Genomic DNA, 64,760 nt, shown 5'->3' with positions numbered 1-64,760 from the left:
GTTTTGGGTCTGCCAATACTGACATCATTTTTCCAAGCAGGGAGCACCATCTAAGACTTCTCTGCATCACTATCCTTGGGGTGGGCCTGTGTGTGGGCTGATGCAGTGCTCAGCACACCAGATCATTTCACTTTGGCATCCATTCTGTTTCTGCTTCTGCTGTCTCTATCTCCATATTCTATTTTAGGTGCTTATAGAGCACCAATCTCTTTAACTAAAATATAACTGAAACAAGATATTCAGTATCAAATAAGCAAAAAGCCAACGACTCAAAATAGACTATTTTGTTAATATTATTACAGAGTTAAATCACTTAAACATAGATATCTTCCTACTTTTCCTCCCACCCGTTTCTTTAGTTTGTCTCATCTTGTTCTCTTCTCAGGGACATACTGGTGGCCCACAGGCTTCTGCCAAAAAAAAACCAACCCAAAAACCCTCTCTTCTGTGGAAGGTATCAAGTAGTCATCTAGCTTAGTTCTTGCAAAAAATGTTATCTTAGAATTCTGGCTATCCCAGCATCCTTGGATCAATCCCTCAGCCTCCAGTGGAGCGAAGGAGCATCCTTTAGAGAGTGAACCTCTTTAGATACCCTTACTGGGCCCGTGTGCAGGTTGTTCCAGCTGGATGTTTGATAAGGCATCTCTCACCACTGGCCCAGGCCAACTGCAAAGTTACATTGTGAAGACACACGTTGTCGTTACACTTGAACCTGCACTTTGAAGTAAAATGTGTTCGTTACTTTGTCCGTGGGTACACGGAAGGGATGCATTTTTCACCAGGCACTCAAACCAAAGGATCTACAGAACAGTTTTCAATATGCTGCAGACTTCAGTATGCTTCAGGAGATGTAAGCAGTTTGGTAAAACCACCAGGCTTCCCACGTCACCCGCCCCTTGTGAGGGGGCTCGCGTTTCTCCCCGCTGCTGTGCTCGGCAGCCAGCACTGCGGGTGCTGCCGCTCGCCGCTCCGGCAGGCGCTATGGCTGACATTCACAATTAGCTGAAAGCCACTGCAGGGCTCTCGGCTGTCTCTAGCAAATGCCATTTGCCGGCCTGGCACAGACAGCTCTGCAGGTCCTCTGGAGTCACGTTAAAATTTGTCTGAATCGAGGCTTTGGCTCGGCTCGGCTCTCCAGGCTGCCGTTTCTCCAGGCAGTGCTGCTGATGGCGATTAACATCGAAACCGGCAGCCGGGGCCCGGGTGGCACAGCACAAACCGCTCTGCTTTCCCAGAGCCTCCTGTACCCTCCCAAGGGAAACTGCAAGGAGAATGCCCTGGGGTTTTTCTGTTTGATTTGGGGTTCTTTTTTGTTTGGTGTTTTGGTTGGTTGGTTGGTTTTTTGTTTTTTTTTTCCGGGGTGGGAGGGTGGGGGTGCTGTTTGTTGGGTTTTTTTACCTTTTCTCGCAGCAAGCGAGACAGCGGAGAGGGAGAGCTGTGCGCTGGGCTCGGCCAGGGCGGCCGCCGTTAACTGCCCGAGGGGAGGCAGCCGTCCCCTGCACCCTGCCGGGTCCCGCAGGGCAGAGGAAGCGACTGAGACACGGGGAACATCACTGGGGCAGTCGAGCCTGCGCCCCTGGCAGCGGGCACCCACAGACAGCAGCTCCCCCTCGCCTTGGCCGCGGGCAGGACCTATATGCTCTCGCGGAAGGTTACCGCTCTTTGGTACGGCAGCGAGCGACGGAAGCGGTGCCGAGTGTACTGAGGCAGCAGTTTGTCAGGGAGCGCCTGATTGGCTGCAGGGTCTCCGCAATGGTTAGCTGGTCAGAGTCAAGCCCTCTGATTGGCTGCGCTGTACCTGCAATGCGTCAAGGGGAGATGCTGGAGTGCGTGTGCTGGAGCGCGGCTCTTGGGCGGGAATGGCGGCGGCGGCGGCGGCGGCGGCGGCGGCGACCGCCCCCAGCCGGGCCCTGACCGCGCCCGCCGGAGCTCTGAGAGGGCCGGAGCGCTTTTGGTTCTTCCTGGCAGGCTCGGGAGCTCTAGCAGTAGATTTCCCGCCTCTTCATGGTGCAAGCTGCAGCAGTAGCAATTGCTTGGCTCATGAGCCAGAACTGGCAGGAAGAAGCTTTTCCTCGTCAGTTATCGCCTTAGAGCTGGGTTTCGGTACCAAAAAAGCGGCAGAAAGACGCAGCCTCCTTTCTCATTCCTCTCCGTAACATAGGGAGCCAGAGGTACACAATGTGGCAGTACAGGTTTGCTTATGCTGTCCTTCTGCTATTGGTGTGAGAAGCATTTCTTGGACTGCTCTGGAAGTGACAGTTTAGTGGCAGCTGGAGGAGGATCCGTACCATGAAGTGATGAGTGATGGCTTCAGTGTCTTGCTGAAACGCTGCAAAAGCTTTAAACACAATGAGGTGCTTCTGCAAAAGTAGCCCAGAACTGCAAAGCTGCAGAGCCACACGAGGCTGGCCTGCAGCCACTTGGGACTTAGGGACATTGTTGGGTGTCTGGGGCCCCTTGTCCTGGCCAAAGCCCACTGCAGCCCTGTTGCATAAGGAGCTGGGAGCTGCAGCCATGCCATAAGCACTCCTGTGGGGTTTTTGTGTGACTCTGATTGAAACAAGCATAGAGAGACCAGAAGCAAACATGTAACACAACCTGCTCCGGTAAGAGGCTTACAGGACCACTTTAAAAATTATGGGAGTTTCGAAGAAGCAAAAAACTGTCTAGGTTACAGACACTCATAATTTGGCTTAAATTCTTCAATATTTTTGCTATTGGATTGTATTCGTTGCTCTTTTTCAAAATTCCATTCTTGAAGAGTGAGTCAGCAAGAAGTTGGTGAATGTGTCAGGGAGCAGTAATTTAAATAAGGTTTCTCTACTATGCAATTATTAAAGAGCTTTCTTACATATTAAAAAATAGTAAATTTTCATATGAACATAACGGCCTAATTTCTTGGCTCTAGTGGAACTGTTCTTCCTATCTATGGTTTTGAGGATAACATTCCTGATGAGCTATTGGAAGGATTTTCAGTTAAATTCCAGGGTTATTTGTTTCCTTTATTCCATTTGCTCACTAGGAAGTAGAATGCTTTTAAATTTTAAATTATCATTATTTCCTTTTCACAGCCTAAGTACAAACTGCTTTCCTGCTGGCATGACCGCTTACTTTTTTTTTTTCCCCAAGAATTCCTTCAAAATGCTAAATACAATCTAGATACTTTTCCTTGTAATCCCAGCCAACTAGAAGAAATGCAATGAAACCTTTATGGGAAAATTATATGCCTGTGTAATTATAACTTTTATGAGTGAGAACTTGCTACAGTGAAACATAAAAATGAGATTGCAAGCTCATTCTGTTTCTTACTTGATTGTATGAAGTGTAGCTTTTGGAAAAAAATAATGTTTAAAAATCGTAGATCTATGCCAGCTTGTGATCTAACAAATGGAAAGGAAGTGGATATAAAGCACTGGTAAAGGCATCACACAATATTCTCCAGAATAACCTAAGCATGGCATATTAACCATAAAGCCAGTTTCAGAGAAATCACAGAAAGTTAGGGGTTGGAAGGGACCTCAAAAGATCATCTACTCCAACCCTGATTTTTTAATTAATTTACTACAATGACTACAAATAATAGAATTACATTATACAGAGAACCTGGAAAAATCTTTTTTAAGTGGCATCATCGTTCAATGGGAAATAAATGCGCTGATTTCAGGGTTAACAAGTAAATCATTCTTGCCCCAAATAGTTTCCTGTGAAGCAGATTGTTTAAAAGATAAACTCAAGAGCTCTAGTGTGTTCAGGACAGCAATTCCATTCTAAGAATTAGCTTACAGCGAGCATAAGTTGCTAGAAAGAATAAATGGAGATTAATAACTATTGCATGTTTATTAGAAAGAGTTACATTGATCAAGTTCAAGTAACTCTAAATCAATGAACTCAGTGAAAATGCTTCATTTTTTTCTTTTCATGGGTGCTCTATGTCCAAAGCCATCAGTGAGTATGGGAAAGGTGATACAGAGTAGTAACCAGAGTTCGTTATGGTTCTAAATATATCACATTCAAAACATGCTGACTAAAACCATGCACCATCCATTTACAGCAACCATTTTAAAAGCAATGTCTTTTCACCGGTGTCATACTAACATCTGTTAAATATATGCAGGTCTGCCATCTTATGGAGCCTGATGGTACTACCGAACAACACAATATGGATCTACATGTTCTTATTAGGAGAACAGTCTGAATTTTTCCTTTTCAAGTAATACATTCTTTCATCTAAAACTTGCATCATTTTGACTCATTGTTTCTATTTGATGCTTTAATTTACTGCTTTTATGTAGCATGCAAGTGCACACATGTAAACACACAGTTAAATAAAAGCATTACAGCTGCAAGTTCATGCATGGAAAAGCTGCAAAGCATTAAACTCAAAACTGGTTGTTTACATTATATGACAGCCTTGAAGAACATCACCAAGTGCTATTTTTTTTATTCATGACTGCTGTCTGATTCAGAGTTCAGATTAGATGGTGCTATAAAGTGAATAGCTGGTGAGAAATTTGCTTTAGCCTCTTTGTTTAGAGTGAGACTGTTGTATTTGCTGCAAGCTTGTCAAAACCTATTCTAAAGATACAATTCTTAATTTCTATATGGATTTTTCTGTAGCTGTTATTAATAGATTATTATTATGAGCAATTTTGAATGAAATTTGTATAGGCCAAGGCAGACAATCATAACAGAAATTTTCAGCCCAAGTGTTTAAAGTTTGGTAAAACTATTAAAGTTTCTGAAAAGATCCTGGTTTTTTGTTTGTTTATTTTTATTTTCTATTTTTATAAAAGCTGATGTCAGATAAGCCTGGTAAGTGACTTTTGTCAAGCCAAGAACAGATGTACAAGAACACAAGAATGTTATAATTGCACATCAAGTATTATTATACGTTATTTTATCTTAAACTGGTGCAAATTTATGAAAGAGAAATTTGTGAAAGGGAGTCCTCAGGAATACCTTATTACTTGGTTTTTGAAAAGTTTGAAATGAGTTAGGAAAATGGTTGATCTAACTGGTTGTGATACTGGCAGGTATTTTAGTGGAGCAGTTAAGCAAATTGTCCAGCATTCAGTGAGGTTTTCCAGAGTTTTACCAGTTGCTACAAAATCTGCCAGTGCATGGAATGTTAACACTTGGGAGGATATCTGGTTTTACTGAGTTGTACCAGAGCTAGAAAAGACATGATATTTTCTCCATTTGGTGTCATTTGCAAATATCTTCACATCTACTGTGATATTGTTGCTGGGAAAAGACACTGGCTGAGCACAAACTGCCATTTAGATTGCTGTCAACTGAATTAGATAATGTGCCATGCTACTTACTGCCACAGTAAAAGTCTTACCATAATTGATTTTGTGTAAGAACAAATGGAGCCTTCAGCTTTTCAGTTATTTCCCACTTATAAGTAGGGTTTTTTGTCCCCCATCTGATCCTGCTTGATTGTCATATCATATTTTCATATGCGTTAGAGCCCAGCACTCTCTGAACAGGTTCTTTTAGATACACTAAAGGGTCTGAGGGTTTTATGAGGGTTTTATAAGGGTTTTATGTTTAGTATCAAATTTATTTGTTTGGTATTTTTGGTATTACATGGGATTTTGATTTAGAATGTGATACAGCAATGTACGGAAATCACAACACAAAAATAAAATAGCAGTTCTGATACACAGATGAATCCCCACTCTCCAGGAATGAGTATGTAGGTCGAATCCAGCTCAAGCCTATTGCTCCCTCCAAAGTGTCTTTTGGTTGTTGCTCCGTTTCTATGCTCTGCTGAGGCTGATCCACGTACACACTTTCTCCCTCTTCCTTGAGATAATTAGTTTTTTGCTCATCTCCTCTGAGCTTTGATCTATTGTAGAGAGGTGTAGGTTGGTTGCATTCAACCCCTCGGCTCAGCCGAGCATTCAGCAATTACTGATGTTGCACACTGAGTTTAATATGTTTATCATGAATTAGCAGCCCTCTTGCCTGTGGATGCTGAGGGTGAGAGCATATGGGAAAATAATTATTTACAGGTTTAGTGTGTGATTTAACTTTAGGTAATATCATGTACTCTTTAATTTTTCAGGTACTAGGCAAATATCGAGGCTACAACAAATAACAGTACAATGATTATTAACCATAGGAGCATAGGATGTAATGTTTCAGTACATTAGTAGCTTTGTTGACAAATCTTTAAAGATACCATACACATGATGTTTGGTAAGGCTGGTTTCTATTTACACAAATTGAATCAGTTCATTATTATGATACACAATTTTTATTTGTCTTTAATTTAAACGTTTTCCAATTTTCACATCAGACAGATGTGGGTAACCTTGGCATTTTGTTTGAGAAAGTCCATTTGTGAATCAAAGATAAATCCACAGGTACTGATATCTTAAACAGTGTGAAATAAGACATCTTTTGTTCAGTGATCAAGAAGCTAACCTGCAAATCTGATTGATTATTTGGTCCGAAATATGTCACATTACAGCAGCAAATCATGCCAGGGTCAAAATTTACATCATCTTTAAAGCAGATAGTATTGAAGGTGAGTACACACACACACACACACACACATCCTTAACTATTGCCTTAAACTTAAACTTGTATCTCACTACTGCAAATGCACTGCCAGATGCAGGTACTGGAGGAGTGTTTTATACTTCATAATCCTGGAGCTCTAAGCATGCTAGGGCTGATCGGTCCTCAACTTGGTAGCGAGTAGGTGTAGAGTTTACTAATTTCATAAATATAATCTGTATTACAATGCAATCAATCTCCTACTACTACAGGAATCCACATCTTTTTATTAACGGCTTTAGGAATAATAGCAAACTGGCATAAGGGTATGATTTTTGTATGAGCAGCATTCATGTCCCCAGTTCTAGCAACTGGAATATTAACTTCTCTGTAACTGCATTATCAGAAGGGCCCTCAGTTGTTTTAATCCATCCTCCTTTGAATTTGTTGTTCACTAGGCCAGGGAGAATTGGTTCTAAAGTTTGTTTTTTACTAATTTCAGTGGCTACCCAAATCCAATTAACATAGTAGATAGTTGAAATATAATACAAGATAAAGCAGAGCTGGTTTCTTGTGATAAGGTTCTGGGACCACAGTTATCCATTAGTTTATAGCTAAAGGTGCTGAGTGTCTTGCCAGTCTCATGGAAATCTGTAAAGCTGCTGGCAGCCAGCTTGCAGTCATTTGGTTACATCAGCTTTTGTTTCATCCAGTACTGATAATTTATTTGCTAGAGTTTCAGTATTAAATTAATTCAATATTTCTGATCCTGTACCAATTCCACTCAGCAAAATTTGCATGCTATCTCTTCTAGTTCTGTGTCCTGTTGGTATATGATTTTGTATCCACAAATCATAGAGAGGGACACTATATTCAGCACCAGTCTTATTCTGTACACTAGTGCTTATGTTGGTTAAGTTCAAATGTATGTTCATTGTCATTAATTTTGAAGCCATAATCATGGGCTCTCATCCACTGTGCAACTGCATAACACAGAGGAGTACCTTTGTTAAGAGATTGCTTTATAAGATACATACTCAGGAACAAGTGTTTTCTTAATCCATTTACATTTACTTCCTATTTATTCTTAGCTGTGTTTATGGGGAAAAATGCTGTGTTTTATTATATTTTTCTCACTGTTTACTATTACTGTGCAATTCTTAAATGTCTGTAGTACCCGCTTCATTTTATTGTTAAAGTAATTGCAGTTTCCTGTCCAGTATTTTGGGTAGTCAAAGTCAGGTTAATTTTATATCTCAGGAGTACTGTAACAGTAACACTTAGTATCAATTCTTGACCTCATGCTAATGCAGAAAATATTATTCCTGTAACTAGTTTTAAAGCTAGATTGAAACTGATGTTCAACACATGAGCTGTTCCAAGGGCAATATGAAAAGGCAGAATCTGTTAGAAGATGTTCTCAGGCTATGTTCTCATTGTCAGTATTCCCACAGTGATAAGGTAACCCTGTATTTTTCTACAAAACAAAACATCTCAGTTTTGGACATAATCCAAACCCCAGTTATTGTTAACTTTCTACCAGTAGTGTCTACAGAATCCCATACTGCTTTTCATTTGTAAAACTTTATTTTTAAGATGTCATCCATTATTAGATCATATTTCTCTGGGCAAGGGAAAAGTAGCAAACCACAGGTGTAAACAAGCAATGATTGTGGGACCAGTTACACATCCCTTACACCACTTTTTCTACCACTGTGAGGATGTATTTCCAGCCTTCACATGTTCACTTTAAAGCACCAATACCATCTACTTTATGAGTTTTTTTCAGAGTAATTTACCTTCCCTGGGACTGGAAAACTGTTGTCCTTTTGACAGGCACTGTACTATTTTTCAGTAAAAAAAAAATTGGCATGTGTCTACAATATGGATTGCTAGAGCTTTTGTCACAGGCTGTCCTCTTCTTGCTGAAATAAATCATAATTCCAGGTGTGTCCTAGCCATTCCTGTAACCACTTACTGGCTTTTCTGTCTTGAGTTTTGCAATGCATTTATTTTAGCCAAATGATTGGCTGTAGTGAAATGAGGCAACCAGGTGCCACTAATTGCCAGGTAGTGGGCGTGAGCTTGTGTTAAGCCCACCTGTGCCTGATTAGGGCGGGCCCCAACTGCGCATGAGCGGGACCATTGGGCCAATAAAAGGCGCAGTTGGGGCCCGCCCTAATCAGGCACAGGTGGGCTTAACACAAGCTCACGCCCACTACCTGGCAATTAGTGGCACCTGGTTGCCTCATTTCACTACAATTGGCCATCTGATTCTACTTTGCCTCAGCGTTTTTAGGTTTTTGTGGATTTTCTGTATCAGAAATCTTTTTCCAATGTGTTTTTCCCCGTATGTCTCTACAGTTTACATACCAATTGTTTCTCACCCAGTTCTCTAGCCAAACTTAGAGTTGGCTTCCTGGCCTGCAACCTCACATTGCTGGCTCATGTTGGGCTTCTTGTCAACCAACTACCCCAAGTCCTTTAATCAGAGCTGTTCTCAGTCCATTCTCTGCCCAGCCTTTGTTCTTGGCGTTGCCCAAACCCATGTATAGAACCTTGCACGTGGTCTTACTGACCCTTGTGTGGTTGGCATGGGTGTACCTCTCAAGCCTGTCGTGGTCCCTCTGGGTGGCTTTCCTTACCTTCACTGTGTCAACTGCACCACACAGCTTGGTGTCACTGGCAACTTGCTGAGGGTGTACTCGGTCACACTGTCAGTTGCCAACAAAGATGTTAAACAGCAATGATTCCAGTACTGACTTCTGAGGAACACCACTCAGCACTGATGTCCACTTGGACATTGGGCTGTTGACCACAACTCAAGTGCAACCATCCAGCCAATTCCTTATCCACCACGTGGTCTATCCATCAAGTCCACGGCTCTACAATTTAGAGACTGGAATGTCATGCAGGACAGCATTAAATGTAGCCCAACTCCAAGTAGATGACACCAGTTGCTCTTCCCTTATTTACCAACATCTGCTCCATGATCTTGCTGGGCACAAGGGTGGGACTGCCTGGCCTGTAGTTTCCTTGGTCTTCCTCTTTTCCCTTTTTAAAATGGTAAACAAGTAATTGAAACTGGCAGCCTCCCTACTTTGTTCAGCTCCCAAACAGCAGGAATGTCAGAGGAAGCTCAGAGGCTGGTACACAGAAAATACTATTCTGGGTCAGCTTTGAGATTCACTGGGTCCATATCTTCCTGTAGCTATGGCAAGATCAGGTCCTTGAAAGGAGTACTCGCTGCAGGTAACTGGAGACAGTCTGTTCCCATGAAAGATTGCATTATAAACTGTAACAGTAAGGGATTTTCTTTAAATTTGAAGCATGACATGTAATAAGGCTTCCAGAATTATTGTGAACAACTGCAGCTGTGAGTATCTTGTTATTCATGTACATTTTTAGAACTTCCTCAGGTCTTGACCTCAGTGGGTTTCTGTAGCAGTATTATTTCACCATGTAATTGCTCACTGGTTTGGCAAGCAGTAATCAAGTACCTTATTTGCTCTTCAAAAATTATGTAAGGTTTTATGTACCATTACAAAGGAGACAACATTTCAACCCATGTTTTGTCTGAGAAATCAACATAGAATAAACTTCCTTCAGCTGACTGTATCTTTTAGGTTAAGAAATCATACTGAGATGCTGATACTAATTTGCAGCGTCAAATGTCTTAAGTTGGATGCTTAGTGTTTCACTCAAATATAATGTTTTCTGGGTTCCCTAATAATTCAAACCAGCTTTTTCTAGTTATTTTCAGCTATCCTAATTCTGTGTATTTTATTTTTACCTAAATGCATATATAAATGAGGATCATTTGTTTTACTCCTGCTTAAACAATAAAAGCCTGCACAGATGGCTGCAAAACAGAACCTTCAAACACAGCCAGATTTGTACATTTGTGCTGATTTCTTGCTTAAGGGAACTCAGATCAAAAAACTGTACTGCCAAATCCATCCCTGCAGTAATTCTCTTGGCTTCAGTGGATGGCCACATGGGATTGTGTGTGATATCTGGCTAAGCTATGAGATTCTGTGCTACTCCAGAGGGATTTGTTTGACAGTATGAAAAAATTAAGTCTGAAGAACATGCTACTGTGTTGGGCATTGGGTAGTTCAAGCATTTTTTTCAAAGTGGTGGCCATGAGAGCCACTTTCCATTCAGAAACCACAAGAAACAATTAAAATGTTCTTTGATTTAGCTAACGAGCACTGGAAAATGTTGCACTCACTCTGAGTCACATCCAGGTACAGACGAGAGGAGGGTCAAACAATCCAGATGGATTTCTGGAAATTATTTATTTACTTTTAGAAATAATCTCAGAAGTGAGGAAGTGTTCTGGAAACTGCTGTAATTCTGTCTGTGTGGCATCATAAATGTCAAAAGGAAGAATTTTATAATACAGCTGTCTACAGATAGTCTGTGAACTACAGGTAATAAATTGCTCCTACTCATCTGAATTTCTCTGTGCTTCATAAATCAGGATGTTAATTCATTCTTCATAAAGAGGATCATATCAAATTTCATCTGTTATTTTTCCTAATGGAAACAATGTTAAAGATTTGGAAAGCTGGCCAACTCTTTGGGCCCAAAAGAATTGTCATTACTAGAGAATATAATTGCACACAAGATTGAAACATAGGAACAGGCCAACAGCCTATTTAGCTTCCTTGGTATTTCTAATAGAGGGCAGACAACACACAAAAATTAAAGTCCTGAAGCTAACTGTTTTAATGAAATTGTTCACTTTATCTGGATATTTGCAAAGAATTAAAATAATTAATGTTGATTTTTTTAATGATCTCTTAAAGGCAAAGTTACAGCTATTGCATTAGAGTAAAAATACTTGTGTTCACTTGTAGCTGGCTTGCATTTCTATAACAAACTATATTCTTTTTAAAAAATCCATAATGGTAAGCATGTTTATAGTCCAGTACAAATAATGCAGAATAATCAAAGCAAATGCAGAATAATCAAAGCAAAGCTACTGTCTAGCACTAAAATGTACTTCCACAGTGAGAAGTGATTGTTTTATTGTAGTTTGTAGTAAGCTACCATACTTGTAAGCTCTGTGTTAGCACTGTAACAGACAACAAACAGTCCCCTTATAACTTCAGCTGAATCCTCTGTGTCATCCAGCTCAGTTGGGCTGAAGCCAAAGGCAGAATGCTTCTTGACATCCTACCCCTAATTGCAGTGTTTCCTGTTTTCTTTTGCAAGTAATACTTGATACTGTAGATGCCTCACTAGGGGTGTCACCTATGACATTTTGGCCTTTTCATTCTGCTCCCATATGTTTCTCCAGAAACTGGTCAGGCTTCTTACTGCTGATGTTTCAATGCTCCCTCCTTGGTTCCCTGTAGAAGAGTTTGTTGGGTCAGATACCTGAAATGGATGCATGCATGTGTATCGTATCCACCTGACCCTAGGGCCTCCCCAAATCCCTCATGCTGAGGATCATTTCAGCTGTCTCCACATGAAGTCAGCTGCAGTTGACCAGAAGGCCAGCTGGGTTTGAGCTGTTTCTGAGGTATTTCTGAGGTTCTGGGCTGTTTCAGTGAGGTGTGACTGCAACATGCTGTCTGTCATTCCTGGTTCTGGGGACATGGTGAGGAGAAGCCTCAGATGTTTCTTCAGAAGCAACTTTGGTTTGACAATTTCTGATCTCTGGCTCTGCATGAAGGTGCATGGATTGTTTCCAGGCCAGGCACAGTCTTGCAAGTGACATTTGTACAGTGGTGGGTTGCTGGAGATTTATCTTTATCTCTCCCTGCAAATAAAATAATTTACAGATGGCATTAATAAATGGATTATTTTTCATTTTAGTACATGAAAATGTTGTTCTCTTAATTTTAGTACTGAACCACCACTTAGAAAACTGCAGGGTTGCAAAATTACAAACCAGAGGTAGTTCTCTCAGAAAATGTTGCACTCCCCAAGCCCCACACCAGTGTGCAATTCATGTCTTGTTGGAAATGAAAAATGAGAAAGCCTCAGGTGTCCCAGTCATCTCTGTCAGCAATTTCAATGAGGAAAAGGCTGCAAATATAAAGTGGCTGCAGGTGGTTCTCTGCCCCACCAGCACAGTGTCACAGTGTCATAAATTGCAGAGAAATAAATCCCTACTTGTCCTTTCTGCTGCCTCCTCTCACTCCACCCCACTTGTGGGGAAAGACAATGGTAAGGGTTGGGCAGGGACAGATGACCAGCAGGCTTCAGCAGTCACTTCTAGGAGTGGCTTATGACAGGTCTAATAATGGTTTTCCTTGAGAGAGTGAGAATCCTTGTGTGTGGAAAATGTCATTGGAAAGGAAAAGAAATCCAAACAAAGGAAATAAATACAGAGCAGGCACTTTGCCAAGGAGCAAAAAAAATCCTTTGACAAGGGAAGGAACTGATGGCTGTTGAGCTGTTTCCTCAACAGGGAAAAAAGATGTCAGAATCTGCTGCTGGAAAAGTCTTCCACCCAATATGGCTATACCCTGGGGAAAGAGATCCCTGAACAAGACATCACCTCAAAATACTGTATTTCTCCTGGCTTGAGAAGGACAAATTCTATAACCAGGAAATTCTCTTGGTTACAGCTATAAACTCACCCACGACATGCAGCAACTCTCATTTTCTAATTAGCCTTTCTTCTTTCTTCCCTCTTCAGTCTCTTCTTGCACCCCCTCCCTGATTCTCCAGTTTCTTTCTGTTCCTGCAACTCCTTGAACATGTATTGTTCTCATTCTCTGAATGTGCTTATCTCTGGGCTTGTCTGCAACTGCTAGTCCTATTTACCTTTCTCAAATAGTTATTTACTAAATAGCAATAAAAAGTAATTACAACTAGGAACCACACAAAACAGCATTTTAAAATAGCTTTCCTGACTGGGTGTTAAAGTCTTCATGGTTCCTTTATCTGTAGTGGTACTCTAAGACAGGGAGGCCATTAATTATTATGGCTGTTCAAGCTCTTCTGAAATGTCAACATTTGAGGGTTTATTTCTTTTCCAGGGTAAAGTTACTGATTTTTTTTGCTAACAAGTTTGGGATACCACCTCACAAACCCAAGGTACATTGTTCTATAAATGAACGTGGATGAACCTAGCAGAGCCTGTTTTATGTAGGTCTTCCTAAATGAAGGCTGCTTTGACAGTGTTTAGACATTCCACAGTTCATATGAGGCTACTGTATGCTTCTGCCAAAGGCTGTAACACAGTTTGGGGTGTAGTGTAGATTCCCCTTTCAGTGTGTAGGTGCCAGAAGCTTTTTATTGAAGCATATGGTGTGCTTTCTCCATTAAAACAGCAATATGCTTAGCTCAAAATAAGTAATTAATTCTAAAACTCATTGACACCCTTTTGGTACCAAAGGTGACCATTTCAGTTTTCTGTGGATTTTAGGACACTGAACAGTTCTAAATCCTGGAATATACAGCTGCAGTGTTCTAGTACAAGGTTGTCTGCCATGGTTGGCTATACTTTAAAGATCAATGAAGTTGTTCTGTATATATTGGTGAACATTAATAATTTATTAGTCATTAATAAATTGCATAAATATGGTCAGATATGTACTTATGTGTTAGCTGCATTTCTGTTTACTTCCATATGAATTATATGTTTTGGATTTTTTTGTATATATGATTTTTAGTTTGCAATAATGACCTAATATATTTGCGAAGCTAAATTATTCAGGGAAAAGCTTACATTTGATATAGACAATAATGAAAAGAGTAGACTGACATTAATGGACTAAGGCTGTTTATTGAAGTAAAATGAATGGAATAACGAAACATCGCTGAAGCATTTTAGAAGTTTTCCATATTTGAATGTTACTCCTAGTTTCACATAAAATTTTGGAGAAATATTAGTAAATTATACAAATTCAGTAGACTTAATTTTTTCTCTTTTGCCTTTTTCTATGTTGTAGTTATTTTTTACAGGATCTCACATTGCTATGGAGAAAGACTTTCTTCCTGTGTCTACACAAAATTCTTTCTCTGGTGCTTTTGATCAAGAGCATAATGCATTTGGGGTACTGAGATTTTACTGGGTAATTTTCCCAATACTCCCTCAATGAAGCATTTTACTTGTTTGAAGAGGAAAGGAATAAATGGAGCTTTTATTTATTTTTCCCGTCTAGAATTGTAAATCATGAGCAACCTAGGTTCTGTGAAATTCTGAGATCAAGCCTCTAATTTTTCCAGAGATGTTTAGTTTAACCTTTAGTAGGATAAAGATTAATGTTTCCTTCCTTTTGTATTCTAACCTGCCCCCTCACAAGATCTCAAACAGCAAAATGAACTATTTTTCTTCAAATCTCTAGTCAGTAGTAAGATAACCTATGAAAACAACATCCACCATGTGCATGTGAGGAATTCATCAGTGTGAATGGAGGTGCAGAGAGAAATTTGCATTCATTTCAGTGGGAGGGGAACAGTGGCTTCATTTATTAGAAATACAGCCAGAACCTGCACTTCACTAATAGTCTTATCAGCTTATTAGCTGAGCAGATGTTAAGATGTGGTTAGGTGAGTAGTAAATGCCATTGCTGTCTTTTTAGTCTAGTGGAAGGACTCTGTATTCAGGCATTCAGAACTGTAACGTAGGGAGAGGAATCTGCAGTGCTCCTGTACAGATCTGCCTCTGGACTTGTGATGTAGGTCAGATATACCTGATTTTTGCTTTGAGCTACACACATTGGCTTACCTTGCCTGAGAACTCAGAAACTCTCCAGTTTCTGCCTACTTGTCAGTGTGGTTTTGACCAGTAGATAAGCTTATTTTTTTTCCTCTGCAAATTCCTAATTCCTCTAACAATGGACAGTGGAAAAGAATTAAATCCCCAACCTGGCAGTGGTTGGAAGTGGGCTTAGAGGAGGCCTTACACTTCTCTACAACTACTTCAAAGGAGGTTGTAGTGAGGTCAGTGTTGGTCTCTTCTCCTAAGTAACAAGTGACAGAACAAGAAATGGCCTCAAATTCCCATATGGGAGTTTTGAACATTGTAATTCTGGATATTAAGAAACATTCCTTTACTGAAAGTGTTGCCTTAGGCACTAGAACAGGCTGCCCAGCAAAGTGGTTCAGTCACCATCCCTGGAGGTGTTTAAAAGATGTGTAGATGTGGTGGTTAGGGACATGGTTTAGTGGTGGACTTGGCAGTGCTAGATTAATTGTTGGATTCTATGATCTTAAAGGTCTTTTCCAGCCAAAACAATTCCATGAACCTGTGATTCTATGAGCCTAAGAACCCGAAAGAAATTAACGTACATTAAGGGAGTAAAAAGTATTTGGGAGAGATAGTGAGATGAATGATCCTTGTACACTGCTAAATGAGTGGAAAAAGAAAAGGTACAATATGTGACTGGTCATTTGCAAACAGTCATCATCCTGTGTTTGGGTACCAAAAGGAAATATGTATATATGGAAGACAAGTTTAGGCTGCAAGCTATTTGACAAAGGGTTGTTATCATTTGGTTTTGTGCATGTCTGGATGAGGAATAGTGTTTGTGACAGAAGGAATTCTAAAGGGAAGGAGAATTCATGCAGGATCATAGCACCAGTCATCTTATAAGTGCTTTTAAGTCTACCCTCTTGCTTACAAGAGAAGATTGATGCAAACATTTTGATAAGTTGTGCATAATCATGTATGAGGTACATCCTGGGTAACAGATTTTTTACATACTCAATTTTCATGAAAATTTGTAATTTTCAAACTGCTCCACTCCTGTATAATTACATAAAATAAGCTATGAAATATAAATTTGTATAAATGTGTATATGTTTTAACTCATACCATGAAGGTATCTGAACATCCAAATTATTCCAGCTTAGGCTATTTTTTAAGACTATGGATTACTATCATGTTTTCATGCAGGGACAGCTGTTTTTTCCCATCCTTCTGAGCCAAAAAACCCTGCTTTTATGCAATTTTATGGGTGTAGGAAAACACTCAGGGACAGATAAGGTGAAAAAGAAGCTCATGGAAAAAGCACAGTTTTACCTTTGAGGAACAACCATAAAAATAAAATTAATATCCACTCTACATGAAAATTGAATTGTCTAATGCTGTTATGAATCTTATCAAGGGTACCTGTGCAGCCTCCTCTTTTCAAGGTTGTGTGGCATGCTGCTGCTCTTCAGTTCAAAAGCAACAGCACTTCAGCAGAATAACTGCAGTTCATATAAAATGACTTTCATTGCTAATAAAATAGAGGATTTCATTTTAATAAATATGCAGTTGATTAGTACCAGTTAATATATTATTGTGACTTAGTGATGCCATCCATAATTTAGATATGTGAGATTGGTGTTCTTATAGGCATAATAATCCTCAGCGTGCTGCAAGAGTGGTGTCACAGTTCAGGGCTGCAGCACATTATGTTGTAGATTTTTTTTTACTGTGCCTATATCAATTCCTATCATATTGGTTGTCTAGTGGCAGCAATCAGCATTCTGTCAGAGAGCTGACATTGCATGCAGCTCAAGCATTATACAAATTGTCTGGTAATAAAACTTTTCAATAACAGTAATGGATACCTCTGTGATTTTATTTACACATTGAAATTTTCTAGAAAACTGGAGTAAAGTTTGTGATCTTGATGGTAGATGAATTAACGGAATTTTCAGCACAAATGGAGAATGGAGAAAGGAATATCTGCAAGCATCACATGTTGGTGAAACATGGGGATGAAGGAGATTTACAACGAGGTTGAAGAGAATAAAAAATGCAGATAGACAGTGGAAAATATGAGCTACTAATAGCAGTACAGCCCAGATCTTTGTACAAGTGACAATCAAGTTGTTGTATGTTTTTTAGTTTGTTTGGGGTTTTTTTGCTTTTGGGATGGTTTGGCTTTGGTTTTTTGTTTTGGTTTGGTTTTAATGGGTACAAACTAATGCTATTTTAAACTCATTTTAGGTAGGTAGTAATGATGGGGAGAGAGCTGGTTGCATTAAAAGTAAAACCAGAGCAGTACTGTCTCCATCCCCACCTGGATGAAAATTCCAAAATTATATTAAAATCCAAATTAAATGAAAAGGCTAAAGAAAGTTTTTTCAACGATTAGAACTTTGGACAGCTTTTTAAATACTGTAACAATGAATGTTTGTAGATTAGACATATTAATTGACTGAGTAAATTGGAGGCTTAAACATGACAGAGATCTGGAATTCTTTTAACTCAGAGATGCAAAAACTGTTTGGAATTTATATTCCAAGTATGGAAGTGGGATGAGTAACCACCTCAACAGTCAGAATAAAAACAAGGAAAAGGTTTGTATGGAATGGAGAAAGGAAATAACTGAATTTAAAAAACCTATGACTTGGACTCTTGGAGGTGCAGGACTCAAGGAATATTTTCCAAACCTAAGCTAAGTTAGGTCTTGCACAAGAGTAAAACAAAAAGCAAGAGGCTATTTGGTGACACAGGCAGCACATTGCAATGAGCTTAAAAAGAAGGGGGAGTCTCAAAACGCTGAGGTTATACATAATCTACTTACATTCCCCAGCCTATTGAGTAATTTTTGCAGCTTTCAGAACAGAAAAAGATTTGGAAAGGAAAGTCAGAGTTTGCTGTTAGGAGAGAATATATGCAAACTGGAAAGAGCCACAGCATAGAAGCTAAACTAGAATTCAGCTGGTTCAAATGGGGAAGCATTGCTGACTAATGAAAGAACCAGGGCATGAAGTTTCATAGCTTGTAGTGGAGACCTTCATCCATCTGCTGTACTGTGGTGGTGCTTTGTAGTGAAATGAGGCAACCAGGTGCCACTAATTACCAGGTAGTGGGCATGAGCTGTGTTAAGCCCACCTGTGCCTGATTAGGGCAGGCCCCAACTGTGCATGAGCAGGATTAGGGGGCCAATAAAAGGTGAGGCCTGAGGCACAGGCTCAGCTCAGTCCTGAGCAAGCCAGCAGAGAGGTCAGTTGCTCTTGGAGCAACAGCATTGATCTAGGCTAGTTAACCCTGAGGGCTATAGGCTCAGAGCACTATTCGTGAGTCTCTGCTGGAACACCTGATTGGACCTTGAAGTGCCATGCCCTAAAAGAGGTTTGTCTTGCTACAGTGCTTTATAGCAAGCTTGAGATTTCTTTTTATAAATATTTAATATATTTGCAATCATTCTGCTAGCCTACAATAACAAATTTGGTTTGTTTATTTATTTAAATAATGAACACTTTGGATATGAGTGGAAGATGGGATAAAATGCTGTCCAAGTTTACTAAAGGTAGATTGTGAAAGTTCTTTAATTGTAGCAGAAAGTTTATGGAGAGAAACTTCATGGATTTAATTGACTTTTGTCTCAGTAAAGCACTTGAAAATGTAGTACTGGTGAGATTATTAGTTGAAATGGGACAAGAAATATGAGTTAAGAAACATGAGTTAACAAGGAACACTATGAGACCAGAGAGGGATGTCAAATGGGGCTCCTTTTATCAACTTTTGGCACAGTCTTACTTAATAAAGACAATGGCACAGAAATAAGAGCGTGTTAATTAAACTTGCTGAGGGCAAAAACTGAGAGGCCTTGCTCACAACCATATCAAAAATTTAATTCCTAGAAAACAGGTGTCCTGGAGTAGTAGAAGTAAAGTTATATTTAATACAAAATACAAGGCCTTAGGAAGTAAAAACATTTTCTGGTATAATAGGGGGATTCATCCAGGGGCAGCAATAGACTGGAAAAGTCTGAGTGCAGTTATTGATCATGATCACTAGGAGCCATTAGTATGATTCAGCCAACAATCTATAACTTTTAGTTATAGATATATATATATATATATATAGATATATATATAACTTTTAGTTATATATATAACTGTAAACAATGTATGTATGGCTGTAGAAAGGAAAAACCTTTGCAACACTTTTGTGTAATTTTATATCCCTGTTTTATAAATATTTAGGCTACTAAGATTTTTTTCAGGTGTTATTTATTACATTGTAAGAAGAAGAAAGCAGTAGAATAGCGTATTTTCAATTGTAATTCTCACAATCTCTGTATAAAAGGCCTTACAAAGTATACACATACTGTTCTGCAGAATAGGTGCTTTTGAGACTAAAATGTGATACATCAAATTTAATAGCAGTATTATACAGTACCCTCACCTAGAATATTCTCTGTAAATGTAATACAATATATACTCAAAAACTGAAGAGAAAGTTACTGAGATTTGTTGATAAATATGAATCAGTTAATTTCCCTTTAAAAATATCACAGAAGTGCTTTTTGAAAGACATGCAAAATGATTACACCTTTGTATCAAACTATGTTCAGTTTTGATTTGTCAGTTTTGAGGATTAGAAGAAGACTATCTAGACATTTAAGATTTTTTTCTTAGAAGACATCTTCTTGAGCTGCCTCTTTGAAACAGCAGCAAGGCATGAGATGATGGAGAGCTGTACATTGTTTTCTAAGTGAGATGGCCCATCCATGTCATGCCTGATGCTCACTACAGGAGAAATCTGGTTACCTGTGAAAGAAAGGCAAGGAGGAGAGCCAGCAGCATGGCAGTGGTGGCTGCCAGGCCACATCCAGACTTGTGGGAGGGCAGGATACCCAGGGCTACAGCTGCCTCTGCTGCTGGCTGAGGAACTCCTGTCCTGGCCCCTGCAGCTCCTGGCCACCTGGGAGCTGCCAGGCCCCACAGCACCCTGACAGCAGGGTAAAAGGAGGAAATTCAATAGCTACAGAGACCCTATCCAGCATCATTGAAGTCACAAACCTGCGATGGTCCTGGTCGGAGATCATCTTTTCCACATTGTTCTCCTGGGGAGGCTGGCCATGGGACAGGGCTGTAGTTACAGCCTGGCAGCAGCGTGCAGCACCTGGCAGAGCTCAAACTGCGGTGCTCACATTTCTGCCTGCTGAGTCTGTCTCAATAAAAAATTAGCCCATGGTGAAATAGCTGAGTAGCACTGGCATAGACAAAAGGATTTTAGTGAACGAAACCTGAGAAGAGGATGGGAAAATGTAGAGGAAGACTGGAAACTTGGCATGTCATTAGAACAGGAACCTGTGTTATTGGAAACCCTGTTGTGCTCCATAGGTCTTACTGCAAGGAGGTGAAGCTACAGCACCCTCCCTTTGTTTGCCCAATTCCTCACACTGTTGGAACATGCTAAATGCATCATATTAAAGCCATGTATATTCTAAGAGTAGCTGCATAAGTGTTCTTATACAGGTATATCATCCGAGGTTGCTAAAGGCACTCGTTATGTCACCAAGGCTTGAAAAGGCTGGTGGAGCACAGAAATGGAAGCATGCTAAACCATCACATCAGGGTTATTCAGGGTAGCTGAAGAAGGTGCCTGTGAACACATCCAACTGTTCCTCTAGCTCTGTGGTCAGAATTCATTCCGTGTTCTTCATAACGCAACCTCTGCTCTTACAACGTTAGAAAATTTTACAATGTTTTAGGGATGCTTATTTCTTTGAAAGAATGCAATGTAACCCTTACTGAAAACAGCTACCTTTCTTTCTGATGCTTTTATTCAAGGTACCCACTGTGTATACTTTAGATTACATCTTTTATTGTGCTGTACTGTAAGTCATGTTCTGTAAGCTTTTGCTTAAAATAAAGTTGACTGAAACACTCAGCATTGTTTTTTTGATTCCATCACTTTGCATGTGAGAACAAACCTCTTTTGTAAAGATGATGGTCTCTTGATATCTTACAGATGTCTCAGGTAACTTCATTGTAGACATTAAGAGGTGTTTTGGTCATACTCTTCAGTAAATCCTAAGGAAAAGCTTGTGTCATCTGACGAAGCCAACAGTTTATTTATAATAGTACTTTTTGCCCGTAGTCTTCAGAAAGTTCGTATAACGTTAGTAGAATGCATTTTGCAGAATTTTAAGACAAAAGCTGTAGAATAAAACTTGTCCGATGGGGGGCTAAACACATTTCAGAAAACTACATTTCCTCAGAACGCACCTTGCTTGCTAAGTCAGAGAAATCTCAACGTAGATTTTACTACATAGCCAGTTTCTATTGAAGATAAGTAGGAACTCTTTGTACAAATAAATGGAACAATCTAAGAGTATTGTTCACACAAATTTAACTTGTAAACTTGTACCTGTGATAGCAGGAAATATTGCCTGCACTTACATGGTAGTGTTAAACGTGGTGGGTTTTTTTTAATGTCACAGTAATATATGTATAGCAATAATAATTACACCCCTTATTAATTTATCCCTCTCTTTATTCGTAACTCCCACTGAAAACTTTTTAGGTTTCTTTTCTCAAGAAAAAGGCTGAAGAGTACATGTGACAGGATAATTTTTTTGTATGTATCTTCATAATTTGGTCACAAATTGGGAATGTGCTTCTTTTAGATTTTTCCTTCATCTTCTATATCAGTTTCAGGCAGATACACATTTCTATATTATTTCTATATATTACTGACTGCATATTCTAGATTCTACTAGATTCTTCTAGATTCTATTCAGATTCTACTACTAAACATGGTGGGTGACTGGTCAGGAGGCTTATCCAAGGCTGACTGACCACAGGAGGTTACTTCTTCCCTGAGCCATTGCTGCCAGTGTTTAAGAGAGGCCATCTGGCTGGGTGGGCTTCAAATGTACAGTGGATACTAACAAGAAGGAATCATGGTATCTTACAACAATTCTCCTTCACACAGCTGAGCACTCCAGTCTCGAGGGGACAGTGATTGAGTTTTACCTCCCAGTAAACCCCATGGAGAAGACGGAGGCTGGTGGTGAAGGCTGGCTATACAAACTCCACCCCCTGCTCTTTCCCCAGCGGTTCCCTTCTCCAGTCCCTTAGCCTCGGCGGCGGAAAGCACAAGACAAGGGGAGAACAGGACATTGGCAACAACCCCACCATCGGTCTTTTTTCCCCTCAGTAGCCACCAGGCCCCGCCGCCATTTGAGGGGGCAGGCGGAGGAACTACATCTCCCAGCATGCTCGGTGCGCCGCCGCCATCTTGCCCCGTCGCTCGGTGGGGCAGTCCGGTCACAGAGTGGTGTCGGTAAGCGGTGACATGGCCCTCTTCCCGGCTTTTGCCGGGGCCGCCGAGCCCGGAGAGCCCCCAGCCGGCAGCAGCGACGGCTCCAGGAAAGGTAAAGTCCTGAGGGAACCCTCCTTCCCCCAGCAGCCTTCTGTGGCCTGGCCCTCGGGAATTCCTTCCGCTTCCACTCGCCTGTACGCGGAGCCTTCTGCGCCGTGCGGGGCCTGCTCCGCCCGCCCTGCAGCGGGATGGGAACGCCCGGCCCGCCCGTGCGTGGCGCGGTGCGGACTGCAACCGCTCCGCCCCTCCGCGACTCCAATGGTGTGGGCGGTGCCGCCGCTGGTTCCGGCGGACTGGCTGGGACCAGGGCCTATAGAGGCTCGGGAGCGCGGCTCGCCGGTCGGGCCAGCTGGGTTGCGGGGCTCGGGCTCCGCACGGAGTGCGTGGTGCGCAGGGCATGGCGCTGCGGGGTTGAGGGAGGCTGACATGCTTAGCAGAGGTTACCTTCCCTCAGGTAGCGTTGGGGAGAACCGCAACAGGAGCATTCCCATAAAAATGGTGATGGCTTCTCTTTGGCGGGTCCCCAGGTGTGTGCAGATTTGCTTCCAGCTACCTGCTGGGAGGTGCTGGAGAAACGCTCATCTTCGAAAAATGGGTGTATTTTAGCTTTGTGAGTGGAAAAGGTTTGCTTTATGCAGAAAACGAGGGGGTGGTGGTTTTTTTTCCCATTACCCTTGGATAACTTACTCTTGGATGTTAAATTTCCTAGCTTATTGACCTAAAATTTCATTTTAAAGGGTATATTTTTGCCTTGAAGGTAATGAGTGGTGTGATTCGGTTCATCATTTTGACTGTCATGGGTGCTGTCTAGCAAAGTTACACATTCAGTAAAAAGTTACACCTTCACTCTTACAAGCCTTCCTAAGCTATATAGAAATATAAGTGCTACTGGATAGTTGTCAAGCCTAAGTAGTTTTTGTCAGACGATAAGCTGCAAACTTATCAGTAGCCATAACAAATGCAGCAATGCTAATAATTAACCCCATTCACAGGAGCAAGTATTATGCGCAGCATTATTTACAGTCTGAACTATTCTGTAGGCCAGGTGGTGTCTATAGGAAATCTGAAAGCAGATATTCAGGATTCTGAGAGACAACAAAAGACTGCATTGTCTCTGTTAACATGCATTGTTGATTTTTAATTTTTGTTTCTTTGGAAGGTATAAAAAGAATGCCACTGGATTGCTTCTACTGTTGTACTCGTGAATGTGGATGGTACAGTGAAGCAATAACAAGTACATGCATAATATCTTTTATTTTCTACATTCTTTAAGAACATGAATCTGATCTGTGAGAATGGTAAACATTTTGAATGTCTGACAAAAAATAGCAAAAAAAAAAGAAAGGGTAAAGTTCTAAAGTTGGGAATGCATTTTGGTGTTTGAAATGTTTGTATTCAGCTAACTGATTCACTTGCATGTTGTGTAATGGAAAGAACTGGTTGGTGCTTTCCAGGATATTAGGCCAGTTTGACTGAATTGTTCAGAAAATGCTGTAGTGAATTCTAAAAGTTTCCCTGGTGTATCCACAGAGGCATATGGACTGTGCTACGGGGGTTGGTTCTTGCAGTATGATTCTGCAGTGTTCTAAAAAATGTAATTTGATCTTACCTGCTTTGGTAGAACCAAACCAAAGAGACAGTCATGGGTTAATGTTTATGACTCCATTTCTCAAGGTAAATTTTCCTTGAAGGTCCTGAAACAACAGTTTAAAATATAAAAAATAAACCTTACTCTGCTTGTGCTCACTGCTGTAATCTTCATGTACTAAGTGATTTCACACCTGTGAGTAACTGATGCTTTCCTTAGAAGTTAATTTCAAATAATTAGTGGTAATAAAAAATATTTTGCTATATTTAAGGCATATTTCCTAGGGAAATGGATCTTATTCATGCTTGCTGTCTGACAGCCTACCTAATATTGCTTGATTCCTCATCAGGCATTTTAACACTTTCAGTTATGTGCAGGAAGAAATGACAGAAGTAGGGGAGGTCTGTGAAAAAATCTACATTTGCTTAGAAAAGATAAATCTAGATAAATTGCCACAGCTGAGGAAGAGTCTGTAATGTGAATTGAACTGTTAAAAGGATAGACGGGCTTGGAAATGAGCATATCTACATTGGCCAACTGATAAACATCTTTGGAGATCACAGTCTGACATGATACAGATTGCCTGTTGCCCAGAGAATAATTAAAGGATGTGGCAAAATCCTATAGAAGAGTCTAGAGAAGCTTAATAATACCTACAGCTGTGGCAGTGGTGGGAAGTGTAAAGGATAGAGGATACAACTCAGAAATCGAGCCTTCATCCTTTTGTGAGCTACAGGATTAATTTGCTAGGAGGCCCGTGAAACTTGTGCCAGCTCACTATTTAGGGTTGTGCTTGCAGTTTTTATGCAGTGAAGTGCAAAGATAACAGCTTTCTACTCCTCTGCCTGTTCAGGTGCAGCCTCTTTTTTAAGGTGTTATGTGCCTCTGGGAAATTAATGATTGGTCAGCCCCATGTTTTATTGTGTCTTGTAAAACAACTGGAGTGTAACTGTTCTCTTTGTTTATTTTCTTATTTGTTCATTTTTTCAATGTGATCAATAATGTGATTTTAAAAATAAATTTATTAAATGCTTTCTATTTTTCAGTTTTTAATACTGAAGCTCTTACTGCTGAAGGATCTTAATCTCCATGTGGAATTTATTTCATTGGAGAGCCACAAGGCTCAAGGTTATAAAATTTAACACAACTGTAGTTGAATGCAAACATTTTTTTCCTAGTTTGTGCAGGTCTGTATCTAAAATGTGTTCACTGATGAATGATATAGAACATGCATTATCTGCATTAATCTTTGGGGCACCTGATATTATGCTCTTGAAATCAATGAAAAGCCTGTTTTGATGGAAACATCTTTTTAAAAAACATTAGATCAAGATTTTAAACATTTCAGAGTTCTTTTTCTAATGGCCTCAATATTGTAAGTCTTGAATTCTGAATTTTGTCATCAACAACTCTGTGTGACAGAATACCATTTACTTACCTTCATTCTGCCTTTGAGCTTAATTTTTAAGAAAACTAACCCAGTGATTTATTAAGTGTCATGAGTATTACTACTGACATATTTGAAGTGCTTTTTGAACCGTAATTCTTAATTCAAATCAATACAGAATGACTGTACAATAAATTTATTTCTACCAAAAATAATAGTAAATGATTTATTGCACATTACAAGGGGAAGCAACAAATTACTGAAAAGAGAAACTTAAAAGGCTCCAGAGTGTATTTCTTCATGCCTGAAATGTTTTACTGGAGATCTGGCCAAGGACAAATTAGATAAGTTTTCTATATCAATGGAACAGATATAATAATTTGAAGATGTGTTTGGCTATTAAATTACAGCTTTATGCTATGATGTGATACGTCTTTATACTGGAGACTTGGGAGTAAGTTTGTTTTGTTTAGTGCATCTGGATAATACATCACAAATCGAAACAAAGATTTTTTTTTAAGGGTATTAAATTTATCTTTTAATTCTGTAAATAAATAAAAGACTTTATGGACAAATTAGTTGCATTTACTGAAATCTGGAGTACTCTGGGCACTTGAGCTTACTCTGAATCTGTGTATGTTTAAGGAAGGGTGCCTAGTGGAAAAACATTGTAGGGCTGCAGTTTGGTTCTGCATTCCTTTACAACCCATCTGCATTACCAAAATGAGCAGAATTATAAGGAAGGCAGTACTTTTAAAAATTAAAAACACGTGTGATAAATATACCTCAAAAATATCAGGTATAAAACAGTACTCAGTATACTGCATGATATCAAATTAACTCAAATTTGATTGTGCATTTATCAGGCATGAATTTATTTAACTTCTTTGTGTTTTAAATATGTAATGATTGCAAAAATATCCATGAGTAACATGTAACTTAATGGACAATATAAAAACAATTTTTCTGTGGAGTAATTCTGATTTTTAGGTTAGTTCTTAATACATCTCTTACAGGTCAAAAATAAGAAATTAACTCATTGTTGCATAACACTTTGCTCCCCAGCAAGGGGAATAATTATTTTGCTAGGCAAATGAAATGTTGTTTTAAAATTATCCAGCATAAATCTTTCTCCTTTAAGCTCACCAAAGGTTTTGGAAAAATGCTTTGTGGTAGATTAGCAGTTTTAGAATCACAGACATCTTACTTAAAAAGAAGGTTTCTTTACCAGGGTGGATTATTTTAAATTAAGTATTAAGTGTTTATTTTGTTTTAAATAGACAAGAAAGGATCACAGTTTTAAGGTTTCAGTTTTTGTTCTGATTTTACATGAATACATCTTACATATTTTCCTGAAAGCACTGCAAGGGAGGTTAACATTGGGTTGATTTGTGACTGTGATCGCCAGGATGAAGGTCACAATAATATGCCAATGTATTATATGTATTATACAGCTGGATTTCTGTTTTTCAGTCTGCACACAGTTTTTTTTGTGAGTTGGGAAATGGTGCCTGGCAGTGTTTTGCAGTGTATTGGTTGGGGCACTCGTGGGAAGTGTTTCTGGTCCTGACAGGGCCATGAACTGTGGGTTCTCCTCTGCACAGAGGTTCAGGACAAGCCAGGGAAGGTGCCTGCCCCACCACAGGACCTTTGATAGTAGGGCCAGTCTCTTGAGCAGTGTGGACTGGAGATTTGCTTCCTTGTGTCTACTTCTTGATCAGTTTAACTTAGGATAACTCTTTTGCAGCCTGCTCCATTTTAAATCCTTTTGTGGACAAGAGTTCAGGGAAGGAAGAATTTTGGTATGAAGAGCTATTTCTGAAAGAAATATGTAAGAAGAAGGGGGAGACTTATGGCTTGGCAGACAGTAAGTTCATGCTTTTTAAGGATTAGATGTCAGCCTAGTCAAAAGCACAAAGACAAGAGTGTGACAGCAAGAACACAAAGGCAAGAATGGTTTTAAAGGCAGGGAGACCAAATTTGTCCCTTTTGTTGTTATCTCCTATGGTCTGGCGTTGGAGAGGCTGATGTCAAATTGGGTGCTTATGTGAAGCAACATTTGCTGTTTAATATGTTAGAGAATTTTGCACACTTAATAGAATTCTAGAAATGAAATACCTATGAACATTGTTATAGTAATTTTAATATCAGTAAAATTATGTCAGAACATCCCCCCTCCACATCCTGTCATATCTGCTCTTATCGCAAAACTGAAATGGCTGAGGTCTAGATGCAGAATACTTAATGCTGACTAATATATCAAAATTAGCATGAACTAGCCTTTTTTCACACTGTTTTAAATGTCTAATGATTTCAGTGGTTAGAGAACTGAAAATCCAGGGACATGTTTTGACCTTGTATAAAACACTTGAGTATTCTTATCAGTAGTGGGTGTCCTGTCAATAAAATCACTTTTAAAATACTTTCTTTATACTGAGTACAAGTATAAAGGGTATGTATAAAGTACATTTTTGTAAGTTTACGTAAGTTTTATTGCATTCATTAACCATACCTGTCAAGTAATTGTGCCCTTACATAATTTTTTAAATTTTAGTTTTTAAAGTCAAATATGTAAATATCTATTATATATTGTACATAATAATATTAGAATATGAGTATCTAAGTTTTTATATAATTATGCACGTATAACATTAATACAGAATATATGCATAGAAAATCAGAAAATTTCCATGGTAAAAACTTAATATTGGGCAAATATATATATGTATTTTAAGTATATAGCAATGTGTTAAAATTATCTGTTTTCAGTACAGACTTCACGATATTATTTATTATTGGGATTTTTAAAGCTTTGATTGGTGTCAGGGGCAGATTTCTTTTCCTAAATATTTTGCCTTATTAAAACCTAGTGTTGTGCTAAATAGAAATTTTATGGATTGCCTTCTGATGTGCTCAGTTGTTCCACATGGCTTAGTGTCATTTGCTGTGAAGTTATCTCTCAACTGACCAGGTTAAGTCCCAACTTCAAAAAGCACAGCAAGACAATTCCTGTTAATCTTGGACTTTTCTTTCCCTGCAGACTTGGACTGGCTGAGTAACCCCAGCTTCTCTACAGAGGATGCACTATTACTGCATCAGCGCACTACAGAAGTTACGAATCTCATCCCTGAGAAATCACCACTAATAAGGTATAATACACTTAATATCTTTTAAAATAGCCTCTCTCTTATGTCCTGCTTATCTTTATGTGAGACCAAAAGCAGGAGGTTTTAAGCCTTTTATTCATTCCACTCTTCAGTATTTAAAAAGACCTGAATTGAGTCATATATAAAACTATGAATAATGTTTCCATGCCCTTTAACTTAAAATAATGAGACATTATACTTATGCAATTACATTCCCATTTTCTTTTCCTCAGAGCCTCATTTAAGTAATTTTTATATCAAAATGGAAAGAGAATGGAGTGATGATGATTCTTCATTAGCCTTGACTGTCCCAAGTGCCCCTTGAAATAGTGTAAAGATTAAACATCATCTTTTTGATTTCTCTGTGAAACAGTTCAATCAGCCATTTCAGTTGAGTTTTTTCCTTTTAAAAAATTAGTTGAAGATATGGGTTAATGAAATATTACATGTATGAAGTTGTGTGGCTCTGTAGAACATGCTGATCACTGAAGTGAGTGATTAAATTACTTTGCAAAAATGATCTTAAGCTGCCACTCTAGCTGAAGAACTAATTTTAATACGGTCACTAGAACAGTTGCTAAATAATAATTAGTGAAATCTAATTGTAGTTACCAAGTTAAAAAATGTAGTAATTTTTGATTTGACACAACCTCCTGTGTTTATGATGACTGTGGGTGATCATGATGGAGAATGCCTGTATAGTAACAATCACAGCAGAATATGTATTTTTATATACATATTCTTATATTTACATGGATTGTGTGATGGAAATTCAATAACTGTTCTGCTTATTTCATTATTTTAATGTCTTAAAACTAAGGACTTTACAAATTACTATTACGATAGACTGACAGAAAAGCCCACCATATTTCATTAATTTTTGAAAGAGAATTTGTCAAAAAATAGTGTACTGAGATATGTTTCATCTTTTTGCCTATTCATAGGGTACATTCTCGGTTCACTTAAAACTAATTAGTCCAAGAAGCTTGGTGGTTTTGGAGTATTTGGTTTGGTTTTTTGGTTAGGGGAAGTGTGTTTTAAAGGTCTGCTAATGGTTTTCCCATATCTGCTTTTGTGTCAGTGCACTTAAATAAATTTTGTAAGATTATTTGCTGAGGTGCCTTGCTTCTGAAATGCTGCATTTTGTTTTACTGACATACTAGGAATACTGAGACTTATAATTTCTTTCTTTCTGAGAGATTCCAGAAAAACTGTTTAAGAGTTTTACTTAACAGTTAGAGTAGGTGTCCATTATTTAAGTTGACTATTAGGTCTGGGAGCATGTGGAATATGGACAATCATGTACACCTGTTCTGTCAAAACTATCTGTTCTTTGTGTTCTCTCCAAGTCAGTTGCCTCTTCCAGGTAGTGGTTGGTATTACATTATTCAGTAGTAATTAAAAAATGGTCTTGGAGAGGTGAGATTTTAATTTCTAATCTGGAAGTGATTTTGGAAGTATTGTATATAAAACATAATGAATTAAGGGAAAAAAGTGTAGACTTTCTTGTTTTCCTGGTATCCCTGACTTCTCATCCTCTTACTGTGACCTAAGTTGTTTTAACAAAGTTTGGGAATTATATTGGTTCAATCATCTTTTTCTAATTTGGTGATGATAAAAAGTGGGTATTTTTACAGATCACACATTAAAATACCTTCAACAAATAAAACTTCAAGACTGGTTGCCAGTAATTCCAGAATCTGAAAAAAAAAGTTAGTTGTTATTTAATGCAAATTTATTTAATTTTCATGTTTTGTGTTGCTGCTAACTCTCTTCTCCAAAAATACCAGGAGAGCAAAGGTAAAGGGTAAAATGATAATGAACTTTTTTATGGAGATATTTCTTCATAGTGTTAATACTTAGATACATGGATGCATGGAGCTATATATATATACTTGTTTCCAAGCAGGACTACTTCAAGATCAGAGTTGTCGGGGGAAAGTGATACAGATGAGAGTCTGAAATCGTCAAGTAAAAAAAGGAAAAAGAAAAAGAAAAAGCATCACCACTATAAAAGACAAAAAAGAAAACCAAAGGGGACTCCAGTAGCAGTGAATCAGATGTGGACACTAATCATATCAAGGACAAAACCACAAGAAGTGGCAGAAATAATGAAAAGGAAGTTGCAACAAAGTATGTATTTATTAATACTATGCAAGTTGTGCATTCGTTGTGTTCTGGTACTTCTCTCTTCAACTTTATGAATTAAATTCATTGGTGGGTTATTTTTTTAAGCTGTATGTGACTACACCTGCATTGAAAGAAATGTAAATAAATAGAAATGGAAACATTTACTTTAGAATAGAAACATTCTAGTCAGATTTTTTCAGATATGATTACTGTGTGAAGTACTGTTTGCAGAACAAAGCATGGAATGAAGGTTAATGAAATGTATTTTTAAAGACATACAGAGGCTTATGTAACTTTTTTGAAACCATCTTGTTTCCATTCATGGCTTTTGATTTACTGAGAGAGTTTGGAGAGGGATTGCATTAAATGTTATTCTTAATTAGTCAGTCTTAACATGCAGCTGTGTTTACCTTGTATATAATATCCTCCTCACAGAGTTAACATTGCTTTTTTTCATATTAAGACAAAGTTTGTTGTATGATTCAGTTCAGGCATTTATATGGTACATTTAGATGAGATTTGAGCAATTGAAACAGTTTTGGGTTTTTTTAGTTCAAGAGCTATGAAGTACTATGTAATTAGTTGAGGTGTCATTTTTATATAGAACAACAAAATAGGTATTTAGTGACTAGCATGATCTTAGAGCAGTAAAAAAGGTTCACTGAAAACACTTGAGTATTCAGGTTTGGCAAACCTAGCTGTGATTTTCTCAGTCTCTCAGGTTTTGATCATTTCATTCAAAGTATCCCAATCTACCTGCCTGTGTAAATCATCTTTCCCTGTTTCTCATCATGTTTGCTAGTTTGAGCAGCCTTTTTTCCTCACTTTGATTCCCTAGTTCCCTAGTTTTTCTTCAGCATCAGCAGCTCTGGCTCTAATTCACAGCACTGCAGCAGCTCCGGGGCACACAGTGAGGGTCCTGGTGACACTGAGGAATTGTTGTTACAGCTGGGTTTAATCCAGGCAGTCTTTGACTTTACCCCAATTTACTTTGTTTCCCAAGGCACATTTACCAGGAGCATAGGCTTGTGGTCCTTGGTCATACAGCAAGGACTATTAAGATTTCCCTGTGGAAGAATAGCAGTGATACTGGAGAAGTTGTCCTGTGGCCTGTTTCCACCTCTCACCAGCTCCTATGTGAAGACTCTGTTGTTGGCTTGCAGTGGTGAAGGATTACGTAGCACATTAAAAATCACTGGGGTGCTAAAACCATTCTGCTCTGCCCAGTCTCTCTTTTCTCTGCTGGAAAGGTTTCTGTGTTGGGTGGAGGAGATTTAGGGGCTGAACCTGGTTCATCAGCTGTTTGCTAGACTGGACCAACCATCCAGAGCTTTGCCCAAATGAAGTTCTTTCAGGGCAGCTATTTTTATTTATTTATTTATTTATTTATTAAATTGTTGATATTGAAAGAACATTGAGTTTTCAGGAAACTGTTTTTGAAACCTGAACCACCTAAATTGCTCTAAATGCAATAGGTCTTGTGAAATCTTAGCAAGCTTCTCAAGTCTATAAAACTCATTTACTAAGTTCAGGTTGGAAGTTCAGTTTGGAGGCAGATGTCAGTTTCCGGTTAAGTTCATTTCTATGACTGTGATGCATAAAACACTTTGCACACTTATTTTATCAAATTCATGGGTATAATTGCAGCTAATCAATATAATTCTCTTTACAGAGTATCCTATTTTAGAAAGATGCTACAATTAAGAAAGACAAAAGTAAATTTTAAAAGTAGTAATATATGGCTTTGAGTTTATAGTTTGCCAAGCAATCAACTGGTTAAATCTGGTTATTACCTTTCATAATCCTAAATCCAATTTTTCGAAGAGCAGGGAATGTTTGTGTTTTGTTTTGATGGTCCTAGTACTGTTTTTCTAGTTTCTTTCACAGTGTGTGATAGACTTGGCAATAATGGATCATGTAGCATGATTTTGAATAAATTAAATTATTATCAACTACAGAAATGCAATGTTTCCTGGGTTTTGTAAATGCTGGATGTATTAATTACTGTTTAGAATACTTTTTCTTCTTTTCTTCAGTCTAGATAAGAAGACTTCAAATCTTACGAGTAATCGCTTTGTTTGGCTTGATGATCTCCAACCTTTCACAACAGAAACCTTCAGAATAGACAAGAAACCAGACCCTGCAAACTGGGCCTACAAATCCCTCTATCGAGGGGACATAGCGAGGTACAGTATCTAGCTTTTTGATTGGTATTCAAGCTACCACAGAGTCACAGTCTTGGTATGGCTGTGAAATTGGGCAGAAATACTTTAAAAGGCAAAATTTGCCATGAAATAATCTGCTGCCATCTTGAGGTGGCAGCATGGGGCAGGTGCAAAACATGATTCTGAAGTCAATAATTCTGGGTTCTATTGTAGAACATCTTTGGGCGAGTGTCCTTTTTGATGTCTGTTGTTCTATTTCTGTGTCTGAAAGGGAAAGGAAGGTACTGGTTATTTCATACTAGATTTGTCAAGAGTTTTCTTTGCTTGAGTAGTTTGAAAACAACAAAATACCTTGAAAACAACAAAAAAAAGGTATGTATGGTTTCTTAGGAAGCAGAATTTATGTTAATTCACAGACATTATACCAGAGGGGATCTGTCTTTTGCATTGCTGTGTTTCAAATTACCATAGATGAAATTTCATATTCAGAATACTTAGTGGGTTATGGTGCTATGATGCTACTATTATACGATGGTACTTCAGAACATTGCCCTGTGTTAATGGAGAGGCCCTTTCTAAAGGAGCTTACACTGGGCTCCACTGTACACATTGTATGTGTACACTTATGTCTTGATGTTCTGAAGGATAATTGCATATGATATATAAAAAGTGATTATTTGTGGAGGAGAGAGGATTTATGCATTTTCTTTTTGTAGTGTCTGTACTTTTGCATTAAAATTACCAGGTTATAATCCATTCCAGTGTTCTGCCACCTTTAGATTGTCAGCTGTGGTTTGAAATGAAAAGTGTTAATTTAGCATTGTGTGTGACTATGACTGCCACTAAAATGACATTCTAGGTAATATTTTAAGATGGCATTTTCCTTTTGTAATCCAGAGGATTATTGTAGCCTTTATGAACCTGGTCTCTCTTTCCAAGCATGTATCATTTTATATTGGCATATAAAATGAATAGAGGCTCAGGAATACAGGGAGATATTACAGGCTGAATGACTGGTGTCTGATTTTTCAGTTTAAAATAATTTAATGTGAACAGCTTTAAATAATGTAGCATGTCATTCTCTCTCCAGGTTTGCCTACATGGCTTAAAATGATAGGAGGAAAAAAAAAATTCTGCTGTGTATGATAGGTATTCTTAAACTCAAAGGAAGCTTAGTATGAGAGTGAAAGTTATGATGACATTGAAAAAATATATAAATTGAAGTCTTAAATAAAAGGAAAGTTACCATGTTCTTACACTTTTGAAATTCTATGCATACATTATTTGGGTCAATTTGAAGTACTTGTTCCACAGTTTCTTTCAAAAAGGAAGTATCTTTTCTAATATATGATTTGGGAGATGTTTAATTATATTTTTCCTTCAAAGATATAAAAGGAGAGGAGAATCCTGTCTTGGCATAAATACAAAGAAACAGTGTATAATCTGGGAGAGCTCTGCATCCAAAAAGAAAAATTTGCAGAGGCAACCTGAGCGCTACTTCACAAAGAGCAACGTGAAGGTGCTGAACACAGATGGGATTCTTGTTGTCAGTAAAAGTTCACCATCTTGCCCAACTGCTTTTATACCAGTTTTCCAAAAGGAAACTGATGATTTTTCCAACACAACAGAGGTAAATCCTCTTGGAATTTATGACCCATCAACTACAGTGTGGCTAGAAGGAAAAGGATGCAAGAGTGCTGACTATGAACTTGCAGATGTGCAGCAAACAGCTCAAGAGCCTGGGATAAATATTAACTCCATTCTAATGACAAAAGTGGAAGAACATAACAAGAAGGTCAGAGAAAACCCAAGAGATATTAATGCTTGGATGGAATTTGTTTCTTTTCAGGTATGTGTTCTAACAGGCTTATAACAAGTAATAAATACATTAATAAATATTGTCATTTCATTTGTTTAGAACTGTATATTTTCTTTTGGTGAAGAATGAGCTGGTTTTTTCATCTTCACAAATGTCAGCATTCTTCTAAAGATTCTAGTGATGATTCTTCCTGAGGCTGTAATGATATTTTTTTGTTTGTTTAAAGGATGAATTAATGAGAGGACCTAGCCCTTATGCCAGTAAGGAAGAGCATGAAGTAAGAAGAAAATCACTGAAGTTAATCTTAGAAAAGAAACTGGCTATTTTAGAGAGGGCAATTGAAAGCAATCCAAGTAATGTTGATCTGAAACTTGCTAGACTGAAGCTTTGTGCAGAATTCTGGGAACCACCAGCTTTGATCAAAGAATGGCAGAAGCTTATTTTCTTACATCCCAATAATCCAGAAATGTGGAAGAAATACCTTCTGTTCTGTCAAAGTCAGTTCACAACCTTTTCTGTTTCAAAAATCAATAGTCTCTATGGAAAATGTTTGACTACACTGGCAGCTGTCCAGGATGGCAGCATGGTATCACATCCTCTACTGCCTGGCACAGAAGAAGCCATGCTAGGTATGTTTCTTTCTGTTTCATGCTATAGTCAGAATGGCCTTCACAGGAGTTGAGTACATTCTCTATAGGAAAAGACTTCACTTTATATTACTGGAGGTTTTTATTCTCTTCCAAGTGCCTAAGCTGAGAATTAAAACAGATATTTCAACCAAATACGGACATGGCAGATGCTTTTCTTTCCCAGGAGAGTTGTGATGTAATATCCAGTAAAGTCTTAATGCTGAGGCAGTTTACAGTACAAATGTCAAGGCTGGAGAATTGCAGCCAACAGTCAAGATGTGTTTTTATCTTTGAAAAATGTTTAGCTAGGAAAAAAGTTTGCTTGTCAAAAGTTTTAATTACTTCAACTGGAAAAGAGAAGGGACATGCAAAGTCTGATGTAAAATTTTCTTGAGCACCCAACTTCATAGATGAACAAATCCGAACTTTAATACGATGCAGTATTTACCACTTATAATTCATTATATAATTATCCCTAGAAGAAAAATTAATGAGATGGTTAGGATGCTGGAATGGATCCTAATGGATCCTTCCCTAATGGATCAGGGAAGAGACAAGTCTATGCTCAGTGCTGGCATGGGCTTTAAATTTATTTCGAGATTAACCTATCCCATTTCAGTTTTGCTTCTCTACCTCAGTGGGTCATTGTGGTTATTAATCTATGAATATACTGAGGAGGGGACTATGTCAGTGTCACCACAGACATGTTTGGGCTTTTTTCCCTATAAGATTTATTTTAAATCTAGAGGAGACTATTAGGAATTGGACCACAGTTTTTCATGTGTGGCATAGCCCACGGAACCTATATTTTTATCCAAGTCCTGTACCTGCTGTTTGAACAATTATGCTATCTGTCATGTAGTATCCAGTCTGGACTGAATTTTGGAAGATTCTGTTATATACATACTTTCTGTTGTTTAAATATCTTCAGAAATCTCAGTCTTTGTTAACAAAATAGACTTAGCTGGAAAATTGGATGTGTGTATATTCTAGCTGAAATAAAATTTTTGTGTACACACCTCTGATGTAAATCTGAATACATGCAAAAGCAGTAAATAATATGCCACTTCTTCAGTATTTAATAAGATGATAATTAGAGGCAACTGTTGCTAGCTTATGTGTGTATCTAGACACTTTAATAGTTTGATTGTTCAAAACCTTCCAAAACCATTGAATTTAGTAAAGAATCAATAGTTTTTGAAGAATTCTTTTCAGAACTGTCAATGAATTATTTAAGTCTTGACTTGTGAGTTTTGAGGTTTTTTTGCAGGCCAGCTAAAAGTATGGTTTAAAGCAATTTGGTTTTGAACAGCTGTTGTTTTGTTAAAACCTGGTGTAATCTGCAGTGATGGAGTATGTCGGAAATATCCTCAAACTGCCTACTCATAAAGGTGTTTATAATACCTGTTATTTCTCTACCTCTTTCATTTCATACTTTTGTTGCAAATATATGAAGAGAAAAACTGGGGCTTTGCTTCCCTTTTTAAGCTGAGACTTGATGCTCAGTGTGTAGTAGGGAGTAGTTATGGAAATAATTGGTTGAAGAGGATGGGATAAGACTCTTCTGTATTTTCTGAAGGTAATACTTTGAGCAAAAGACCCATCTTCCCTTAACTGAGTTCTTCCTTAAAAGAAAAGAAAATAGGAATGACAGCTGGAAGGAAAATGGTATATTACCAACATATTACCAATATAACAATCTCATGGAAAAATGAGGCAAAAATATTTTTGTTTTCATCACTTACTGTGTGAATTGTAATTGTGCCTGGCATCTTCAAAGATGGCTGACCACTCTGACAGATGTTGGATAAACTAAGTTTGGAAGCATTGCTTATAACTTTTACTCATTAACAAGAAGAGTTCATGTGTGGCATGAATAAAAGTCATTTGCTTGGTGCATTTAAAGTGGGAGTTCTTGAAGTTAATTAAACTACAATGATTCTGGAATGCATTTATGTTGGATTTTGATAGTGTTCCAAAACAATTACACTCTACAGCACTTCATGTATGTCTTTTGTCTGTTTGTGTGCTATAATAAAACACTTTGTGAAAAAATTAATTGGAAATATTAAAATTCTCTCTTCTTTACTTTACAGCTATATTCATTCAGCAATGCCACTTTCTGAGACAGGCTGGGCATTCCGAGAAAGCAGTGTCTTTGTTTCAGGCTCTGATTGACTTCACCTTCTTTAAACCTGACAGTGTAAAAGATCTGCCAACAAGGGGACAGGTAGCAATTTCCATTTAAATGTGTGTATGTCCTTGTGGATTACAGAGAATGCTGTAACAGAAAAGTTGATGAAGTTTTAAGGACATAGGGAAATACTTTGAATCACAACTTACTTCGTGGTTCTTCAAGGTGATGCTTGCATTGAAGAAATGCTTGTGGGTCCTTAGGAACTATATGCCAAATGGCTGCTTATACTGTATATAGTAGAAGTGTGATAACCAGTCATTTCATGTCCTCTTTAGTAAAAAAGATTGGAAAAAATCAGCTGGTTGACCAAAGTCTGTGTCTAGTTAGCACTTAACCCTGCTGCTTTTTCCCAAACTGCTGCTGTTTTGTTACTGTTCATGGAGGTTAACAGAAACTATAATCTCTTTATTTTTCTAGAAAACATTTCTTATGTTATTATTATTATGTTATTATTGTTATTATTTTCAGTAATTTTTTCATGGTTACATTAGGAAGACTTTGATGCTTTAAAGTGTCTTTTATTTGATCCAAGATACTCCGTTCAGCTTATTCTGATAAAGTACTAAATAATTTTTTTCTCTTGATTTGCTCAGGAAAGTGCTGGGCATGCACTCCAATAATAATCCATAAATTAATATTCAGAGGGGCCTATTACCATGGTAGCATCATCCCACTGAAGTATCAGGAGCTGCATCCTTTTTAATGAGTGGTAGAGAGGGCCACCAGTTAGGCAGCTGGACTACCATAGAGGACAAAAATTAAATTTCCTTTTATTACCTCACCTTCCTCCCCTGCAAATGCTACTGAGACTCCATGTTTTTTGTTCTCTATATTAATGCTGTTGCCCACCAGTGAAGCAGTCTTGTAGTTTACGTGTTAGTGTTCTCCTAAGGAGCAAAGTTAAGAGTTCAATTGTAATTATCGTGTGGGATGGAAGGTTAAGTATAGTTATACAGATACAGTTATACAGAGCTTGAGTTCTACTTCAAGTCATTTAAAAAACTACAAGATGATCTGTAGTGTTTAAAAACTCTGAAGAAAGAGGATGGAAAGGAACATCAATTTAAAAGGACAGTGTTTAGGTTGGAAAGTGAAGATCTTGAAAATAGTTAAGTGCCAGATTCATAGCAAATCACCCATCCTGCCCTCTTACAGAAGTGTTATGGCTCAATCTTGATTTGCTTATTTCTGTGCTGTTTTCACTGTTCATTTTTCACTTGGAGCAGAGAATAAATCTGTGAGGAGCAGAATTAGATTTTGCAGTTGCTGTAAGACCTTCATTTTCAGAGATGCTGAGGCTTGATTTTTCTTAGAGTTAATTTTTTGTTAATATTTGTATTCACAGTCACATTTTTATGTCCAAGCCAAGAATTGGTGCGCAGCAGAAACATGTAATAGGAGAAAGAGGATCATTAGAGCTAAGTTCCCTGAAGTTGCTGACCACCCTGAAACATAAGAGATGAGAGGCCTTGTCCTTAGTCTTTTCCTCTCCTCTTGTCCTTAGTCCAGTAGTATTTATGTTTCTTCATGATCTCCTGTGAAAGATGGGCAATTGGGTAAATTTGGTTTCTGAAAGCTTCATCCTAGTGGATTTGGATTCTTGAATCCAAAGAGAATACTCTTGAAGGATCTGTATAAGACATCTAACAAAGTCTTTAGCTACAGAAGTTGCACCCAGAAAAGTGATTGTAGGGTCTGGAAAATATAAGTTGACCCAGGTAGCATCTATACAATAGCAATAAATTTTTTTCTGTATGTTTTGTTTTGGTTCCCCCTGCCCAAAATAACAGGTGGACTTCTTTGAACCATTTTGGGATAGTGGAGAACCACGAATTGGAGAAAAAGGAGCAAGAGGCTGGAAAGCATGGATGCACCAACAAGAAAAGGGAGGCTGGATTGCTCTTAAGCCTGGTATGTTAATGTCAGTACATGTAGTTGTATGTCCACATAGATAAACTATACCACACTCCACAGGGAAAAGCATGTGTTGAGTGTTCTATATATGATACTTTTTATAGAATATTGCCCAGGGAAGTGGTGGAGTTGCCATCCCTGGGGTTATTAAAACAATGGGTAGACGTGGTGCTTCAGGAGATGAATTAGTGGTCATGGTGGTGTAGGACTGAAAGTTGGACTTGATGAACTTGAAAGTCATTTCCAACCATAATCATGATTCAAACATTTTATATCCTCCACTCTGCTGAAAAGACTAAAGATGTTGAGTTTGGTTGAGACCCATGCCCATATAAAATGGAAAGAAGCTACTCCCCTTACAATCCTTTCATTATGTTGGTAGACCAGGTGGAATTACAGTATTAGATGATTGTTGCCTCAAGGATTCCTAGCCTAATTATTCTACTTTTAGAATCAGATTTCAATTTCTTATAGCAAAAAGTATGGTAGAAATAGGAGGAAAACTTGTCCTTGCTCTGTGTAACACAGAAAATTAAGGAATTGCATCTTCATTTAGATGGAGCACTTCTGGGTGAGCAGGGATGCTGAAAATCCCTCCCTGATGCTTAGTCCCCCCATGTCTTCTGGTCTGCAGTGGTTTCCTTCATGTCAAAGATTTTCTCAAGCAGATACATCTTGAAGGGGAGCAGGGGGCTGGCCTGTGTCTGACCAAAGATGAGCTGTGTCTGATTTTTGTGCTCCTGCTGCTGGAAGCAACACTAATGAAGCAAATTTGGTTCTGCTTTTAGTAAACAAAGGAACTGAAAAATGATCCTGTGCTGCACTTGTTCTTGGATTAAGATGGGATTTCCTTTCCCCTGGAAGGGGCTTTGGAAGGGACCTTTAAGATCACCTACTTCCAACGCCCCTGCCATGGTTAGGGACACTTCCCACTAGGTCCAGTTTCTCAGAGCCCTGTCCAGCCTGGCCTTAAAAACATCAGGAATGGGGCTTCAGCCACCTCTCTGGGCAACCTGTTCCAGTGTCTCACCAGGAGAACCTAAGTTGTTCAGAAAGATGACCAACTCTTGGCTGTTGCTTGCAAACTGCTGCTGATAGAAGTGGTTCACAGTCTGTCATTGGTTTCTTTTCTCCTCTGTAAAAAAGTTTGAGTCCTGACACTGATCCAATGGTTAAAAAAGTTTGGAAACCAAAACCCAGAACTGTGACTTGGAAATTTTCAGCTCAGTCTTATGTCTTTTTAACTAATACTGGTTTTGTTTACGTTTTGTTAACAAGAAGCTAAATTGTACTAAAAGTCTGGTCTTGGGATTTGGTGGGTTAATTTTTCTTTAATAACTTTATGGGGAATGTGTATCTTGATTTGGTTTTAGATGATGATGATGATGAAGAGATAGATGAGGATCAAGAAATAAAGGATAAAACTCTCCCTAAGTGGCATATTTGGTTGGATATTGAATGTTCTCGTGAAGCAAGACATTGGTTACCTTGGAGGCCAGACAAAGCCAAAAAGGAAACTGAGGAAGATTGTGAAGATCCAGAAAGACAGGTCACTGGGATATAATAAAAACAAGAGGAGATAAGATCAATTATCCTCTGATTTGAATTAATTAACAATGGATATTTTAGAGGAGTAGTCCTTCTGGTCACTTGGAAAAAAGTATCTTTTTTTTTGTTTTGTTTGGAATTAAAAATTTTCTGCTGAAACTTCTGAAATCCCTGGGACTCATAGTAAACTTTGGAAAGGGCTGTAGGAAAGCATTTTGTCTTTGTTGTTCTGAGATTTCTCCAGTTTTAATGTGGGAATGTCACAGAAATATGTGTTTAAGAAATACATGCGTTAAAGGAACAAAGGGTTTGTTGCTTTCAGATCAGATAGTTGGATTTTTTTTTTTCCCTTCTTGGGAAAATGGATCAAGTCAGAGATTTACTTCCAAATAAAATTTGTTAAATAGCCTAAAGCAATAAACTCTCAGACCTTCATTATGTAAGTTTTCTGTGAAGGTCTCTGGACAAAGAAGTATCTTGATAGCAAATTTACAGTCTGACCGGAAGAACGCATCGCTGGTTTAACTTGTTTGGTTTTAATTTGAATGACATTTTGTTATCATTTAATGGTAATTATAAATCTCTATTAACTAGACAAGATCTTTTAAGTTACACAATATATAGGATTGCTAATTTTACTTGGTTGCATAAATTAATAATGTTTGGTTTTAATTTGCTTCATTTTTAGGTATTGTTTGATGATCTTGGACCATCTTTAATCCGGCTTTCTAATCCAGATCTTCAGCGTCAACTATTGTACTCATTTTTGCAGTTCCTGGGAGTTCCTTGTACAACTAAACTCTTTCCTTCCAACCTCTATATTGCCATGGATGAAAATAACATCTTTGACAGTATGCTTTCTGATGAAAAGCCACTGGCTTCTGTTGATTTTCCACTCTCTGGATTCAACAGTATTGGTCATATGGACACGATGCTACGAGCGAGGCATCATATAGGCCATTATAAGGAAGGAGAAGAGTTCATACAGAATGTTTTTCATGTTCTGTTCCAGCTGTTTTCAGGAAAGGAAAAATCTGACCTGTCCATTTGCTGGTTACAGTATGAAATATCTAAGGTAATAAGAAATCTACACTTTTGTGATTTGTGGCTTTCATGTATATTAAACCTTCTGTTGAATAAATGTAAACATTCACGAAAACTAAGTCTTGTAAGACTAAGTATTCCAATCAGGAGAATTGCTACTTGCTATACAAGTTACTTTGTAGTGTTACTGAAGGAAATAACACCTTTATCACTTGAATATATATTTTTATATAAAGAAAGATGTCCTACTTGGTGTCCACAGAAGGATAAGAGTCCAGATTTTCTTCCTAATGCTTCAGAAAGTTTAGTACTCTTTTTCTTTATGGAGATACATTTACCCAAATACTACCTGACCAGGAGCAATCCTGTAACCATCCTATGCAATCTCCACATTTGTCTATTATCATATTCCCCACCATGAAATGCTTCTTGGAGATTTAATTGTGTTCATCTGGTCAGACGTGATAAATTACTTTGCTTTTATCAACCTTTACAGGTTAGCAGCTTTCTATTTGAACAGTTGGTCTTTTAGAAGAGTGGAATTTTATATTTCTTAATGGCAGTGGCAGGTGTAAGAATGACAAGACTGTGTAATTTGTCTTTGTTGGAAGAAGCTGACAACAAGCAGTTGTGACAACTTACAGTATTCAGTAGCAACAGATCTTGCTGGTGGTTAAATATGGAACAATGTGAAAACAAACACCCTAATGAAATTAAGAAATGTTATGAGGTTTGAGTTGGTTTTTTTCCCTTTTCTTTCCCATCCCCTTCAACATTTTATCTGTTTATTCTCACTGCAGATAGTTCAGTATCTCCAAACAAAAAACAAGAGGAAGCTAAAAACACAAGGGAGGAAGAGTAAAAAGCTGGCCAAGAATCTCCTTAAAGCACCTGACAACCGAAACGACCTTTCTCTCTGGAAACTCTATGCCTACCTGGAATGGCTGCTTGGTAACATCGAAGATGCCAGGAAGGTGTTTGACACAGCACTTTGCACAGCAGGGACAGGAGGGCTGAAGAGCCCCCAGCTCTGCAGCCTCAGTCTGCTTTATGCTCAGCTGGAAGTGGAACTCCTAGAAAGTCTAGAAGGAGCTGTTATGTCACGTGCTGTTCATATATTGACCAAATTGACTGAAAGTGGAACATACGTGCCCTATAGTGGACAAGTGTTACCTGTGAATGTCTTGAAAGCTCGTAAAACATACGAGCATGCACTGGAGGATTATTTAAGTAAAACACTGGTTTCTGTTGAGGATAGGGTCAGTGATGCTGATCAGCTGGTTAGCCTGGTTGGCTGTTATGCACTGTTCCAGTATTTGACTGTTGGGATTGATGCTGCAGTATTAATATATGCACAGACCTCTGAGAAACTTGAAGCTTCTGGTCCACAGAGATGTGAAAATACCAGAGAAAAGCTTGGCATTCAGAATTTTGCCACTGCTCTTGAAACTGTCACACTGATGCATACAAATTTACTCAGATTCCACATGAAAATTAGTGTTTATCCTTTGAATCCTCTGCGTGAAGCACTAACGGAGGCTCTGAACCGGTATCCTAGCAACCAGACTCTTTGGAGGTCATATATCCACATCCAAAGGAAGTCTCACAGCGCCAGCAAAGCACGAAGATTTTTTGATGGTGTCACAAGGTCTACTAACTCTTTAGAGCCATGGCTGTATGCAATCCGAGCAGAGCAGATGAGAAAAAAACTCACTGAGAGTGTCCAGAGGTAATAGCTTGCATCTCCTCATGATTATGCTTTTTTTTTTTTTTTTACTTAACAGAGTAACAGAGATCACTTAACAGAGGAGAAAAATTTTGCACATGAAGCTGTAGCTAGGGAAGGCAAATTTTTCAAGACTGAACAGTGAGTCAGAGGCAGAATCTTAAGTAGAATTAAAGATCTAGGTGATGGTCTCACATGTGTCCTACAGAACCAGATTGTGTGTTGCTTTGTGTTTGATTACTCACTTCTGACATCGAGGTGGTAAATGTCTTTAAGTTATCTGTAAATAACTGAGAACCTCCTTAGTGTCCTGGGTGGACCCTGTGAGCTTAGAAACTGCTGCACTTTAATACTACAGCAGTAGGGAGAATAATACAGAGCTGTGCTGCAAATTCTGCCTGAGCTGCCTGCCCTACTTTACTCCTGAATCACAGCACACGGTTGTGGCAGATCTGTTTCCATAGTGAGTACTTGGGAGTCTTGGGGGCTGTTGCTAGGTAGAAGAGGTTGGAAGTTTCCTGAATTTGCAGAGTGAACCGGGCTGATTTTTATGCTCTCAGGAAAGAAGGACAGGGTAGGAGATGTTGGTAACAGAGCTGTGTGCTCATTCTTAAAGCTTAATCTCTTAACTGTTGTCTGCCTGTTGTTTGGAGCTGTGCCTATCCACTGCTACCTTCGTATCACTAAGGACATTGACAGCTTGGATCTTTGTTTCTGCACATAGCAACAGAGTTTTCTAGGAAAATGTTAACTGGAAGCTTTACATAGCTGTAAGTTTACAGTAGTCACACTTGATGGAATTACAGAACAATCAGTATATTTTAAAATGATGGTGTGCCCACTGCCTTGATTGTCACAGTCTGCCACAGGCATGCATCCGTGACAGGGATGTTCCTGAGCTGTCTGTGTGTCATCCTAAATTGTAATAAGAATTCTGCATTCCTCATTTACATTCTGCAAATGTAAATGAGGGATGTAGCTTGATTTACTGTTAATTACAGACTGAGACAGTGGTAAGTTTTCATTATTTTTACTGGAAACTAATGTAAAACTTCCACAATGGTGATTTTGCTTCATAACGTTTACTTCCTTTCCAGATTTTTCTCTGGTAGTGTAGCCTTTTGGTAGGTTCTAGCTGTACAGGGACAAGTTGGATGTTGTAAGGGCAGAGCTGAACTATTGCAACAGAGAGATAAATGGCCTGTCAGTTATTCATAAAGCTAATGCTTCATGATGTGACAAACCAAGAAAATGTATGTGTAACTGTTTCCTATTCTGTTTTGTATTTCTGCTTGTTTAAGTGCTTGGAATTAATTTGAAGAAAGGAATGTGAAGGCTAGAACAGTAGGATATGTAAATCAGTGTGGGATACAATGTTTCAAATGTCTCTCTGCATGCAGAGTAGATTCCATAATTTTTCCTCAAGGCAGAGGTTAAGGTGAGAGGAAATGTGACCTCAGAGGCCCTTGAAAAAAGAAGCAAGTTAGGAGTGAGTCTTAAAGGGTGAGTGACCAGTCTGGAGAGTGAAGTGAATGCATGCAGACAGAAATGATGTTGCCATGTGTGCTCCAGGTGTTTCTTCAAGCTCAAGCATCAAAACCAAGCTGGTCTGTATCAGCTGTAAATGGATACCAGTGCTTCAGTGAAAAATATGTATCTGCTTTTGTGTTATTCCTGGAACTTAGGGGATTTGAATCTCTGCATGAAAAAGAAAATTGTTATTGTAATCATGGTTGATCCAGAGGATCTAGGCCTTGATCCAAGGACAGCATATTGTCTTACAAAGGTACCAGGAGTAAATATGAACAGTCTTGCTTGGTGGCAGCAGCAGCAGGCTTGCTGACCTGGACTTCAATTTGATTTGAGCTGCTGTGCCAATCTTGCAATGATAAGTGGTCTTGAATAGACACCAAGATGAGTGTTTTTAAGATCGTTTGATAGTGAGTTAATGTACTCAAAGGGAAATGATCTCCTCTAGTTTGTCAGAGTTAATTTTCAACATGCTAAAAGAATTTTCATAAAAGTACATCATCTGTATGCTTTTAACTGATTTTCCCATTTATAAATATGTAGACTGGAGCAGAAAGCACTAAAAATCTGGTTTATACAATTCAGAGTTTGTAGCATGAAAGGCAAATACCTGGCTACATACAGTGCCTCGTGAACAGAGGCAGTAGATTGCTCTTAACTCTCTCTTACCTGGATGTGGTCAGTTAGCTTGATTTTAAGGGAGTGTGGTTTCTTTTTTCTTCTGTGTTTCAGGGCAGATGTTGGTGAAATACATTCCACTATTCCTGAAACTGGGTTAGCAAATCGGATTGTAGCTCTATTTGAACATGCAGTTCAGACTGAAAATGGTACCAATTGTCCACTGCTGTGGAGAATGTATTTGAACTTTCTGGTAAGAAGAGAGTATCAGTTTTATTATTCCTTTTACCATATTTGTCATTTATCATGAACAGTACTACAGTACTATTAAAAAGGAATACAAAATACTCCCATACCTATATATGATTTGCAGGCAGATATACATTTGAATTCTAATGCTCCTTATTGCTGTAAATATTAGGGAAAAGGTAATTCACATGGATTAGGAGCGATGGTTTCTGACAGTGTAGTTCTAATATAGATGCAGGCAACTTATTGAGGCTGCCCTGTTACAGGGAAAAAAAAATTCATAAGAAATGAATAGATAGATTCCACCCAGTTTTACTCACAGTAAAAGGTAAGTGGGCAGGGGAGCAAAATCTGAGAGGAAGAAAATTGTAGGGAATTTTTTTGTTATTGTTATGTAAGTAAAATGAGCAAAGTATTTATGTTATAGTCCTACTTTAGGTATCTGTAAGGAAATTATAGGGACTTTGATCTGTCAGTCAAATTTAGATCCTGATTTTGTATAACTTCACTGAATGGCTGCAGTTGAGAGGGGCCTCTGGAGTTCATCTTTTCATCTCCATTATTGAAGCAGGGCCACCTAAACACAGTTGTCCATGACAATGTCCAGACAGCTTTCCAGTATATCTAAGGGTGGAGTCTCCATAGCTCTCTGGACACACCATGCTAAGTCCTTAGTCACCCTCACAGTAAAAAAGCATTTCTTAATGTTCAGACAGAACCTCCTGCGTTTCAGTTTGTGTCCACTGCCTCTTGTCTTGCCACGGGGCACCACTGAAAAGAGCTTGGCTCCCTCTTCTTTGCACCCTCCCTTCAAGTATTTGTACAGACAGGTAATATTTCCCCCTCAGCCTTCTCTTCTCTAGGCTCAACAGTCCCTGCTCTGTCAGCCTCTCCTCACAGAAGAGATGCTCTGGTCCCTGACTTTAACTGGAACACTTTCTCTGCTGGGCTTTGTTCTATTACTTGCCTTATGAGTAAAGCCCTGAAGCTCCTTAAGGACATTTCTGATTATATTGAAATGTCACCTATGTAAGATATCCAATTGCATAGCTACCACAATATATAATAATCAGTATTCCTCAGCAGAGCAGCACTTTGCTTTTCAACAGTAATTTTTCTGTCTAGAAATAATTGTTTTATTATGTCACCTATTAATGCATTATGAACATTTTTCTTCTCACACAGGTTTCACTTGGAAAAACAGAAAAAAGTAAAGGATTGTTTTATAAAGCCCTTCAAAACTGCCCTTGGGCAAAGGTAAGCATGGAAATTACAAATCTGTTATCATACTCTTAATTTTGAAATTCTGTATTTTAAAAAAAGAAAGGTTAGAATTCTGTGCTTGTTTTAATGTGTTACATGCAAATGAAAGGAGAGATTTCTGAAGGAGAAATACTGCAAGATCTTATGCAAATAGAGATGCATCAGAAACAGACATAGTGGGCAGTGCTGTTTTGCACTTCAGAACAGAAAGGTGTTGCATTGCATGAAGCAAGACAATAATAAATTCCTCTGTGACCTAGAAGTGATCATGTCTTTCAGATCATGTTTTTTTCACGAGCATGGTAGTAGCAGAAATACATAAAGAAATAAAAGTGTATTTACTTAGTGGTATAAGAAATCAGTCAGGAGCACCTGCAGCTCTTCAGGTAATGTCTGTCTGCCCTGCAAGTGCTTCTTGACCTATCTCTTATCTTTTTGAATAAAATTATTTAGTAAGAGTTGGAAAAGACTATTATGGTAGGAATTGTTTGTATTGTTTTAAAGAAGTGCATGGTATGTCTTACACTCTTGCTAGGGAGTTGTGTATCTACATAGATCTTTGTTGCATTTCTTGCTCTGGCAGAAAGGCAGCACAGAAACTGTTCTCACTGTGTCCCCAGGTGCTGTATATGGATGCAGTAGAATACTTCCCTGAGCAGCTGCAAGAGACACTCGATCTAATGACTGAAAAAGAATTGAGAGTGCGGGTACCTATGGAAGAGCTGGAGCTGCTATTGGAGGTTTAGAAGATGATGGGTACAGAAAGTAAACAAGCTAGTTCCAAAACTTAGGAGTTTTGTCGGTCATTCTTGAAACAGGAACTCTATTGGGACTTGAGTACTATTTACTTAAGTGGGATACTTGTTTGGGTTGGTTTGTTTGGGTTTATTTTTTGAGGGTGTTTTGTTTGTTTGTTTTTTAGCTTTTATATAAATCATTGTCAAAGTGGAATTCTGCTGGTTTCAGGTGTCCTGGAATCAAGTGCTGCATTTTACCCACACAAACGCATCTGTTTCCATCAAGTATTTCTGGCTTCCACAGGGTGACCTCTTACAAATATCCTCCTGTTGAATATTGCCCACATTTCTTATTCTATTGTTTGAATTTACATTCCCTGGAGTTCAGTAGAGATTCAGTACATGCCAACTATGGTTTGGTGAACAGCACAGGAAATAAACATCTGCCAGATGGATGCTCTACTGTTCTGCAGTTGGCAGACTTCAGTAATTTCCTTCAGCTTGGTATGCACGCCTGTGTATATATAACTACCAATTCAAACAGCTGTACATAAACTGTTAGTAAAAGCTAAATCTTTGCTTAAACGGGCACCTAATTTGGACTTGTATTTGTATGTTTTGACAGATGACCAATTAAATATAAATATTTTTGAAAAATATACCTAAATATTTGAAAATTCAAAAGAAAATTGAATTATTTTTTATTTCCTGATCTAACAGAACTGTGAACATATTAAAAATGAAATTGTAGCTGTAGTGCATCTCAAGCAGGTAATTTTAAAACAAGTTTTTGTAATTGATTACTCTTTTGACCTAAATATAAGCAATCATCATAAGAAAAGGTCTGTTCTGCATTTAATCCTCACCAAAGAAGAGGCAGAGTAGTGAAAATGTAGCTTTTAAATTAGTAATTTGTTTTCCAAGAGTCTTCAGGCAAGCTCCTAGAGAATATGAAGTATGGGAATGATTAAAAATTACAATTATGTTAAATATTTATTTTGTAAGACAGAATATGCTGAAATATGTGAAAGGACTGTTTAGCATCCCTCACTTCAGACTCAAGTACTCAGAAAATGGATCTTCATTTTGAAGAGGCTACCTGCAGCCACAGAATATCCAAAACTCTTTCAGAAGTTTTTCAGGAGAAAACTAACAACTGTCACAGCACTAAAACCATCAGGACTGTCCAGCTGGGGAGATCTGATTACATGAAACAACTGTGGCTGGACAAAGCCACATACAACCTATGGCTTGGTTTTGTCTGTAGCAACACAGTGCAGATATAACACATTTTAGTTCAGGCTGGAGTTCATTTATTCCTTTCTAAAATAACTAAGTATTTCCAAGAATATGCAGAATTTTAGATGTTATTGCAGCACTTATGGTCCTTATAATACTGCTGGGTTTGCAAGTGATGCTGGTTTTGCTATAAAAGTAATTAATTAGTCTTTGTAGAAAACAGGTATTTCATTTTTTAAATCCACACTTCTTTCAGAAAGGAGCTCCTGAACTGGAGGATGAGTCACACAGTGCACTGAACAGTAGCATCACTAACTGTGTGTTTGTTCTCTGGTCAAAGGAGAAAGCCCATTTCCTGTAAAGCCCTGGAAGGTACATGGAGAGCAGGGACACTAGATGGGTTTTTCTCTCTTCATAGAGCCACAGAATTACAGAGCAGCTTGGCTGGGAGGTAGCTCGAAAGATCACCTGTCTCAGTCTTTTGTGGGAAAGGGAGCCTAGATGAGTGTATCCAGCACCTTGTCCAGTCAGCTTGAAAACCTCCAGTGATGGCAACAATGACTCTTGTTTCAGTCACTTTTCTCTTCCATACATCCCCTTCCCTGAGCCCTTTCTTTTTCACAGATTCTGGGGGTGATCAGAAGCTGCTCATCCTGGGAGCTCCAGTAAATCCTGACTTTGAATTCAGACCCCAGTAGATTTTTCTGTTCTTATGAAGAATTACACTCACAGTTTACTTTGTTTTGATCTTTATGACTCAAGTTCAGAAGTGTTGGAGGAAATGTCAGAGTTAAATTCTGTTGCAAAAGGTAATTTAATTTTTAGGTATGCTTCCTTCTCAGTTACCATTGTGGCAGACAATTCATGAGAGCAGAGTTCTGAGTTTAGCTTCGTACACTGCAGCTCTGCTTCAGTCAGCTCAACTGACCTCCTTGTGGTTGGTGCTTCCAGCCAGCAGTAACAGCCATGTCCCAAATAAAAAAAGCCTTGCTCTCTGCATGCCATAAAGCCCTTCAGCCCCTCAAGCAATGATGAGGTCAACTGCCAGGATTAGAAAGTTCCAAAAAAATCACTGTTTCTGTGTGACCTTTCCAAGGAGAAAGATCTCATGAGGTTTCTAAGAATGGGTAATTTAACTTTGTTTGTTGTTTTTCTGTCTCCAGCTGAAAAACAATTCTATTTCAGGGTTTCTGTCATCTACATTAAATAAAAGACTCCATTCAGCTGTAGGGCTTGTTTTTAACAATGAACCACATAATTTTAACATTTTAAAAACAAAATCTCTTGGCCTGGGTGTTACCATTGTTGTTACAGCACAGGCAGTTATGAAAGGGATTGCTGTGTGTGTGTGTGACTCAAAAATGTCTGTTCTTGCCAGCATCTGCTCCTTCAGAAAGTTTCCTGAACAAAGACTGCTCCTTGCTTAACTGTGGTCTGTATAAGGAAGTTTATAGAAACTTTAAAAAAATCACATATACAGCATTTGTAAATCATTTAATAGTTGCTTCACAGAAGGTCACCATACAGAATTAATAAGCAGTGTATGCATCGCTACCACTTAGCAGAATAGCAATCTAACTCCTATGGGGATGGAGCTGCAGCCAAGAGATTTGTTCAGGGGGGAAGAATTAATTTTAAGATTACACTGCAGAATGCTAAGCAGATGACTTGAATTTCTCTGGATGTCTGCAGCATGACAAGCCCTGTCTGTACCTCTGGCACCTGGGCTGGTTGGTGCCTGTGTCTTAATGGCACGCTCTGCTGGAGAGCTGTAGAACCTCTTACTGTGCTGGGGCCTTCTAACTGGTCCTGTCTCTAACTGGTGAGTCAGGCAGGCAGGCACATTTATATAATGAACTGCAACCCTCTTGGGAAAAACAAATCTATAAACTCTTTAACATGTTTAGATCTTTAAACTAAGAGTATCAACGAGTGTCCAGCTTACTTGCTTGTAAGCTCATGTGCTATCTAGAGATGGGTGCTTCTTAAAAGGCTGTGTTTTTCATGTACAGATGGCTTAGGGCCCTGAGGGACTCAAAAGTGACTTACAACATCCTTGTTAGCCCCTAAAAAGAGATAAAGTAATTACTTCTTACCATGGACAGCAGCCATCAGAGTAGCTGTAAGAGCCTGCCACATGGACTGACAGGCTGAGAACCTGTTTATGTGCTCCTTGCACTACAGAGTGGTGTGGCAGCAGTGTGGTTGGATCACCAAGACAAGCACACTCATGGCACTAGCACTTTTTGTTAAAAATAAGCCTGTCTAAAGCAGCAGGCACTCCCATGAACATAGCAGGTCTTTGCCACCAAAACAGTTCAATTCAAATAAATGTTTTATTGGGAAATGAAGTATTACACTGACCGCAAAACCCCAATCCACCAGGACTGACTCTCCTCATGAATGAAAATGACCTACCCTGTGTGGTTTTACACAAGATTCTCATCTTAACCATGGAAAGAGTTCCTGACAGTCCCCCAAGAGACAGGTGACTTAAAGATAGAGTCCTTCAGGGGTTCCCTCCTGCTTCTTATAGAGAACATTCTCTTTAGACTTCTTGAAGTCTTCGTTTGTCACTTTCATGCGCCGTTCCCGCAAAGCCATCAGCCCAGCTTCTGTACAAATTGCCTGCAACACACAAAGCAAGACTAAGTTATGGCTCTGTGCAGCCCCGTCCAGCCACACCTCAGCAGACAGCAGCATTTTCACACTGCTCTGACTTGACTGTATCAGAAGTGAAGAGTGGTTACAAAATGTACGTGCTTGAGTTCAGCATCACGGAATCATGCAGCACAATCTGGGTAAGGCCAGATGAGCACGTCCCTCTGTAGTCAGAGTAATGCTTCTGTGACAGAAAGGCAGCTTCATAAAAAAGCTTCTCCCTCCTGCAAGGAACAGCTGCATCCAGCTCTGTAGCAGAGGACTGTGTTACCCTTCTGCAATGTCGTGCTTGGTTAAGCTCATTAGTGCTAACTCTAGAAAGGGCACCATCTACTTTAGAAAATCAGACTATGTAAAGGGATGTCAAGAGCAGTAAGAAAAGCTCCTATAGGTATCTTGGGGATGAAAGGACAACCAAGGAAAATAAATGTAAGCCCTCTCCTAAAGAAAGTGGGACAACTGGCTTCACAGGATAGTGAGAAGGCTGAGGTTCTCAATGACTTCTTTGCATCATTCTCAAGCAAGTGCTCCAGCCTCACTGCAAAGGCCACAACAGGTGAAAGCAGGGACTGAGAATGAATCAACCCCCACTGTAGAACAGGTTCATGACCTTCTGAAGAACCTAAAGGAGCACAAGTCTATGGGATGTGATGGGGTCCATCGACAAGTCCTGAAGGAGATGGGGGATGCAGCTGCTAAGCTTCTGTCCATAATATTTGAGAGGTTACTGTAGCCTGGTGAGGTTCCCACTGACTGAAAAAAAGGTAATATAGCCCCTGTTTCTAAAAAGGAGAAAGGGGGGTTTCTAAAAAGGGGAGCTACAGGCTGGTCAGTTTCACCTCTGTGCCTGGCAAGATGATGGAACAGATCCATCTGGAAAATCTGGGGCACTTAGAAAACAAGGTGATTGGTGACAGACAACATGATTTCACTAAGGGCAAATCATGCCTGAGCAATTTGATGGCCTACAACAAGGCTACAGAGATAGAGGACAGAGGCAAAGCACCTGACATCATCTGCCTGGATTTGTGCACTGTCCCCCACAAAATCCTGGACTCCAAACTGACTAAACATGGATTTGACAAATGGACCACTCAGTGGGTAAGTAATTGGTTGGATAGTGGCACTCAGGAGTTGTGGTCAATGGTTCAGTGTTCCAAGGGGAGGCAGGTGAAGAATGGTGCCCCTCTGCTCTGCTCTTATGAGACCCCACCTGGAATACTGTGTACAGCTTTGGAGCCCCCTGCCCAGGAAAGATACAGACCTGAGAGGGGCCAGAGAAGAGCCACAGAGTGATCAGAGGACTGGAGCACCTCTGCTATGAATACAGGCTGAGAGAGCTGGGGCCATGCAGCCTAGAGAAAAGAAGGGTCTGGGGGGACCTCTCTGGGGGGACCTTATAATGGCCTTGCAGTATATGAAGGGGACCTACAGGAAAGCAGGGGGGGGGGCTTTTCACCAAGGAGGGTAGCAATAAAACTCAAAGAGAATAGACTTAGGTCAGATATTAGGAAAAAAATCTTCACCATGAGGGTAGTAATACACAGGAACAGGTTTCCCAGGGAGGTTGTTGATGCCCCTTTCCTGGCAGTGTTCAAGGCCAGGTTGGATGAGGCCTTGAGCAACCTGGTCTAGTGGGAGGTGTCCCTGCCCATCCAAGGGTGTTGGATCTTGATGATCTTTAAGGTCCCTTCCAACTCAATCCATTCTATGATTCTATATATGACTGAAGCTTCCTAATCTACAGTTGCATTTTTGTCTGCTTGCAACATAGCACAGGGTAAAAAGCATTTTTAGAGACTATCTTAAGTAATGTTTAAGATGTTTTGCATGTTTGTGAGGGATTTCACATTCCACTTCTGATTTCCACTTTGCTACTTCTACAATTTCATACACATTTAACACAGACATGTACTCCTATCAACACGAGCTACCTGGTAAGATACAGTTTTGTTGTTTCCCATTTGTAAAGCTGAGTATGTGGCACTCAAAAGATACTTTTAAGCCATCCTACTGTCCCTCCGTAGTTAGCCACAGGATATGAAACAAGTTTCAACAGTGCTTTTGGATACAGTGAAACCCGATTTCCATTTTGTAGCATGAGGGGTGATGTACAGACCTTGATATCCGCACCGCTGAGATCATCTTTTGCCATAATCAGCTCATCCAAAGTCACATCATCTGCCAGAGTCATCCTGCTTGTGTGAATCTGAAAGATTCGTTTCTTGGTCTTTTCATCAGGTAGGGGGAACTCGATTTTCCTATCAATACGTCCTGTGCAAGAGAAAAAAAAATCAAATGTTTTTTTTGCACACAGCCACTGGAAGCTGAGCAGGAATAACATTTCAAGGTTAGACTGACAGTAACTGCTCTTTAATTGCACAATCAGTCATGTCTAGGAGTAGAAAGTGAGATCAGACTGTTCTGTCTGTAATGAGCAGGGAGCTGCTAGAGCTGAATGATCCCATGCTGCTGAAAAAGCCCGTGTCAGTGCAGGTAAAAGACACCTCCACTGGGAAACATGAAAAACTGTAGCTTCCTTGAGTTGTGTTAACACAAAAGACAATTTGTTGTACCACAGAACGCAATTAATCAAATCCCTATTTTCTTGTCAGAAATTTTATCCTGCTCTGGTACTACACAGTTAGCTCAGAACTGCCACACAGGCACACAAAATAAATCACTGTGGCAAACTGAAGAACTCTTCCTCCTTTGTGTAGTACAGTTAAACCAAACTGAGGAAGGAAGGTTTTGCATAAGATGTTCTGTTGAAAGTCCCTACCAGATGCTTCCTTTATGTCAGTAATAATTTTGGATGTGCTGGTACTCATTGTTCCAAACTTAATGCACAATCTTTTAAAAGGTATTTTCCATCTCCAGCTCACTCCTGGTTTTCTTTAGTGTTACAGTATCTCTTCAAAACGGAGTTGATGGTGCCACATGGGGTATTTTTCACACACTGGTAAATCAGTCTATGGAGCTGTCAGAAGTGCTCTCGTTGCTCAGACAATAGTTATAATCTAAATACCAGACAGGTGTAGGAAGTTTCCTTCCAACAAATTTTAGAACATCTTAGCTTGTCTTTTGGTATAGTATTTCCCCCTCTGTACTCTAACAGCATTGCTTTTGATTTGGAGGGATAAGGCTAAGATGGTCACAAAACCAGTTTTAACACACCTCAACACCTTGATACTTTGGAAGTGTTTTCTAAACTTCTTGGGCCCATACAGTGCAGTGACTGTTCAGAGCAGTAATCTGACAAATTCATCTTAGGTTCTCTTCCCTCCCTATCTTACCCTGTTACTTCAGAGGGCATATATTTACAACTTAATTAAAAGGTTTACTTCAGGACACTGACAGGAGGCCTAGCTTTTTCCTTTGATCTACATGTTGCTTTCCAACTTCTGATTTACCAGACCCCACAGACGTATTATGATTTAGTAAACTTTTAGTTGCCATTTAAAAATGCTGCTTGTACCTGTTTCAGCTCTTGACTGGACATGCAATAACTATGTCAAAATAAGATAATACTTCTCCCTGTCTCATCCCCTGAATGACAGGAGCACACCAGGCCAGTAAGGAAGCAGACTGGTTTCCTTTCATCAGCATACAGCCTCTCAGTGTTTAGGCTGAAGTTCTCACCTATGAAGCACAAGTGGTGTTGCCCCACACCTCACCCAGGGGCTGAAGACATTAATGAAATGCACCTGGTGCACTACAGCCTGCCAAAACAATCAGTAGCTGTGCCATCCTAACACAACAGAACACTCAAGTTGTTTATGCATATCTAAGAGAACTGAACTAACACATTTCTTCTCTTCCATAGTTTGGAAACTCGTGAACGGGTTCTAATTCTAGCAGATCCACCAACACAGATGGGATGGTGAATAAAGACAAACGAGTAACTTTTGATGTTTTTACCAGCCCAGGTTTGATGTGTTATGTCAAGTCCTTTCACAAGAAAAGTAACTTCAGCATATATGGCAGAAAGTCTCTTACCTGGCCTAATTAAAGCTGGGTCAAGCGTTTCTATTCTGTTTGTAGCCATGATAACTTTAACATCCCCCCGAGAGTCAAACCCATCCAGTTGGTTCAGCAGCTCCAGCATTGTACGCTGGATCTCTCTCTCACCACCTGAGTTTGAGTCATACCTTTAAGAAAACAACAGTCAGAAGAAGCACTATGCAAATTTTAGAACATACTTCACGTAACTGCCACAAACATGAACAAAACTGGTGGGTTTTTTTGGTTTTTTTCTTTGTTTTTTTAACAGCTATAACATTTTTTTAAAAAAATTAATATTATCCCTTAGGAAACAAGAACTGGGTTTACAGAATCCTATTGTGACATCTGGGTAAGTAAACAGGCACTGAACTATTCCTGTAGCTGTGGAAATTCACAGCAATCACATGAAGCAAATATGTCCCTTTTCATTTTGTTTCCCTTGTTTGTTTCACTTTGTCTCTCTGTTTAAGACATTCTATGTAGAGATACTACCAGGCAGCAAGAGAACAGAGGTTCAGTCTCTGGTCACATCTATCACAGGACTGGAGCACCTGCCATACAAGGAGAGGCTGAGAAGACTGGGTTTGTTCTTGAGAAGAGAAGGCTTAGGGGAGACCTTATTACCATGTTCCAGTACTTAAAGGGGGGCTACAAAGAAGAGGCAGACTCCCTTTTTACAAGGAGTCACATGGACAAAATGAGGGGTAATAGGCACAAGTTGCCCATGGGGAGATTTTGAGTGAACACAAGAGGAAAATTTTTCACTATGAGCACAGCCAGAAATTGGAATGGCCTCCCAGGGGAAGTGGTGGATTCCCCCACTTTGGGAAGTTTTAAGTCTCAGCTCAGTGGGGTGCTGGGACATATCATACAATATCAGAAGGGTCGGACCAGATGATCCTTGGGTCCCTCCCAACCTGACATTCTAGGATTTAATAAGAAAAGTCTGTGGTGTGTTTTAGTTTCAAATAAGTTATTTGAAGTTTTACTTTTAAAAATGCTAACATCAGAAAGATCATTATGAAAATGATACCAGAGCTAAGAAACCAAATAGCAATATGGCTGCAAAAGAAGTTTCTATTAAACCTTTTATATTCCTTGAGAATACTTGTGTGTGAAGTGAGAACACAGTACCTCTTTGTGCCAATGGCATCGATCTCATCAATGAAGACAATGGAGGGAGCGTGCTCCTCAGCCACCCGGAACAGCTCACGCACCAGCTTTGGGCCATCCCCCAGGTATTTCTGTATAAGTTCTGAACCAACCACTCTCAGGAAGGTTGCTGAGGTTTGGTTTGCCACTGCTTTAGCCAGTAAAGTTTTACCTAGTTTAGTTGGAAAGAAATCCTGTAACTAGGAAGTGCTTTAACAAAACAGTCACACAGACCTGGTGAGAGCCTTGGCTCCCTTCCCCCCAGCAAGCCCCGTGCCTTTCACTCACGCTGCTCAGCAGTTACAGGACTGTGAGATACCTGTGCCAGGGGGGCCGTAGAGAATGACTCCTTTGGGGGGTTTTATACCCATCTCTTCGTAATATTCAGGGTGGGTGAGAGGAAGCTCCACAGACTCCTGCAACACCAGAAAAACAAACCTGAGCTGTTATAAAGAGTGAGTGCTCTCCTCCAATGCTCTCAGGGGAATCTTGAGATTTAAAAAAGTAATTTAAAAATTACTTTTAAAAAAGTAATGAAAAAAAAGTAATGAAAGCAAAAAGAGCTTAACTGATTTAATGATGGACCTTGAAAATAAAGTGTCTCTGCTGCCTCCAGGGCAGACAGCCACCCTATCTGAACAGCTCTTCCTGTTGTTTCCACTTGTGGAAGAGAAGCAGTGAGTGCTCCACCTCCTTCAACCTAAATTCATCATGCTGAGTTCCTGATCCCCAGACACTCACTGGAGGGCCTTGGGGTGGGGGTACCTTTTATGACAGGATGCCTTCCACCAGATACTACAGATAAATATTTTAAGAACATTTGTGATTTTGGATGCCTACGCAAAGGAAAAAGGTTGACTTTTGCCAGGGTTCAGATAGGGTTCTGCTGTTAGTGAAAGAACACAACCCAAAAACCAAACATGAAAACCCCAACCCAACAACAAACACGCAAAACGAAAACAAGTCAGAACAACCCAAATCCTTAGACTGCAGAGCATCAGACACTCAAACTAAATTCTGCACTTTTTTACAATTTAACCATTACATTTCGACAGTCAATAACCTGACATGTTGCAAAATAATAAGTTATTGCACAGATTTTAGGAGCTCAGGGCTCTACAGATTTCTCAGCAACTGAGCAAGGTTTCTGTGTGCACAGTATCTGCCCACTCGAGATGTCAGTCCATGAGTTTGCCAAGCAAAATCAGACACAGAAATGCCCTACCTGGGTAGAAAAGAACTCCCTATGCAGAGGCAGTTACACTGCCTAGTTCCCAGCACAGCAGCCAGGTGCTACCTTGCTTAATAGCATAAACTGGGACATCTGAATACCTTGATTTCTTGGATCTGGTTGTCCAGGCCACCAATGTCAGCATATGTTTCCTGAGGAGCCTTCTCCACTTTCATCACGGTAACTAAAGGGTCTGTGTCATCCATCAGGACTCCTATCACAGCATGAACCTAATTCAAGCATTGAGATTCAAGCATCAATTCAAGCATCAAACCAAAAAAAGCAAGCAGCACTATTAACACAAGCTCAACCCTAAACCAAATGCCTGTCTATTCAGCAATTAGGTCTCAGACCTGATGATCCTGTGATCCTCAGATCCTCAGAAAAAAAAGAACAGTAAAAACCAGTGTAAGAACTTGTACTGTTTTGTAAAAGCAACTCACCTTATGGTTCAGCAATACAGAGCAGCCTGGCTCCAGCAGATCCTTGTCCACAAAAGACAGAATACTGACATAGTGCTCAGATCCCACTGATGTGGACACAATAGCATGGTTATCATCAATGATCTCCTCCAAGGTGCCCACAGACATTGGTGTTCCCCTCAGATCATCCACTTTGGATCTTTCTTCCTGTTGACAAGAAGAGTCCATGAAACACCTCAAGGCAACAAGCACACTCAGGTATGTGTGGGCTGGGACCATTTTTCTGTTACCCTAAGCTGCAGTACAACATGGTTAAAAGCTGCCTGCATATTTGGGAGATTCATCTTCCAGCCCTTTAAAGACAAGTTATCTTATTCTTGTACAACCCTGGCTCAACAGGTCACACCACACAGAACAGAACCAGTCTTTGCTCCTGTTTTGTTGCTCTAAAAGGCATAAAAGCACAGGCAAATAACAAAATCCACTGTTATTTAGACTTATCCCACTCAGACACTACTACAATGATGTGCATAGCTAGAATGTTCTCTCTTTCTCTATTGATGGGTATCTGTGAGCTGCTCTTTCACAGACCACTAAGAAACAAAAAACACTGTAGCCTCATCTGTAGTAACCTACGTTTGAACTGTAACTATGAAAAGACCAGAAAAAAAATCTGTTTTCTGGACAGTAACTGAGATTTAATGAAGAATTGTACTATGTATGTACTATACATAATATATTTGTACTGACTTGCACCTCCTGCCACTTTATTTCCACTCCTTTTGTATGAAGCAGTTTACTTTAGAGCACTTATTGTAATGTTAGCAGTAACAGTTCACTGGAAGCTCACCTCTTGTTTTTCTTCCAAAGGTTTCATCTGTTCTTGATTCCTGATAAATTCTTCCTCCATTAAGAGATAATCTTTAATTCTCTCCAGTTTCAACAATTTGAGTCTACACTGTGTGTGAGGAGTCACTGTAATCCAAAGTAGAAATCACAACATTTTAGACCAAGTTTCACATGGTACCAACTACTCACTAATTTGTTCCTGCAAACTCTGCTTTATTTTCTGACAATAATTTCTGTATCAGCAGCAGCCATCATTTTATGTGTTCCATTGTAATTCTAGGTAAAAAACCTTTTTAAAGATAAGGTTTCTCCTACGTTCTCACTTCAATTTTTCTCCCTCTCAGCCAGGAATTCATGGGCTGCATCTTGCCTAACAATCTTATTTTACGTTTATTTGAAATAAACTTACATTTGGCCTTCTGTTTAATCACCTGTGACCTGCATGCAGCCAGCTCTCAGGGAGAGGGCAGCTCTGCACTGCTGGAAGAGCAGAGCCCACAGGACTCCTGGGGCAGGCAGGATGCTTACCCAGGGGGAGTTTGCTGGCAGCATCTGGTCCCTTCGTTTTCTTCTTCTTTTTGCCCACTCTGGTTGGCACTGGAGGTTCATATTTCTTCTTCTTATCCTTATTCACAAAAATAAGTCCATGAAAAAGATAAATCAGGACATGAACAAAGAAACAAATACACACAGCTGTCAGGCTGAGCTCACTGTCAGTCTCTGTGCCTAAGCTGGATGGCTACATAACACAACTCCATGATATTTAGCAGAAAGCCTACAGTGAGCAATACTCCTGTTTTTCAGGCAAGTTAAGAAAATTATTCTGCTTATTTTACATCCCTTTTGAAAATTACAATTTGTGCCAGTTTTTAGTGAATACAGAAGGCTAAATCCTAAATTAAATAAAAAAATAAAACCCATAGATGGAAGGATAAGAAAAGTACTGAACCAGAAGATTTCTGTTGCATTTCAATCAACAGGTCACATGCACTCAGTTCGCCACTTCAGACACTGCCTCCTGTGTACATCAAACTCCCATTGCCAAAGAAAACCAGAAAGGCTTTGAAAGGTCCAAGAAATGGGCAAGAGCCTCATGCAGTCATTTTCAAAATGTTTGATGTAATTCTCAAACCAAAAGCAGTTACTCAGGTGACAGCTTTAGTCTTTCCTAACCCAGACAGATTTACATTCTTTTTTAAAATAAATTACTACTACCAAATAATCAAATTTATCTTTACAGTTTAGCCCCCTTTTCTGTTTCTGAACAGCAACCAGTTTTCTCCAGTGTGCACCCATGAGAGAAAACATTTCACCAAAACAAGCAAGACAGTAATTTTATGCAGTTGAGCACAAGAATGAAAAAAAAAAAAAGTTAAAATAAAGCCTTCTGCAGCCACACTCTAGTAGTACACCTGTAGTTCATCCTCTAAGTAAAAACATTTGTTTTATTTTCAGTTACCTTGTCGTCCTTCTTGCCACCACCAGGACCATGCCCACCACTCTGACTTTGACCCTAAGAAAAAAAACAAACAACACAACCACAAAACAACCAAATATAAGTACATTACTACGAATCTTAAAACCCACAGGAAGTTATATATAAACAAATAGTTATATTTCACCTCTCTAAGGAGAGAACTTATACTCCAATGAACTGTCAGAAGTCAGTGACCAAAGAGAAGCCCGGGAAGGACACGTTTATTGGGTGTTTTGCCCTTGCAGGGCATTCGCTGTCCTGACACACGGTAGTGTGAGCTCACTCCTTGCAGGTGTAAATTCACCAGCACACGAAACGCCGTGTCCTCCAGTTCCCTCCCGTAAGGCAATTTACCTGCCCGTCCCCTCGCCGGCAGAACCGACCACCCCTGCCCTCAGCACGGCCCCGCCACTGCCCCGCAGTGCTGCCGGCAGACGCGGCCCTGCAGACCCACGCCTATACGAACACCTTCTTCCTACAGCGCTGTAGAGAGGACTGAGGGCAGCCTCCCGCCCCGGCTCACAACCCTGCCCGGCCTCAGCTGAACCGGTCGCGCTCCCCGCGCTGCCGCCCGGCGGAAGCGGCCTAGAGGCCCCGTGCCGGTGGTGACTCCGCAAAACCTCGGTCGTCGTCGGCGGGATGCCTGAGGAGGCCCCGCCTCGCGCCACTCTGTGCCCCCAACAAAGCCCTCCTGCCGCAGGGCCGCGCTCCTGCCGCCCCAGTCCCGGTCCCACTCCCGGTGCCGGTCCGCTGTCTCACCATCCTGCCTCGGCGCCGCACCGGAAGTACCGCCTCGACGGTACCCGACCAGGGACGCGGCGGTTGCGTCACTACGGGACACGGTAAGGGCCAAATGCGGCCGGCTGTGCGGGCGGGACCAAGGGTTACAGAGCGCGGCTGAAGAGGCGGCTGTCACGTGACTCCGCCGCGGCGCGCGGCCGCTGTTGCGTGTCGGGAGCTGGGAGTCCCCTCAGCTGCCCCGACCTCGGGCACACCCTCACCCCCCAACCCAACCCGCCCCGCCCCGCCCCGCCCCGCCCCGCCCCGCCCCGCCCCGCCCCGCCCTGCCCTGCCCTGCCCTGCCCTGCCCTGCCCTGCCCTGCCCTGCCCTGCCCTGCCCTGCTCTGCTCTGCTCTACCCTACCCTGCCCCGCTCTACCCTGCCCCGCTCCGCCCTGCCCTTCCCTGCCCTTCCCTGCCCTGCCCACCCGGCCCGGCCTGGCCCGGCTCGGCCCGGCTCATCCCAGCCCGGCCCAGCCCCGCCCCTCTCGCCCCGGCGTCAGTCCTTACGCGTTTTCCCCGCGTAGCCGCGCGGTCTCGTTCGGTGAGCGCCCCTGGGTGCTGCGGTGCCGGTTCGGGTGTCAGTTCGGCAGTGAGCAGCAGAGGGCTCCGTGCCACCAGCGCTGGGCTGAGCGGCAGCCGCGGAGACCCTGGCGGGCACCGAGCGGGGCGGCTGCGGGAGTTTTGACGTGCCTTTGAAATGCCCTTAATTCTGGTTTCGAAATGGTTGTTGCTTGTGCGGCCCTACAAGTGACAGCCGTCTGACTTGTTTTCTTCTAAATTGTATCCAGTTTGTCCTCTTGAGCGTGAGGAACTAACTCATCACTGGGGAAAAAGTTCTATGCTTCACTGCAGGTACCTTGTGGTCACATTTCAACTTCTGCTTAAGTTGCAACAGCTTTTGAATCCCATTTCGGATGAGTAGCGCTTTTCACCTTAACAACGCTTTTCACCTTAACCTTTTAATGGTTAATTGGAGAAGACATTTTCAACAGTCTGGTAAAAGCAGCTTTGGCTTCAAAAGTGTAAAGCTGCCTTCTACACAGAAACCTAGAGAAAAGCAGAGCATTTTTCACTGAGATTTCTCAGTTATCCTTACACTTCACATCAGCACAAGAAGCTCATGATACGTATCGAAGCTCCTAATAGTCAGCTGCCACAATGTTAATATTCATAGCAATGATACTAAAACCTCCGAATATGCTGGGAAAGTTCATGTTACCTCCCTTAAGCACAAGTACTTAACCACTAGGAGATGGGTTTTCCTGGAAAGATCAAAACATTCTGGTTCTGTTGTGCCCCTAGGGGAAATGGTGAAGAGTGCAGCTCTTTCAGCTCTTGCCTGCTTTCTATGCCTTCCTGGGCAGTGATCCTATTTAAAATATGAGCGATTTAAAATATGCTTTCATGAAGAATCCATCAGTCACAATTTAGCCTTGCCCGTACAGCACACTCTGCTTTTAATGTGCAGCCTGGTATAGCAGAATAAGTTGAGTGAACACTGGAGAACAGCAGCTTTAAAGCTCAGGAGGGCAGCCTGAGGTATGGGCAGGAAACAAAGCTGCTGTTTACAACATCAGTGGAAGGATCTTCTAGTGAGCCCATGTCTGGACCAGTATGCTGAGTAATGCAGCTCATGTTTTCAGAGTGCTACTGGTGCTGGTTCTCCACCTGTAGCATGAGCTGCCGTGCATTTTGTTCCAACAAAATAAACATATATTCATTCTGTTTATAAAATGCCAGTAGCTCTTCTTCGAAAAGTTTGTTTTCCTATAATGTTTTTCCATCTGTGTTTTCAAAATAAGTGAAGGCACCCAACCTTGTTTCAAAGTTATTTGTAGAGAGAGTACCCAGAAAAGCTTCTTAGTAATGAAAGAAGTACAAATCAAAGGAAGCATGTGTGTGTGTGTTTGTATGTCTAGGATGAAATCTCAGCTTCAGAAGTTTTAGCTGCCAAGAGAGAAGAAACACTCTGACCTTTCTGTTAGGCCTTGTTGCCGTGGGCTGACCTGTGTGGGACTGTAGAAGCAGAAGAGGAGTGGCAAATATTCTTTGTGACTAGTATTTAAAGTTACAGGTTTTTTCCCCCTAGACTTGATTCTTCCTTCCATCTCTTGCATTGGCTACTTGGTATAAAATCATAGTGTTTTTTGGGTAAGAATTGTTTTTCTTACAGGTAGCACTGTGAGAACACCAGTAAGTCTTCAGGAAACCCTTCCCTCCAAATAGGCGTGACCTGTGTGCTCTACCTGCCTGTTACACACCTGCAGAAATGCAGTAGAAACTTTTAAGTGTCTGTTTCCAACATTCCCAAAGGCAAAGCACAGACTGAACTCTTGCACTTGCTCCATTCAGAACCAAATACCTGTTTAGGGTCAAATCTATTTCACAGTGTCCTGGGCTTTGCCCAAGGACAAGAGGCTTTGTCCCTGTCAGGGGTTGGCAGCGGCTGTGCCCTGTCTGCCCGGCACAGACACAGCTGAAGTGCCTGCTGCCTCTGCAGGAGCTCTGCCCGGGGCACCAGGGAACCTGGGGGATCTTCAGGCACTTTCTTTTTTGGGAGCTGAAAACTTTGTGACATGATATTCCATGACTACATTGGGATGGCATGGAAAGGCGGAGTCCTGCGAGCATCACTAGCCACGGAAAGATTACCATAAAGATATAGTGTAATAATACTTGTATTCTGCTTATGTAATACTTTATTTCTGCTTTTAT

The 64,760-nt window shown here is 39.9% G+C and overlaps 2 protein-coding genes across 2 annotated transcripts; one reads left to right on the top strand and one right to left on the bottom strand.

The window, feature by feature from the left end:
- The first annotated feature begins 22,350 nt into the window (after window positions 1-22,350).
- On the top strand, window positions 22,351-48,278 carry NRDE2 (NRDE-2, necessary for RNA interference, domain containing). The gene is given in 15 exon segments (XM_030452566.1): window positions 22,351-22,589; window positions 28,553-28,661; window positions 30,568-30,670; window positions 30,673-30,791; window positions 32,825-32,974; window positions 34,340-34,802; window positions 34,999-35,401; window positions 37,498-37,631; window positions 39,389-39,509; window positions 40,886-41,061; window positions 41,749-42,135; window positions 42,905-43,833; window positions 46,093-46,231; window positions 47,413-47,484; window positions 48,111-48,278. Coding segments are annotated over 15 exon segments (3,510 nt in total). The 5' UTR covers window positions 22,351-22,510; the 3' UTR covers window positions 48,237-48,278.
- Window positions 48,279-51,779: 3,501 nt separating this feature from the next.
- On the bottom strand, window positions 51,780-62,119 carry PSMC1 (proteasome 26S subunit, ATPase 1). Its single transcript, XM_030451774.1, has 11 exons — window positions 62,023-62,119; window positions 61,246-61,299; window positions 60,315-60,411; window positions 59,788-59,912; window positions 58,959-59,144; window positions 58,617-58,745; window positions 57,604-57,700; window positions 57,267-57,456; window positions 56,127-56,278; window positions 54,247-54,401; window positions 51,780-52,094 (listed from the first exon to the last, which is right to left on the bottom strand). The coding sequence occupies exons 1-11, from the start codon at window positions 62,023-62,025 to the stop codon at window positions 51,960-51,962; spliced, it is 1,323 nt and encodes a 440-aa protein (XP_030307634.1). The 5' UTR covers window positions 62,026-62,119; the 3' UTR covers window positions 51,780-51,959.
- Between the last annotated feature and the right edge of the window lie 2,641 nt (window positions 62,120-64,760).

This window comes from Calypte anna, chromosome 5A, assembly GCF_003957555.1.
Source record: "Calypte anna isolate BGI_N300 chromosome 5A, bCalAnn1_v1.p, whole genome shotgun sequence".
Lineage (NCBI taxonomy): Eukaryota > Metazoa > Chordata > Aves > Apodiformes > Trochilidae > Calypte > Calypte anna.
The sequence above is the reverse complement of the archived record's forward strand: the minus strand, read 5'-3'. Positions and strand labels throughout refer to the sequence as shown.

Bases quoted from the DNA above. Each gene is read 5' to 3' on its own strand.
- PSMC1 (XM_030451774.1), bottom strand. The intron at 60,412-61,245 runs GTAACTGAAAAT...TTTGTGAATAAG, and splicing joins GTGGCAAGAAGGACGACAAG to GATAAGAAGAAGAAATATGA. The intron at 58,746-58,958 runs GTGAGTTGCTTT...TGCTTGAATTAG, and splicing joins CTGTATTGCTGAACCATAAG to GTTCATGCTGTGATAGGAGT.